General features: G+C 38.6%; 1 protein-coding gene across 1 annotated transcript; it reads left to right on the top strand.

The window, feature by feature from the left end:
- The first annotated feature begins 39652 nt into the window (after positions 1-39652).
- Positions 39653-67413, top strand: SNX7 (sorting nexin 7). Its single transcript, XM_084291483.1, has 9 exons — positions 39653-39901; positions 44812-44994; positions 46825-46935; positions 47362-47526; positions 48522-48723; positions 50320-50519; positions 54073-54159; positions 60742-60894; positions 67115-67413. The coding sequence occupies exons 1-9, from the start codon at positions 39707-39709 to the stop codon at positions 67193-67195; spliced, it is 1377 nt and encodes a 458-aa protein (XP_084147609.1). The 5' UTR covers positions 39653-39706; the 3' UTR covers positions 67196-67413.
- Positions 67414-72089: the final 4676 nt, after the last annotated feature.

Below are 72089 nucleotides of genomic sequence, written 5' to 3'. Positions count from 1 at the left end.
TGCTGCTCCTCATGCTGCCAGTGCCCTGGCCCCACCAATAGCCCCTCACCTTTCCTGCTTTCCCTCTCTGAAACTTCACTGAGGGATCTGTCAGGCAGTGACTTCACCGCTGTATTTATCAAAAAGCACACAAAGAGAAACAGTGCGGGACATGGGCACATCTGGTCTTTGTAAAAAAAATACATATAAAGCAATGGTGCTGCAGGCAACAATAAACCATTTTAATCAACTAATGGAAAGAAACATCCTGCCAAGGACAGTTTTGATGATTTTCATATCACATCCCATAAGCACTGGACAGTATTTTAGACCAGGGTCAAGGACCTTTTCTCTGAGGCTGAAGAGTTTCCCTGAGCATAAGGAGAAAAAATAATGTGTCATACCCCACAGCGTCTCTCTTTATTTTTAATAAAAAATGTTTCTCATGTCACATAATGATGGGAAGAATGATTGACTTCTACATATTTATTAACAAATAAATACAGAGCCTTTAAAAAAATACTTCAGGCTGGGAAACAGACACAGGAACTTCACTCAGCATCTTTAGCTCGCTCGTTTGTGCTCATCTCAGTAACTCAGTGGTGTGCAGATCCTGTCCACAACCCCGTGGCAATGTTTTAATCTTTTACTGGGATGACCTTTTTCAGGTAACTGTGACTTAAACAGTTGGTCTCGTATCCATGCTGTTGTAAGTCACACCTTTATTGCATCTTCTTCTCTCTGAAGCACAGAAGAATGTGTAACCTTTCCAGAAAAGAAACTTGTTCTTTGCCTGAGCCAGCCTCCAGGACAGCTACAGCTGCAGGAATTCAGGGAGCTGGGTCGTGGGTCCATCAGGAGAGAGGGAGCTCAGAAAAACATTTATATGCTATTCGTATTGACCTATACATATATATGAAAAAAATATTTGTTTAGTAGAGGCTACCTGTCAGTATAAACAAACACAATCACGTTCACAGGGAAAATATGCCAATTTTACACAACAAGAAAGCCTGTTGGTACATACACTCCACAGTTCATTACAGATTTTCTTAATTAAATGAATATAACAAGTTGATTAGACTTTAGAAGCTCTGAGAAAAGTCAGATCCACTTATACTGAAAAGTAGGACTCAGAAATAAATTATTCACAGTTGATTAGACTAAGACAAGCATTTCTCAAACATTTCTCAATACTTCAGAAAAAGCGACATATTGAACTCTATTTTACTGTGAGGCTCAAAATGGCAATTAACAGTCCTAAGCTGCATATAAAACCCCGTATGAACCACATTTACAAGAACATTGTGTGTGAATCAAATTATGTTATCTTTGGTTTGAAGAACTTAGAAATAATTGCCAATAAGTATTCATGTATAGGAACAATTTTTTGAAACAAGTTATTTTAATTACTACTAGTGTCAGGAGTACGTGTAGGCGATTTTATTAGATTTAATGTGTTTAGTGAAGCTCCCTGAACTGTAGCTGGTTTATTTCTGTAGATGATGAAATATTTAATGTATCTTTATTATTCTTACTTTCTAATATTGTATTTATTTGCAAATGAAATCTCAATATTTGATGCTTTTGATGCTATCGTAGGAAAATACCAATATGAAGCACAGTGACATATTATCATCAAAAAATCTGAACATGTAGATTTGGATTTTCATATACCACACAAATAATATAAATACCCTTCAAGCTGCATTTATTTAGAGCCATCTACAGTTGTACCCACACTTGGATCCCGCAATGCACAGGAGCCCTTCCATGAAAGGATATAACTACAAAAAAGGGAGACAGGGAAAACGTCTGTAGGAGGTATATGTTGGTCCTGGAAAGTGACAGAAATCACTGATGACTTTAGATCATCCAGTTAGCAGCTTTATCACTTCTATTGCCATCTCTCTCAAATACAGAGTTCCTTGAACCCTCCAGTTTTGAATTATTCAAAAAAATATCAAACAAATGATATCAGCAACTTTGTCAATAAATGATCCTAAAAGAAATGGCATTTCAAGGTATCCATGCACCAAAACAAAACAAAACAAAATAAAATAAAAAATAAAATCTTAATACATTTGTCATACAACCCTTCTAGTCATACGACTAATGGATTTGCTTCCTTTGCTGTTCTTCTTAATAGCTGAGGCCATATATCCACACAATTTCAAACACTGCATAGTGCAAACTATCCATCCCATTACATGCAAATATCCTGTGCTACACCTGGGAGATGGGCAACATGCAGCCTGGCATGACAACATGCAGCAAGTGATCACAGGCACAGCACTGCTACCTCCTTCTACTGCAGGAGCAGACCCAGCCTGCCCTACATCAACAGGATGGTTAGAGGAGCAAGGCAATAAAGGTAAAATAATGTAGTTCTTCATGATAATCAGTATTTTAACCCCACCCAATTTCAGAGCTAGACTAATTCCTTTACACGCAATAACTTGAACATATCAATCCCATGCAAAGGTTTTACAGACATCTGCAAACATTCATACTTCAAGGAACACAATACTTATGCACTTTCCTGGTGTGATATAAATTAACAGTTTCCCACTCTTCATTGCCACAATAAATCCACACAGAAAGAACTGTTGGTATATACAACAACATCAAAGAGCCTGAAATAGAAGTAGTGAATTGCGGTTATAAAAATAAATTTCTAAAAAGAAGAGAGAAGAGAAAAGGAGACGAATGTTCTAATCTTACCTTCATCATAATCTTATTAGCATTTCTCAGTGAGTAGTTCAAGTATCAGTCTATACTCTTATGAATCTGTCTCATAAATATGTCAAGTGCAAAGTATAGTTATTTTAATAGTCTGTGTTGGTGGGCCATCATGGATTTAATTAAGAGACAACTAGTGTATGAAATATGACACAAAAGCACCAGACTAAATGGAGAAATGTTTTACTGCAGATTTAAATCAGGGCCACAGAAGTAATGATGATCTGGCCTTAGAAATCCTACTTAAATTTAATTAATGCAGACCAGCACAGACCTGTTCATATAGGAACAAAAAATAGAAGCATTAAAAATAATGATTTAAGCTATACTGTGTTATTTATAAAGACATTTGCATTATCCCCAACTGCATTATGTTATTTATAAATGCATGTTGCTCTTCAATTAATTTTAAAAGGCTGGAAAGGCAAGTCCAGTAAAAATTGTTAAAATATCATCAGCTTTTTTAGCTTTTTTTTTTTTTTTTTTAAATCTCTCTAAATGAAACCTTTATAAAGCTTTGTGCCTTATTTTGGAGGGTCTCAGAATGCTCAAATCATGCTGCCACAAGATTGCAGATATCCTTCTAAAGCTGCAATAAAAACTGTGTTATTTTCCATCCAAATCTCCTCTTTCTCCATCTTCTCAAAAAGCAGGAGCACAGTCAGCATTGTGAATACGCAGAATTAGATCTTCAAGCACTGCACAATCCTTACTGTTATCATTTTGGTGCAGTGTTTTGACTCCACAGGAGATTTGGCAAGATACGATGCTTTTTAGAAGCAATACAAGTGCAAATTCCTTACTACTTCTACAAGTTTAACGTGATTTTAGAAAGAAAGAATCCCATAATTCCATTAGCTCGATCCCAGCTTTTAAAATCATTGAGTGACAACAATCTCAGTTGCACTGAAGTTGAAAGCAAGGCTTACTATTGATTTACAAAGGCACAGAAGCAGATTCTGAATAGATGCAGTTAAGCATATGCCTGTCCGGTAGTAAGAACTGATATCTCGGTCAACTATAGGGACTACATTTATGTATGGTTTTCATGTCTGAGACTTTCCATTTTATTAATCTGATCCAGCAGGTACTAGCCATTGCATGTTACCTTTTTCAATTCAAGTGGCTTCCAGTCATTTAGATTAGAATAACCTTTAATTGGTTGGTTGCTCTAGCAGGCAGTTAAAGTATTCATAGATTTTATTAACCTTTTATTACTAAAGGAAAAGGAAAAAGGCAGTGGCCAGAAAGCATCATTAAGTGAACTTCATCCCTATTTTCAGAAAACTCAAAGCTGTGGACTCTAGCTTCTCTCCAAACACAATAATTTGGACTGCCAGGAATGTAATAAAAACTGTAAATTGACACAAAAATGAAAGTGCTTGGGAGAAATAAATTCATAACTACTTTTATTTTTTGGTGAAGAAAACATCAAAGGTTTGCAACTCAGCCTGGAAGGCAAAAATGGATAAAAGGAGAGTGCCTATAGTTTCAAAATATTTTTTCTCTTTAATGAACAGTTGAAAATATCCATAAATCTCTTCCAGTATCACTGTATTTAAAAAGCAGTCAAGTCTTTTGTGCCTGACATGTTTATAGTAAATCTATTCTCATCTGTCGTGTTTGCATAAATTGTCCAAAAGTTCATCCTGTCTTGGCTGTCTTTCAGTATTCATTAGTGTTGAAGTCATTTTTTGAGTAAATGAAGGGAAAAAATGCCCAGAAATTCAGATAATGCATGGAAAGAACTACACTTCTGATGACTAACAAGGCAAATACAGCTTTATTCACCTAAATTCACAGAAATTTGTTTCTTATTGCCAGAGATGAACTAAACAGTGTGAAGTATGTGTACAAATGTGTAATAAATGCAGTCAGTCAGAAAGAAATGCTGAATGGTATATAATAAGGCAATAATATAGTCCCAAACAATTACTTATATGAACATCTAATCAATCAAAAAGCTCCTGACAGGAGTTTGGTGTGAGCCATCACCTGGATTTAGTATGCCTTTGCACCTTCCTCCAATAGTAAAAATTACAGTGCAGAAACATAATGTCAAACCCAATCTTCCACCTTCTTTCCAATTAAGAAGACACATATAACAAAAATGAAAACAATAATGTCAAAAAAGTACTGACGTGTACAGCCTGAAACATGTGGCTGGATGATGCACCTGTGGACAGATGGGGGAAAGGAGGCATAGCTTGTCCATGGGAAGGAAGGTTGGTGTGTTAGAGGTGCAGCGGCCTGCCCCCTGCCTTCTGGGCTCACCCTGGCTGGTATCTCCTCCCGTCCAGGAGTTTGCCCAGCTCCCATGGCCTGGCAATTGGTCCCCCAGCCACAGAGGCTGGAGCTGTCCTGAAGCAATACGAGTGCGGCCCCCTTCCCTTCTGGGCAGCAGGAGCACACACTGAGCTTTCATCTCCTCCACAAACACTCCCTGATTCAAGAGCTTCCTCTCGGGAATTAGAGCCACTTTGGGTGGCATGGTAGCTGGAACATCTGAACACATGTTAGGTTACTTTTAGGACAAAATATTCACTTGATAAGAAGAGCTGAAGATCATGGACATCATCTGCTGAGTGGCTCCAGTAATCAGGAGGTGAATAGGTAACACTCAATGCACAACTATACAACTAAACCACAACCAAGGAAACAAAAAAAAAAAAAAAAAAAAAAAAAAAAAAAGCTTTCCAGTCCAGACTCCTGTGGAATCAAACCTGAAGATGTGCAGACAGAAATTTACCCTGGCCTACTCAGTGCACAATGTGCTCATTAGATTTACAAATAATAGGGCACTATATCTCTTAGCCCCAGGGCACGTTTTCTGTGATTGCCATTAAAAGTCTTGTTGACAGTGGGGTTTGTTGGCTGGAGTGTGAATATATGATGGTTTTGCAAGGAGTTTTATATAGTAACTTATGTTCACAGAAAGCTATCCACACCTCTGTATCAAAAAAAAATTTGCAGAATCAAATATTTAACAATCAAGTTTGAGATCTGCAGTGATTAAATTAGTGAGATAATTAGCACGATATTTAAGGTTAATGTTCACAAGTAGGTTAATTATATCCTTTTCCATATTTCTGTTGTTGTTTCGCTTGACACATGTTGGCATAACAGTGAAGGTGAGGCCACACTTGCAGAGATAGCAGATGAAGCAGCCACGTATCACTAAAGTTATCAAAGACTCAATGTATATTTCTGAGGGAACTTTTCTCCAGCATTCAGTCTCAGAACTTTATATTTGCTGTGTACCAACAGTTCTCTTTTAGGGTGAATTCTCTTGAATAACACTTCAGATCTGTACACAGGAAAAACATTTTCTATGTGACTTAAGAGATTTCTTAGCTTCAAGACTTCATACAGTGCTCATGTTAATTACAAACAAGATAGCATTTAATGCTTTCTACTGAATTCAGTCCACATGTGCAACACCTTTTTACAATATTACAGACCCAGAACAATGTACTGTGCTGAAATTCCCTCTGACTGGACTTCAGTGAGAAATTTAGAAATAAATTTAGAGCAAAATCTGCTGCACTTATCAGCAGAATGGTTGTAGAGAACCAAGAAGGGATCCAAGTACTACAGTGAAGTTTTAAAAAACTGCTGAATAGTTATTCATGTTGAAGTGCAGGATACTTCACCTGGATTTAATTATGTATGGCTACTTTGCAAACATGTCCAGACAACACAAATATTGGACTCTGAAAAAAAAGATCCTAGATATGGGGTTGAGCTCCAAAATTTGCCCCAGCCTCTAAAGCCTGTGAAGTCAAGACCCAAATACCATCAAACATTACTGCATTTGACATACAGATCTCATTTAGGCAGCACACATAATTTGTAATCATTACTACCACCATAGCAAATATTACAAGCCTGTTCCCCCTTGGAACAATTATGATGTTCACTAGAGGCCTCCAAAGCTAGATGACTTTCCCTAGCAACGTGCTATCAAGTTCATTTAGCCATTTTTAGAATTCTCCCACATGGAAAGCTGGTTTAATTTTAAAAGCAACTCCTGTTGGAGGTGGCAGTGTGGCAGCGCCACACTGTTCCCGGGGAATAATGGCCCTGCCCAGGACACCTCAGGCCCAGGGCTCTTGGTATGAATTCTGGTGCTGGCACTGGCCCTGTCACCATGAAGGGCAATCAGGAGCAGCAGAAGTGCAAACAGCCATTTCATCCCATGGCTATGCTTTCTGGCAGCAATCCCAATGGGTTCAACACTGCGTGAGGCCTGCCACAGCATAGGCCTCGGCCTTGCGAAGATGGCTCTGAGAACGGAAGCAGGGATAGGGATCTGCCTTGTTTTTCCATGAATCTTCAGTTCATTTCTCGACATACTAATCCTAATGCAAACATAGAATTTTTATTCTTTAAAAGAGGGTCTGTTCCTCCCTCAGGAAGAGGGTATTCTCCTTCTTGTAATTTCTATCTTCTGCTTTCCCTCATGTTAACTTTTGGCCCAGCCTTCCCTTACACAGACTCCTCAGGAGCGTAAGCACTGCACAGCCAGGCCCAGTCTGTTGATCTTTTTGTTTCCCTTTAACATGCTGTAATAAAGCTGTTACTGGAAAAGGAAAACAGACTTATTGCTCTCCAAGGGAAGAAGGAAGCCATGACTGTAAGGGACAGATGAATAAAATGTTTTGTGTCGAATTTTCTCTTGCTACTGTTTTGCTGAGCAAAAGGATGGATCCAGAAGCCTTATCACTATCTATAAAGGATGTGCTTTTATATACCCTCTTGACTATAAAAATCAATCTTCTGAGAAAGGGAGTGGCTCTTTTAACTAGAGCTAGTCAGAACATCTTGTTTTCTCATTCTGCAATGTAAGAAATTCACAGCAAACTAGGTTGCAAATTTGAATGGTTTTCTGATTTTTTTTAGGATTTTATTAAGTTATTTTATTTTATTTTATTATTTCATTTCAGTATGGTATTGTTAATTTCTAAATAATTTGATCATTTTGACACAGAATTAAAAAAATGTGAACTTGCTGATACCTGCTGGACCCTGCTGATAAGGAGGCTCACAAGAAAGGAGCTTGTAAAAATCGGTCTCTGTCCTTTTGAAAAATTAGTTGAAATAGTTTCACACTTTTTCTTTCCTAAAGAGACACTGCAACCATTTCTCTTCCTTTCTTATTCATTATTCACACCACCAAAGCAAAAACACATGCTTCTCTATCCCACATACACACAGCTACAGACAGAGCCTTCTTCTGTATTACTTCAGCAGCAAGCACAGAGGTTGGGATGCTCTGGGCTGCACTGTATTTGCACAGGCTACTGCTGTGAGTATACATGCAAGTAGAGCAACTGATTTGTGAAAGGCAGTTAGATACCCAACCAGTAATTGTGTGCACAATTACTGTGATTACACATGTAATCATGGTCATTGTGCTTCCAAATGATGCATGTGCTATTCTAAAAATTCGCTCCCGTGTTACTAAAATTAATGGAAGCTTTCCCATCAGTTTGAATTGATGGAGGATCAAACCCTACATATTGTAGCAGTCTTGATATATCCAAGACCAAATGCAATTTTTGCACCCAAAATGCTAAATTTTCATAGCTTATCAAAACAGTAAAAGAGAGAAAGAAAATAGTTTCTTAGAATATCTAGGTATATATTTATTATGCTTTCATCAATAAATTATTATTTTTGAATAGGGTTCCGGATTTGATTCATGCTCCACTGATATTGAGAGAAAAACAGGGCTATGGATCAAGATTTCTTCCTTTAATGTTTCTGCTTAGCTTGGGTTATAGAGCTGTGTATGTGTTTGTTCATGGCAAAATTTTTGGATTTTGACTATCTTGGCTTTCAAGAGTTAAATGGGGTTTTGTAGAGAAGATACTGTGAGATACAGCAGGTATGGTGATATATAGTATTTCACATCTAGTCTTTGTCCATGTTCCAACAATGCACATTAAATGTCTTACTATTGTCTCTTTTTCAGATTAGTTTACAGCCCTGTAGTTCCAGCTGTTTTATTCTGAAACTCTAAAACCCTATCACTAGGGAGTTCTGTGTAATTGCCCATAATATGCACCACATTATCCATTTCAGGAACTGTGCTGAAAGACAGCAGCAATAAGGGGTTTTCTAAAGGCAGTCTGGTTTACACTAATGGATCTAACAGGAAGGAAATGCAATTTGAAAGAAGCTGATGCATATGTTCTATTGTTGAATATAATGTTTGATTTAATTATTAACTGTCTGTGATGGAAAGTCAGATCCTGCTCAGTTCTGCTTACAGTTTGGTACTCTGCTACCAGTAAAAACAGACAAGATTTAGTCTGAGGATTTAAGAGTTCTTTGTAAAATGTTGACACTGAATTGTGCTTTTATAAAATATCAGCTGAGGATCCTCAGTTGCATGCTTCTTCCATAAAGGCTTGCTTTCTTTTATCAAGTTAAATATACAATATGGAACCTGATTCTCTTTCCTTTTTCACTTGCATAAATCAGGAGATTCTCAAGGTTAATTAACTGCTCTAATTATTTAAATAAATACGATCCAAATTGAGTTCATATTCACTGCTGTTCCCGAAATATTGTATTTTATTTTATTTTGTCATTTCATGTCATACACATAGCACTGCAGTCAATCTACTTCTTTGTCACCAAGGAAGTACACAATGGACCCAACTGAAGTTTTAGGAAGGAGTTAAAATGTGCTGGCACGATTTTACCTATCCTTCTTTTATCACGGACAGAGGATTTGGCAGCCAATTTCAATCCAATTCTATAATTGGTGTTTTGTGATTTCTAGTAAATTGTTGCATTGTGTTACAGGGGTCTCTAATTCCATGTGTGGGTGTTAACATGGTGTAAGGAATGAATTCATTATCAAGAACTCTTACCTGAAATTCCATTATCCTTTCCTCACCATGGTGACTCCTATCAAACTCATTCATATAACATAATCTGGAAAGAAATAGGTATTGACGCTAAACTGCTGCATTTTCAGAGAAGTTTAAAGGTAAAAATCATAGCTCTCTTGCATGATTCAGGCAAAAACAGTAGTTTAACATCACTAGTAAACAAAATAATTGAGCAACGTAATTTCAGTTTTGTATTTTGTATCTGTCTGGTGAGATTATTATCCTTGACACTATCTTAAGCAGATGCAGGACTGGAGTTGAAATTAAACAATAGTAATGATATTTGGAGTTCATCCAGAATGATCTTCATTGTTTCTGAGAGTGGCTTCCACATCGTTATTTGATCCATAATTTCTCATCTTTCGTTAAACATATGTTTCTACATATAGTGCATGCAGCATTAGCTCTGCGGGATGCATTTTCCTTTGCAAAGTCAAAAGAGATTGGTTATATTTGTCATGAGAGTAATAGAGAGAAATGATCTTCCTAGGATATACAACACCACACCTCAAACATCTAATTGATTTAGACAGATTAAGAGAAAATAGAGACCCCCTCCACAGTGTATTTCCATTCTTGGTGTCAATCAGCAGACTTCAGTCAAAGAATACGCAGGAGCCACTGGAGCAAAATCCATCTCCTATTAATCTGGAGAATTCTGCTTGTAATCTATTCTCAGCTGTAAGGATCTGAGAAGATTTTAAGGCTCTTTAAGAACCTCAAATATTTTGAATATTTCATTTTAAAGACATATCTGAGAGCTCAGATCAAAATATATCCAAGCTGCTTTAGCCCCCATCTCCCTTCAGAACAGATTTCTACTGTGTCTTCCCTTGGTCAAGTACATCATAAAACCAATCTTTCTTACCCTGCTTCAGGACACCTACTTTAAGCCCTACCAGAAACCAACAAATGCCAGGGGGAACGATTCGTTTCAAAAAGTTAACCAAGGTCAAAACAGGTCAGGTCTAGATTTGGCTAAAGCTGATACTCCTATTCTTAATTAAAAGTTTATTGAAGCACTTTGCATGCTCTAGAGTATTGTTGGAGTGAAAAGAAAAACTGTCAATTCTGAAAATAGCTTAGACCGTTCATGTGTCATTCTCAGTATATGCTGAAATATCCAGAAAAACATGGCTCACACTGCGGATTGCATCAGATACCCACACATGTACAAGCAACCGTCCCCCTGCCTTCTACTCTTGAGGCTCATTTTTGCAAAACACATGCTTAGAATTGAACTGTGCTTTCTGCCATTGGAATAAACGATGATGGAGCAGAGCACAAAGGAAATTTATTTCCCTGACATACATAAGATTTTCCTGTAGAGCTCAGTATGAGAAGTAAGATCACTTAGGGTAACCAGCACACTGCACGCTCAAGGAAGGAAGCAGGCTGGTTCATTTTCTTGTATCTCATGGCCAGACCTCAAGTCAGGCCCCATATGTGCCAAACATTGAATCATTTGAAAATCAGGAGTGCCATTTTTTTCGCCCAGCTCCTGAGAGCTCATCCTCCTGTCTCAGCCGTGCCAGAACCCATCCTGCCAGAGCATCCCAAGGCACCTGCACAGGAAGAGTTGGTGCAACCAGTCCACATTCCCTTCACCCCTTCTCATGCTTTGTCTCTAGCCTGTGTTTGCTGGCTTATGCATATTGAAGAGGGAAATTGAAAAGGATATCAGTGGCTATACAGAAGGGCAATTGAAAAAGCATGCTCTGGAAATCATATTCATAGGGAAAAAGAACTGAACTCACGCAGGTGTTTCTCCACTTCTGCTGTGACTCCTCTAGGCAGCAAAACAGGTGAGTTTGCTGCATGCTAATCAGGAAAAAGAACATCTGAAATATGCATCTGCACATGAGCATCTGTGCAGAGTTTCTCCAACCCAGTTCTCAAGTGCATTTCTTTTCCTATGTGGGTGTCTTTTGTATTTTTTTGTGCCAAGAGGCTTATTTTGTATAGGTGGAGAGACCCCTATCCACCAGCCATCAGGGAGTGCTATTAATATGCAACATCTTGAATGCATGAGCTGAATGACAAGCTGGCAGAGTTTGAGTCTGTGTGGTCCAAGTTTATGTCTCTCCCTGAAGAGGCGAAAAGCCCCTTCCCCATATCTCTGCCAAATTGTGCAAAAGATGAAAGAAAGGAGAATGGGCAGCCTATTTTTTTTATTTTTATTTTTATTTTTTTGCTTCTCTCTTCCTAATATCTTCACACTATCATTATTTCTCCTGGCCACAGTCAATGTGAATTGGCCTGTATCGCATAGTTTGCTACTGAAGTTCAATGTCAAAATAGATCATGATAGCAGAGATACTGAATAGTTTTTTTTGTTTTTTTTTTTTTTTTTTTTTTTTAACTGCTTGTGGAACTAATCAGAAATATTTATTAGACTCCTTATGCATGCACTATTTTTTGGATGCATGTGTCCTCTATCCTCTCTCTAAATTGTCCATAAAATAATGAGTTAAGCTGAGGTCCTGAATTTTAGGCACATTTGCAGTTTTCTTTTTGTCACTCAGTGCCACCATGCAAGGCTCAACTTAGCTAGAGCTAAGAGCCTCAGAGTCCTAGGACATAAGAGGTGGGAGAACTCAAATGGGCCAGTGTATGTCCACCTAGCCAAGCAGCAACATCTAGTATGTGAACAGAACTGAAACATGCCCGTCCAAGCTTCCTTTGGTGGGGTTATTTCCACTGAGCCCAGGCGGACAGGCAAAGGAATTGGCTTTCCACCTGTGCATGGCAGTGTGGAAGAAGGCTCCAGCTCTGCTGTACTCATTCCCAACTGGTTGGGACCTCACCAGCCACAAGTTCCAGACCAGCAACTTTGCAGCCGTATCCTTCTTGCTGGAGCCTGGCCTGGTCAGGAACGGCTCCACCCCAGCCTCCACACGGAGGTACCATCAGGAACAGCAAATCAGGCTTTTTCAGATACCAGCTGTTACTCTGGCATCACTGCTTTCCTCTGTGCATGCCTTTGTCATTCACTGAATCTCTGCCTGCTGCACAGCTCTTGGAATGAGTTGAAATGACTTTCGGGATGTTTTCTCTTGCCTTAAAGGACTCATCTGCTTTGTGTTTTCCCCTCAGTCACAGCAGAACGTAGAAAATGGTCTACATGGAAAATATGAAAAATGGTTTCCATGTAAATTGGAGGTAATGTCAGCCAAATTAATTTGTTAATTTAATCTCTAAAAATCGTTTCATATTCCCCATTTACAAATTTATACTTTCTTATGGGAATATGTTTTCTTCATATTTGATCCATTTTTTTAACAGCTGCAACCACTTTTCACCATTCTGCAAAACAGGTTCATTTACAAATGATGTTTATCAATCATAAGGGAAACTTCATCTTTTATTCCTTTCTATGAGATTGATGTCCTATCGCTTTCGTTGAAAGATTGTGTAGTATCTTACAAAAGCAAAATTCCTTTTGATTCAGTGAGTGGGGCTGATTAGGAAGGTCAGAGCAATACTACCAGAAAAGCAAAATTACTAGCCACAATGCATTGACCCAAGGAGAAACCATTTCGTAGAGTTATATGCAAAAAGTATAAATCTAGATTTGAGTTTTGTGTTATTAAAACAAACCTTACAAATACACATTTTTATAACAACACTGAAAATATGTCTTAATTTAAAATTTTGTCACACAAATGTGTTACTATTTAAATGAGATTAATAACAATCTATTGATAGATTTCTGCATGGGTATACAGCAGGGGCTAGCAACAAACCCTCACTGGTACTTTGGGAATTTTGGGAAATACTGATTTGTAACAGTGTGCCCACACAAACAGTGAAGAGGTTTTCTAGGATAAGAGTCACCTGGGTAATTTAAACTTTTGGGCTGATACATCTCTGTTGTTGAGTGCATGTAACCTCCCCGAGATCACAGACTGATGCTAGGCACAGGTCTTCCACAGAAGAGAAAATCAAAGCTTTGAATCATACATTCAAGGGCTTCTCACTGAGAGAGAAGTGAGATAATTTTAAATAAAATTCCTAGGTATTGAATAAACACCACTGCAGCGCAGATACCGGCAGCAGAAGCCAGTGGGTACCGAGGCTGCCTGCCCCAGCTCTGCGTTGCACTGTTTGCAACAAGGGCAGCTGCAGCAGAGCAGGCGCAGGAGCATCCCTGCCAGCAGGACGAGTTGCCTCCTGCAGCAGGCAGCACTGACCTCAGGCTGCCAGAGAGCCCCCCTCCTCGGGCAGAGCCCCCTGAATGCCACCCACACCCACAGGCCAGGGGCTATCCTAATGACACCACACAGACTCCACTTACCCTGCTTAGGGTGTCCTCTGGTGCCGCTAACAATAACTTTCCCCTACACTAACTGTCAGCAGGACAGCTGTGGATTTCCTTAAAATAAGAGGTCTGAAAATAGAATGATATTGATTTAAGCTATCTTGTCAATCACAGGAAAGAACATCCCAGCAGGTATTATATAAGGAGAGTTTGTAACAAAATGGGTCTAAAGACCGGTGGATATAGCTATTTTTAAAGTTGGTTGGATGGGCTATGATCTTCCAAAAATTTCGCCTGAGACAAAATATTTAGCAGAAGTCAAGTGAGACCAAGAGAAGAAGTTTTCTGCTGGACCAAAATAAATTGGTTCCACCAAGAGCTTCGTTAGCACCTTTGGAGGCAACAGCAGACTGAGGAAATGCTGTGTAACGTGCTGAGCAGCTGGGCTGAGCTCACAGGGCACCTGGTACCTCTCACCTCGGGCAGGTCCTGCAGACCTTCCACACCGCTGTTGGCATTCAAGTATTGCCCACGCAGGGACCCACAGCACAGGACTGCACAGCCAGACAGACCCACAGTGGAAGGGACTACCAAGCCGTTATATTGAAAAGAGCTTCCAAGCAGCAAAGATACTAAGGACCACCAAAAAATAAAAGCATAAAGGTCCCTTAATAGCCCTATACTGCTCTTGCCACAAGCTCTAAGTGCTTAGTGATGAAGTGACCTTTATGAAATTATTGTTTATGATATCTCGGTGTGTGCCAGTATAGGCACAAAGAGTATTCCAATTTATTTAAAAGGTTACATATCAAAACTGAATATGCAGTACAACTGTGTTATCACATTGTATAGCTTTTACACAAGAAATCCAATCCTTTGCATGTATGCCTTCTAGGCACTTGGGCCAGATTCTTTCAGTATCAAAACTAGAGATGAGGAAAAAATATGCAACAAAATAATTTTATTCATCCTTCATTTTTTGTTTATAAATTGTCTACAAATCTCTTAGAAAACTCCCCAGATAATCACTGACTTTAAATTACTCACAGATTTCTTCCAACAAATAATTTTTTAGCTTGCAGACTATTCAAACATGGGATGCAAGGTACTCAGCACCTTTGTAAGCGAACAATGTTCATGCTGTGTAATTTAGTTGTCTCGGATTCAGAAACCTGAGCTGATTTCTTTTGAGCCGTACGACCCTTGTAGGCTACCTCAGGCATCATAAACAACCTCCCCTGCCAGTTGCTGGCAGAGGCACTGGCTGTGCCTGCTGTGGGAGGTGACCCCGCACTGCCCATTACCTGCCCTCCGGCTGACTCCAGTCGCTTGGGGGGAACAATGCTCCCCTGCTCTGAGGGAATACCTCTGCACTGGCATGTACTACATACAGTTCTTCGGTCCCCAAGTGAGAGAATGCCCTGAATCAGACACAGAGGATGTGCCTTTTGCCTAACAAGGTAAAAGATGGAATCGGGATCCATTTATTCCAGCAAAATAAATGGCTAGGCTCTCGTGCACAACGTCACAGCTCGCGTGTCACAGCTTGGGTCTGAACTGGGCCCACTGGGCCCACGCAGGGGTCGGGCATCCTTCCTTCCCCTCCCTGTTTCTTTGAATACAAATGTAAATGCGCCAAGCAGGACGCCTCCTGTTTTCCTGCTCACCCACCAGGGATGGGTTTCTTCCCCTGCCACAGAGTTCCTCAACTATAACTTCTACTGTATTCCTTAATAAGATTTTTTTGTTTGTTTGTTTGGCTTGAGTTCTTCCTGCAAATCACAACGCACTGAAGACTATGCTTAAACCTGATACACCATGATGCTATTTTATGTAAACTTCTTATTGGATTCAGGTCTTCTTACTTGAAGTTAGCTTCTCATAGAAACCACACATCACATTTTGGAGTCAAATGACAGTCATTGATCACATGCACACTGCTTTTTCTAAATTACTCCAAATTAACAGTCTTTGAAATCTGTCACGAATCTTATGTCTTAAGGGATTAAAAAATAAATAAATTAAAAATTAAAAATGATACTGCTCAGACATAATCACAGAATTTACCAATGATAATCTTCTGGCACCATAGATGAGGAGAAAGTACCCTCTAATATTCACTTCATGCTGAACTACAGTGTTCAATACATTAAAAAAAGAAAATACTGAAATATAAATTTGAAATCTGCACTGTTTCCTATTTTCTTATATGTTCTAATTAGTTTCTGCTTTTTAATGAATCCCACAGTTAACAAGATAAGGGTACACCAATGTTTCCATCCAGACGAAACCTTGAGTCCTTCAGGTATGCAGTAGCATAGAATAGGTCACAAACACCAAGCAGCACAATGCGAAATCCAAATATCACAATTAAATATATCACTGAGAATTTATTTTCTGCAAGTATCTGAAAAGTCTAATTGAAAATTTGCTTTTGCAAATATTCATGAAAGTTAATTTCAAGTGCTTATATGCTCATAGACAGCAAATTCACAAAGAGTCATAGACATGATCAATTTGGAGTTCATTTCTGAATTTAAATGAATATTCATAGACATTTTTAACTATTCCTTTAACTTCAGTACAGACTCATCAGCACTCATTTGCACCTAGTTTTTATTAGTGCAAATCAGGACTAGAAATATTGAAAGCAAAAGTTAAGCTTGCCTGAAAAATGCTTAAAGAAGAACTGAACTCAGACTTTTTTTTTTTTTTTAAAATCTTCAGATTGGAATACATCTAGCTTCTTTTTTTATTAAAATTTCAGAATAATTTGTGATCTTTTGAAGTTATTGTTCTGCTGTCAGCTAAAGCTATTTATATCCTTTGATACTAAACATTTCTTTATATAAAGGTGTCTCTTCTTCCCAATCCCTTAAAAATTATTCATTTGCAACATATTTTTTTTCCATTTCCTTGGATTCAGTTTAAATAAAGTTTATAAAACTCCTGTAAAATGATTTAATATGGGCTAGTTTCAAATGCTACAAAAGTTGAACATCAAAAATTCTTTCAGCCATGAAAAATTTCACAATATCAAGAAAATGGCAGAAGATATTTTAAGCAACAAATGTAAAAGCTTGCAGGCCAATTAGTTATTGAAACATTTTCCTAAAGAGTAGTAATAGCAACACTTAGATTACCTGCAAACTTCAAGTTGCTCATGTGACTTACTTACTCATGGGCTATGACAATAATAAAAAAATCACATTGTTCTGAAAAGCTTTAGTCCTGGAACTTTATTTTCTTCAGATCTTACAATTTATTTTTTTCTCAGTTTGAATCTGTATTCACCAATTCCTTGTTTCACTTGACTCCAAATTTATCTTAAAACTATGGGATGGTTCCTGAAGCTGTTTGGACTGTTTTAAAGGTCACATTTTCAAAGACATTCTAGGTGATTTAGAAGTACAAAGGTCTATTGACCCGTAGGCTTCAAAATGCCTTAGTCATTTTTACAAGGGGTGCATAAATCTGGGATTATTTGGCTCTTTTGACTTTCTTCCTAACATTACTTCTTCAAAGCCATGCACAATGACATACATTGAGTTACATCACAAAAGCTAACAAAGATAATTGCATTAGAGCTAATCAGGTTTATGCACTATGATGTCAGTCAAGAGCATTTTCAGAACGCCATTGATGAACATATGATGCCAATCATTCTTGAAGACTAACGAAGCCATTTTTAATCCTTTCTCCTGGAAAGTGATGTAAAATAGTGTCCTAAGAATATATTCTCCAGTATTGCAGGATATTTATTGACTATTGAATGACTATTAAATACAAATGCAATATTTGTAGTTGTTGTTTGCATTTATATGGAGCTAGTTCCCTACAAAAGAGTTTTCTGTAAACTTGGCACAAAAAAACAGAAAGCTAAAAATTCCAAAATGAATAAGAGATGGCCTTTTTTCTTTCTCTCTCTTGTTATTTTTTTTTTTTTTCCTTTTTCAGGGGGAGGAGGGGGGGGCAGGGGGAGAGGGAGGGTGAGGGTGAGGACAACACCATTTTTCTTAGATTATCCAAACATCTAAAATCAATATTTTTCTCTCTACTTATTCTCTCCAATACCCAGTTTCTGGACATGTTTTATACAAGGCAAAGTGAAAGGCTTGGCTTTGAAGTCCCAGAAAACTCACTGGCCAAGTGCATCAGCAATTCACGGAAATACACATGAAGGCATAGAGCAGAGAATTGGTACAGATCAGAGAAACTGCAGAAGCCGCTGTATCAGTTCAGCTTCATTTATTAAAAGGAATTGACAAGATAGCCCATATTGGAGTCTCTGCTATATTACTTACAGAACAACAGGTCAAACTTTATGAGTAATTTCTATTCCTGCCTTTTGCGGATGCAAAGGTCTTTACCACAGGTGGATCATTTAACTCCCCAGAGGTATGACACTGTAATCCACCCAGCCTGATTTCTCTCCACCTTTATTTCTTAGATCATATTCTCCCTTTTTGCAATACTCACTAATTATCTACAATTCTGAAAATACAATTGAAACATGACATTCGTTTTCTTAAATCTCTTTCTGTGATTGGAACACTTTGACATGTATATACTTCCGATGCTTAACTGATTAGCTAAGATATGTCTTAGTTGAGGAAACTGTTTTAACACATGCTTTAATTCAGGCTGCAAAATTCTGCAATATTCTTTCATATTTAGTACAAATAATTTTCATCCTTGTCCTCGTTGCTTCTTCATTCTCCCCACAGTCATTTACTCAACCATGGGGCTCTGAAGATTGCAGTAGCTGTTAGTCTACATGAAGAAACTGTTACATTCACACCAAATATGATATGCAAATACTCCATTGAAATTCATCTGTTTCTTTAGGCTAATTTATATTTTAATGAATTTGGTCATTGGGAATTGAAGCACTTCAGCTTCAAAAATAGAGCTTGTTGAAAACCTTTAGCTGAAATATATAATTTTCAAGCAGGTTTTTAGCCAGCTCAAATCATCACTGAGATCCTTTATTTAGTGAACCAACACTTCAATAAATAAGACACAGATCTGACTTAATATAATAGCCCATAATTTTGTATATGAGATACTGGGGTAGCACAAAAAGCATTGCACAAATGGGTTAGACAGACAAGCTACTTCTGAGGTACTATGTAGTTATAAAACACGTTTTGAACATTATTCTCAGATGACTTTGCCATTATTTTGTTGCAGGAGTAGCTTTTTTTTTTTTTTCTTCCAGAAGAGAACTGAAATTAATTTAAAAGATGCCATCAAGATTTAATAGACAAGTTCTGTTCAGGCAGCCACAGGAATGGACTGATAGGAACAGGCAAAAGGTGAAACTGGCGGTGTCCCTGTCTGTAGTTACCAGAGCTGATCACCTGTACCAAAACTGCAAATTGAGCATAGTTCTTGCACTGGCATATGACACGGCATTTTGGTGGGAATATCCAGAACTCAGCTGGCAAAGCAAATTCAGGCATTAATGAAATTTCTTTGGGAAGGGATGTAAGCCTTGTCCATGCTGGGTGTGGCTCTGCCTAGCTGGTCCTTCTGAATTCACACAGAAGCTTAAATGCATTCATTTTCCCTATAGAAATGCACCGAATTTGCATTTTACCTAGGTTGAATTTAGTCTGACATCTGTAGAAACTAGATTTTCCATTGGCAATGCTCAGTTACAGGAAATCCGAGCTTTTAAAGAAAACCCCCAGACAACGGACATTTTGGAGCTCTCGTTCATTAGCCGGGGATTACTGATCTCACAGCTGCTCGAAAGCCTGCAGTGTCATGGTCAGGCTACAGTCATGCATGGTGGCAGTCGTTGCCTCTTTAAATAGATTACTTCAGTTTTGATGGAAAGAACATGCAGATTCAAGATCACAATCAGGAGGATGGGGGAAAGACAGAATGAGATTAAGAGAGATATCACTAACAAACCTCACACACCGAAAACAATGGCAGTAAAATCACAATGACAGAACAATCATTTATGTCATACCAGTTTGAGAGAACATCGATTTAAAAGGTGTAATCAGATCCATTTATTGCAAGAACTAAAAAAATATGGAAACCGTGGAAGTGGATACAAATACACCCTTTGCCATGTTTTAAGCCAGTAGCATAGCTTTACCCAATTAGAATGAAATTCATCTTGGAAGAAATATCTAATTGGGTATGGTAAACTTATTTTATTTTAAAAGAAAGACATTGATGACTCCTAATTATACACATACATGTTCCCTAAGTAAATTAGTTATTGTTAAAGCCATTATGCTGAGCGTGGCCTTATACAACAGTGTCATCTAGTGGTCAGCGGTCAGACTCCTCGCTTCAGCGGGAAGATGGAGATGGTCAATGAAATAAGGAACAACGCTGCGTTTGTCGGTCTGTCTGTTTGGCACACTGCGTTGCTTCGTATTGCTCCACGTCCCCGTTTTTTGTGCTCGTTTTGATGGCAGGCCTTTCGGCGTGCTGGCAGAAAGCACGGACGGATGGTCAGCGGGCGCTGCAGGAGGAGAAGGGGAAGCCTGTCAGCCACCAGCCCGTGGGCAACGAGGGCTGGGCCTGGTGCCTCTGCCATGCTGGCAGCAAGGACAGCCTTGGTCTGTGTCTCTGCCTCCAGACATGCTCTCTGGACTCCCTCTGGTCCGGATTTATGGCTCCGGTTGGGGAAGTTTTGGTGGTGTGAGTGGTCAGCAGGGAGCGATCCCGGTGGGCCCACGGCCTGCAGGAGCCTGGCCACCGTGCATGAGGCCAGCGCTTCAGCACTGCTCACCTCAGCAGACCCTCAACGCCATGCGTCTCTGCTCGACACCTTGCGCCTCTGTTGTGTTCAAGAACGCTCGCTAATACTTCGCGTCCGATCAGCCAGCAAGCTGTGCGCCAGGGGGGAGTACAACAAGCATGTGCTGCCTCTGATTGCCACATTTGAGACAACACACCCGGCGGAATAAATAATTGCATTTTACAGATCTGCATCCTGGAAGTATTTGTAATTAATGGGAACCAGAAAGAACTGATGCGATGACAACATGCCCTAAAAGCTATGCATCACCATGGCCCTGAATAATCTTTCATCAGCTGAGCCCTGTTTCTACCATTAAATCTTGCTTTATGAAAAAGAATAAATCTATATTCTAAAAGTAGCTGAAAGTTCTGGATAATGACATTGTGAGTGTAGGCCTGATAGGGTCACCTACTACCAGTTTTGGCAAAAGACATGTTTTATAAGGTGTGTAAAAATATAGATCCAATATGCTCTAAGATTCAATACTGATAATAAAGGCCAGACATGCGGAAACAGTAGTATTGCTCAGCTCATTGCTGTAACAGGCTACTTCTCTTCCTAGAAGAGCCTTGGGGCCTGATACAAGCAATCTTGACAAATTAAAACAATCTGACATCACAAAATTGACACATTGGCAAGCTGTGATCTTTGAGATAACCAAACAAAATTCAGATTTCACCTCAATTTGCAGGAATGTGGTACTTTTTCCAAAAGAGACTACAAAGTCTAACATATTCCTGGAAGACTTGAGCCTGTATTTCTTGACACATAAATACCATAACTGGGATCATAAAAAGACTGGATTAAACTTGGAAGATCTTTTTGAGTATGTCTTACAAAAAATTCAGAATACATTACACACAGATCTTCAGCATTCAGTAATCACAACTAGTATTGTCTTGTATTTACTACTCCCCCTGCTCAATATCATTATAGAAAGAAAGGGGAAAGAAAGGGGAAAGAAAGGGGGGAAAAAGAAATAAAAAGAAATCGACTTCTTTGTCAAGCTTTTTTGGAGGTAAGAAATAAATCAAGGGCTGGATTTTACATATAAAACCTGATCTCTAACCTGTGTGGGGTTTTCCTTACTCCCTGCTTTTGGGTCCCACTTACCAGGCTTTTTCTCTCAATCCAGCACTACTAAAAAGGGCTGCACTAAGTCAGCATTCTTCGACTGGATTGTTCCAGTGATCAATAGAGAAAGGACAATGATTTATTTATAAAGCAGCAATGCAGCACTACAAGAATTAGTTCTCTTCTGGAAGTGTTTCCCATTTTATCCCTACATAAAGGGATGTACAGTAAACTTCAGTGTGAATTGCAGTGCAAACCAAATCCTAACTTCACCTCTTCGTTTGTTTATCTTTTGGAAGCATTGTGTCGTTTTTGTGTGTATTTTTTTTTTTTTTTAATTTAAAGCTTGTTTTATATTGATTTAGCAAGGAATAGGTAATATCCATATCAATTTTCTCACAGTGAGAGGTATTGGTAGAAAAACAGTTTTATAACTAGAAACAGAAATGACTGATCTAATTGACTGTTATGAGCTGTTCTGATTATATTTTACATAGATTATAGAGTTGACATGCATAAATAACATAGCCAAGTTTTGTATTTTAGATGCTTCGACTACTGTAGGAAGTATTGTTAAACAACAGTGAGGTCCATGTCTGCAGTATAATATAATAGAAATTGATATTTGCATAGTAAATGGGATACATGTCTCTGAGTTTCTTATTACATTGATTATTGCATTTGGGAGAAATAACATTCTGTATTATTATGGCAGTTTGAAAAATAATGTATCTGAATCTGCAAAAAAACAGAGCTCGGAAATCTGGGCACACAGAGTTTCACAAAAAGTAAATGGGATAGAAAGTATGTTTTACATCTTCAAAGCAGAATTTTTCCCCCTTTTGGGTTGCATGTTTCTTCATAATCATCATTTTGCAATATAATGTCAGAATGAAGCACAAAAGGGAATTTTTTTCCAACAATTGGAATTGCCATGGCAACACCCCAGATCTCAGATAAAGTTTGGTCCTGTACCGATAGTCACATTAGCATTTGTTTTTGTGCTGAACGCAATGCTGCATGTGAAAAGCACTTTGGTGTCTAGTTTAAAGTATAGAAGGTGTAATTCGATTATTTCTGAAATGTGAACTGTAAGATTTTGACAGCTTCATAGAAGGCTTCATCTTTAAAATCATGTATTTTCAAAATGATACAAATCGTCAGAAGAAAATTAGGTACAGCTGTCAATATCAAGAGCAGTTGTTTGCATCTCTAGTCTCAATTATGCTGAATTTGAGAAACTGCCCACTGCCCCCTTTCCAGCAGCTCTTAACTTTCCCAAACATGTTAATCCTGAAAATTTGTATTCATACACTCACATAAATATATGAAGAAACAGGTGAAATTAAGTGATGCATTTAAGCTACTAAAGAATCAAATGAGACTATTTTCCTCAGACATCTTTATGGGGATAATTTCCTTACACTAATGCAAAGGATCTGTTGAAGATAAAGGCAAACATTTCTTCTCTGACACTTCAAAATCCTATCTAAGACATAAAGAAATTAATATCCTTTAAATTACAAATATTCTAACCTGGTAACTCTGCATATCTGCAAAGCACATACTGGTAAGCATATTTAGGGGATGTTCAGGAGGTTTTTATCCTGTAACACTACCCTGCAGGCTTGTAGAACAACCTACCAGAAATAAAACACAGAGAGAGAACAAATGACCATTCCAGCTGGAACCCGATTCCTCCCCAAGCAGAAAACAAAACTAGAATATACTTCTAGTTTCACAGCACACAGTTCATGTTTCAATTACTGATTTTCTCAAATAGTGTGGAGACGGACTATTTTCAGAAACACATGTTGGTAATATATGAGATAACTGTAATTGTTCCCAAATAAACTGGCCATTAAATAGACAAAGTGCCAAAGTACTTACTATCAATTTTGACAGTTCCAGTGATAAAATAAATAGCCTAGAATGCAAGATTAGACTGAAATCCTGTTACAAAAATAAGTGAATTCACAAAGATTTGATAATTGGGCAAATGTTATGAGACACACAAAGAAAGCAATATAAATATGTGGTCTTGGTATACTCAAGCAGGTACTACATACTCTTCAATAAGTACAATGAAGAATGTCATAGGAAATGTTTCCATCTGAAGAAGAAATAGCTTAAACAGAAGACCTGTTTCTCCTTTTTCTTTAGGGGACAGATGGTTAAAGAGCATTGGCTGGGAAAGATTCTTCTAGAAATATGACATTAAGTGAGACAGTCATAGTTGTCACTTGAAAGATCCTAAATTCTAACGTTTTATGAGTACACAGAGTCTGCTTGAAAAATATGCTGGTGTTTGAAGTGCTATCTTCCTGTTTGTATTACAGATGTAACTTTCACTGCCTTCATGGGTCTGGGATGACAAGCCTAGCTACTCAAATTAAAAAAAAAAAAAAAGAGAAAAAAGAAATGTGACGAACAGCAATCTGTATATAAGGGTAGAATAAGCAAATGACCAAAACCAAAAGCACAAAAATATGGAAAGAAAAAAGCCCAGGGCCAGATACTCTTAGTTGTTTGGGGGCTCGCTTTGCAAGCACCCAGCAGAACTCTAAGTCTGCATTTAATTGCCCTAAGAGGTGCTCATTGCTCTCGATCTCAACACCTTGATACACTGGCATCCTATTTGACACACAAAGTACTTAGAATTAGGCAAGGTGTCCCTGGCCTCTTTTGAGATCAACAGCCTCTGCCCTTGGCAGAAGAGTTCTGTGTGTCCCAGTCCTGAGAAGCCAGCAAGATGTGCTGCATCAGAAGCAACTTAAATGTGAATAGTTTGTAGCCTTTACTGGTAGATATTGGGAAATAGAAGGGAAGTCTTTGCTATAAATCTTAAATTTTGTTTAACTTTATATAGGAAATAACTGGGATCTGCTTTAAGACAGTAGTATATTTTGAATTTGCTTTTCTGGTTTTCATATTAGCCTGAATGATAATTCCCTGTGATGTGTAGAAATAGATGAGCTGAGCTGTGAAAACTCAGAACTTTGGAGACTGTAAGCCAAAACACAAAAATGGGAGGGAGCTAGGAAGAGGCAGACAGCAGTGAGACTACACCACTGAGAGTCTGAGGTTTTTTAGGCTTTTTCTTGCCACCCTACAATTTTGCTACTAGTTTCTCTTTGAGGGGAATAATTTGTAGGTAGCTGTGTCACTGGTTGCTTTATCCACAATCATGCAATTGTGATTTTATTATGCAGTGTTGTGTTTTAATAGTCATTTGAAAGCATTACTGAAATATCTCACTGCACGTTATGATGACTCTTGTACCAGTAACTAAAGATGTAGTCCCCGGGAAGTGCCATTTATTTCAGTGGAGCACAGCTGCACTAGAGGAAAAAGCCTGGGGCACCCGCAGCAGCAACAGGGAAGCAGAGGGAATCAGCAGTTTCTGTCTGTTTTGAAAGAGGAAATCTGTCTTTTAAAGTATTTATGTGCAAACACCTTGCACAATTACAGACATTTCTAGAGTAGCCTCCCATTCGTTTTTTTTTCTGAATTAATTTTTATTCAGGTGTTTTGACAATTTTGCTAATATATCCCTTGTACAGAAGTCTGGCAGCTCTTGATTTTAGTATCCAACGTGCCCACACGTGGAGGTTACATGCTATGAAAAACATATGCCCCTTTTCAGCTTGTGCTTGCGCTCTAATGGAGGGAAAGTAGCAAGTCTTTGCAATACCTTTCTTCCTATGCAATTTTTTTTCATTTTAGTAATATTTTTCTTAAGTGTAAAAAATGAATAATTGAAAACTGAAAACAGTACTTTTTGAAAAACATTTAAATGATGTTTACAACAGCCACTGTAAGCAGTCATTTATGTAGAGAAGCAGAGAAAGGATACAAATAAAATTCAAGTCAATTTCAAACCCGTCACCTTTTCCTAAAAATTAGGATTATATTTTTCATGACTCCAGATTTAGTAGGTTGGGCTGGAAATCTACTTACGCTGTCAAAGTTGTGCATTGCGATCTGAAACAGGTCACTTAATCTATATCTGCTATTTTTCCTTTTCCTTCCTTAGCCATCTAATTTATACAGTGAAATATCAGGACAGACTATAACGCTCTGCTGCCGATACAGCATGTAGAAAAATGAGGCATGAGCTTTTAAATACAGTATTCATTATAACACTGACATTAGACATTCTTTAGACATTAGATATTTTACTGTTTTACAATGCAAATAAGAACATCTTAGTTGGGGAGGTTACATATACATGTCACGGAAGCACGTTTAAGAACAAGCATATATATGAAAAAACAGGAATCTGAATAATGATTAAATTTCATTGGGGGTAAATATCTGATCATGAAGAGCATTTCCTGCTTAGTTCATAATGGAGGGTAAGGTGCACTCATTCACTTTCCCATGATGTGTAAATTTTTAGTGTGTATAGTTTCAATAATTAGAAAAGAAATTTGGATGCTAGTTACCAGAAATAACAAAAATCATCAAGATGCATTTTTCTCTTGTTGCTTTTCTCTTTTTTCTTTTTCTTTTCTTTTTTTTTTTTTTTTGTTTTTATTTCCTTTATGTGATGTCAAGAGATTAAAGTCCAAACCACCTAGCTATATCACTGACAAAATAAGTCATATGACATGCTCAATTTTTAGAGTCATTAGCTATCTGCAGTCTTAAGCAGCGGAGTTAAAAAAGCTAAAGAGAAACAGACAGAATATATTTGAGAGTAAAAAGCCTCTGTGGGTGTTGATGGAAGTATATGGAAGAAACCAGCGAGAACAGTGGATAATGGAAGATTGCTAGTGCAGGTAGTGGGCTTATCTATATGACAAATTGATGAAGAATGAGGAGGAAAACTATGTTGATTTAATGCTGGCAATTTGAAGCATAGGCTGCACAGCTGTTTCAGACAGAAATACCAAGATAAATTCAGAAGCAACCCTTGCTCTGACAGATTAATAAAATACCAGGAATTATTTGAGCTTCTTAGGGGAAGGGATCACTAAAGAGCCCTTCGAATACCCAAGATATTGCACATAAGAATAAAGGAATGGCTCATCCAGCCCTTGGCTGCCTGTTATCAAGAACATGCTTTAAACTGATAGCCAAGCTTTTCCAGCAGACATGAAAAATACATATTAGAAGTGAAAAAGTAAAGAATAAAGTGAACATCTGCTATTGATACAATTTTATGAAAAAAATACCAGTAGTAGAGCCTTCAAAAAGGAGAACTAAGAATGGCTTACCTAAAATAAGAAAATGTGCTACACTGGGTCTTATGTTTTAACTTATGCTTTTTAAGCTTGTTGTTAGCAATAGGAACATTTATCCAGATAAATAGAAAATCCAGACTTTTTATAATTTACAAGTTATGCAAACTGACATAGTGTAAATATTTTTGCTGCTGCTTTAATCATGCCTGTGAATGTTAAGTTCTTCATTGTCTGATCAAATATGAAACATCACACTGTCCAGAAAGAGGGACATGGAGAATTTTGGTTCTGCCAAGTGTTTAATATAGGGTCTGCATGCTCATGGCAAATAATGTCAGTATACCCTGTAATTAGTATAGTCTAGCATATTTTAACTAAACAGAAAGCCATTCTACTTGGATGGATTTTTGAGAAAAAGTCTGATTTACTGGCATTCTTGTTCAACTCCAGACAATCTAGCGCTCTCAGAAAGCGAGGCTGCTCCAGAACCCTTTGGAAAAATAATACGGATTAATTTACATACCAAGAGAACAGTGCTGAGTGTTAGTTCACAGAATGGTTAGGTTGGAAGGGACCTCTGGCTCTTTGCTGGGAGGGAAGATTGCTATGGAAGAATGCTTATGAAGAGGTAAGGCAGCCTGCTAGCATTAAAGTTAAAGAAGAAAAGAAAAAGAGGCTTTGGTATCCCGCCCTTCCTCCCTCAAAAGAGAGGATTACTTTGGAATACTTGAGTGTGATGGCTCACTGATGAATTATTCACAGGAAGGTAGGACTCGCTTTCTTTCCCAGGGGTTACAGCAATGTCAAGTGAAAACATGTCAGTCTGCCAAGAAATACCAGTGGTGTGGAATAATTCTACTGGAGATGACACAATCACTCCCTCTAATGATAAGAGCACTTTTGATGAGTGTATCTGAACTAAATTCCTGCAATGGATGCCAAGCATTAGCAATAATTTGATATTTAACTTGGGGAAAACTGGAAGATTAAACAAGCTCCTATAAACAACTTCTACACCCATGTTTTATTTTTAATTTATCAGCATTGCCTAAACTTAATTATTGCACAGTCCTCTTCCAGCACTACTTTTAACAGTAATAGGTACTGTAAGCACTAATTTTAGAAGTAAAATGACCTGTGTTGTAAGAATGCCCACCTCATCTCAGTTCTAGGAAGAATTGCTAAAGCTTCAGTTCAGTGGACTGTCCCAAAGGGCTTGGAAGAAGTCTTTAACTGTCCTAGTTTTCTTACAGTTCCTGTAGATGTAGTACAGCAAATGTGGTATTTAGAACACTTTTGGTCATCTATTTATCTAGAACTCTTTTTGGAACCCTTCATGAGATCAAGCTTTTTGCGCTTTGTATCTCAGCTGCAATGGTTTCTGTTTTAAAGCCCATGGACACACTCCTATGACGCAACCTCCATTTTCCACCTTGGTCAACATCATCATCTCTAATGAGGTCAGAATAAAGTATTTTCTTACTTTTTAGGTCATACTTTCAACCTCTGAACAATGTTCCCATGCTCTTCCTAGTGGTTTATTTCTGTGAGTGCAGACTTACGGCTGGGAAGTTTTACCATGTTTAATACCCAGTGTGAGGCCTCGCTCTGCCTAACGTTTGTTCGGTACACCTTATTCCTATGCTTCTTTACCTCTTTTGCACAAATTTATTTGCTGTCTGTTTTGCATTTTTTTTTTCATCCAGTTCATTTATTTTTAATTATATAGCTATTTGTCCCGTTATTTTTTTTTTTCTGCAATGTTTCCTTCTTTGTTTTGGTATTAACACCATATAATTTTCAATATCTGAATAAGAAAGTTCCAGGCTTTTCTGAGCGGCCTAGGTAGACTGATTTAATCATTCACATCCTTAGCATACCTAGGCTTGAAATCCCCAGTTACAGACCTACTTGCCTTTATCTTACCATTCAGTTTTATCTGAATAACACAAAATATGTTGCTCTTCAATCAGCTCATCTAGAATATCTTCATTACTTAAATGAAACCTTAAAGTTGGCCTCTAATTGATGGAGTGGAAAAAAAAACAAACAACAAAACAAACAAACAAAAAACCACCAAACCACAATGTCAGCTGTGATCAGCAGAAATAACCAATACAATATTATTAGCATTTGTTCTTCAAGCTATACTGAAGAAGTTAAATACTGCCATATGTGGGGCTGCCCACCCATCTGTTCACAACTACTGGTCATATTTAATGCTTTAACAATGCATAAACCATTAAACCATAAAGTGCTCCGAAAAGATCCTGTTTGGTAGCCAAATCCAACCCAACGATGTCCTACAGATTCACAAAATTAGTACAATTTTACTAACCGTTATTCCCGGATTTTGAAGTGCTTTTAATTCAAATGGAATTTAGCTACACTATTGCTACTTCTTTCTTCAATCTACCACATAAATTAATATGCAAATCTACTCTTTTTGATTGCTACACCCCGTGCCAGACCTCACTGTTTTTCCCACTGCCTTTCTGCAATCTTCTAACATTCCTCATTTCACTGCTCCAGCTCATTATATTTGCATACAAATACTTTAATTACCCTATCCTGACCACCGGCAATTTTCATCCAGATTAGTGAAAATCTTTCCGCTGGTTGTAGCACCTACCTACAGTCTTGTCGAACAGACTTGCAATAGGCCTGTTACGTTTCCCTGCACTTGCTTGCCCAACATCCAGCCGTGTCCTCCCAGACACAGGAGGCTGTGCTCCACCACAGAGAAGCGATGAACCCTGGTGGCACTGGTCACTCACCGGCGCACCCGCCAGAGCAGGACAGGCAGAACAAGGCCGAGCAAGGAACCCACCCCTCAAACCTGCAGAGGTGGGACCACACTGGCCTCCCTGGCTGCTGCTATCCATGCCATGACCTCCTCTTCAGGCTCTCCCTGTTTCTGCTCTCCACTAGCTCCATCATCGTTGGAATAGACTTGAACTTTTTCTGCCTGTGGGAGGTAGGTTTGGCAGTTCAGAAATCTCTACCTTACCCTTCTTTTCTCTGTTTCAGACTCATTTTACCAATTATGCCAATCTCAATCTCAACCACACTTTATCAATGCTATTTCCTTATTTTCAGTGTCCTCAGCACGCAGCAGAATATTTCATTATTTACCTTTTGATCAATTCTGAGATAATTTGTTTTCATTCTGCTTGTATGGCAGTTACCTAAAAATTGACTGATTCATTTTTAAGTGGGCATAATTTTGTTTTAGAGCCATTAGCATTTCAGGCCATACTTCTATTGGCAACTTGTTCCTTTAGGTCCTGTACTGAACTGTGTATTACCTGCTTTTTCATACTATAAAATTAGTAATGAGAAAAAATACTTTATTCAATAGATCGAACTTTTTAACATGTTGAATACCCAGTGGATTATTCAATCCCTTTTCAGCTGGGTTTAAGTTCACGGCTACCACGCTTACTTTTACTGTCTCCTTTTGCCTCCTTTCCCCACACCTACCAGGCAGGTATCTGCGTTCAGGTGTGCATGTAGAATTTTGGATGAAGGCAAAAGGCACCCACACACCAGCAGCACATTCTCATGGGAACCTCAGGCCGACTTCTTTGTTGCTTTATGAGTACTTTGCATTGGTTCTGCTAAAGCACAGGAATCATGAATCTTGTTGAAGGGTGTTCCTACAGCCCTAAAAAGGCATATAGGTATCAAAAAGGCTTTGCTCCAATCTATCCAATAACTCTTATCAAGCAGAGCGGATGGCTGAAGGCAGGGATGGCCTTCCTGTGCTCTAGCATGACACCCAAGACACTTGTGTGGCCTGGATAGGATACATGTGGCTCTGTATCCATACAGGGCTTCAGACAGAAACCACAGGGCTTACTGGCAATTAAAGGAAATACTTTTGGCAGAGTAGGAACCAAATTAGTTTCCCACATCTCATATCATTCCTCCTGGCAGCCTGAACGGCTTTCTGAAGCACAGAGATGCAAATTGATGCGAAGGCACTCCTCAGCTATTATAACCTGATGAAAAGCTGAAGTAATTCCCAGCTGATTCACAGACTGATGAGTTTACCCCTGTGACCCCTTCCCCTACGCTCAGCTATTGCGTGCTGCATCAGCAGAGCTTGCCCATCAGTTTGAGATGCTATAATACATAAACTGGAGCTTCCTTTTGAGCAAACCCAGCAGTCCTCTTGGAGATGCTGTATACAGAAAATGAACCCTTTCCACCAGTCATTCTCTGTTCATTGCCATGTCTAGTAAGTGTCTGTTTTCCTCACGTACATCACATAAGAACAAGAAAGGTAACTGGCCTACAATTCTATCCTGTTTCATTAGTTTCATATACACCTTAGAAATGTGAACGATTTGGTAGAATAAATCATTAAGTCAATTTAAAAAGGAATTCTTACAGAACATCAAATCAGCTACTGTAGCATATATGTACAAAGGCTGAAAAATGCAATCTAGTAGACAGTCATGTACTGTTTTAAGTGATGCAACACAGAAAAAACATATTATTCTGTTTTGGCTTCAGAAGTTCAGTAAAGCCAAACAATGTATGCAGCTTTACTTTGCACATAAGGAAAACGCAGTGATAGACCTGAAGTATAAGGAAAATGACCTCTGGTTTTTGGCTTCCAAAATTTTTCAGAGTGTGGAGTATGCTAGTTAACTGTAAATATCGTATTATGCTCCTCTACTCTTCTCAAATTCTATATTCCTTTTTTTTTTTTTTTTTTTTTTTTTAAAGTCCATTGCATCATTCTAACAGAAAGTTGAATAAAGAAGAGAACTTTCATTTATTTACATGATCATCCAGTATACCAAAATGAGAGGGATTTAATTCTGGGAGGTACACCTACTCGTCCCTGAAGCTGCATCCCGCATAACAACTTTTATCTTTCTGTCTGTGGAAAACAAGTGCCAGTGCTGCCTAACTGCAGAGCTTGCTGCAACCCACCAGCATACAATATTTCAGTACCACAGTCCATCCGCAAACCTCATTTTAAACACAAGTCCTCTTGCAAATCCACGGGGTCAGCATGCATCTCAGGTGCTCTGCTACCACATCATCCCTAAGTGCAAAATCAGCTGAAGTAAATACGGATCTAATTCTATTGTTTCCCTTCTAAGATGCAGATAAATTTGGTCCTTCATATTTTCATATGACCCAAAACAAAACTGCTAACATTTATTTAATAAGAGAAAACTGCAGGAAGCATATGACTGCTTGTACCACTACTGTAAATCACATCTGTTGGAATATTTCCTTCCTGATCTGGTCCAGATCTCTTGCAGCTGCAGTCTGACCGCACTGTCCAAAGTCACACTGTGTCTTGGATCATGTCTTGGCATAAAATCTTGAAATTTAAATTGTTTCCTCAGCTATTCTTTTCTAGCCTTTGGCACTAGTGCTTCTCGGTACTCAACAAAAACTCTCCAAAATCGTTCACAGTGCAAAAACACCGAGACATGCTGAGAGAAAATAAAATGAAACAATTTTCTTTGTGGGGCTACAAAATTAATGAAGTCTACTTTCCTGTTTTCTTGTGTGCTCTGCCACATCTCACTATATAGCATTCCCCCCAGATACATCACATGCCTTAGCTAATCCTAAGCAACACATGCAGCGGTGAGAGACCAGGGAGTAGCTGGTTCTTTGTACTTCATTTGTTCTGAACATAAGGACACAAATACCATCTGGCGCTTTACTGTCCACAAGGAGCAACTGATATTTTTAAAGCATAAAGCTATTTTGGGGCACTTAAATACAAAATAAGGGGATAATGGTAGAGCAGCTGCCTACTACGCTATTAGTTTCAAATATTTTGCCCAAGTAAGGGGTAAGAGATCAACATGAAACACATGAAATGCTTTCATCTACAAATCTATCTCAGCTCTGTTTTAGGGTTACAAGTCTTTTAATAGTGTTGAAATAATGTTGAGCTATTTAGCAACTTTATAGCAAACCTCACAAGGAGCAGAAGTATCTTCTGGTAGATCAACTGCCAAGTTATCACACAAGGGCTTTTCCACACGTTAATATTTGATAAGGAAACTATCCTAAAATGTTGAAAACACAACTGTTTCTATTGTAGGGTTGATGTCTTCTACATTGGGCAAGCTCAGCATTCACAAAGTAGTATGTTATTACCCCTTCTCATAGTTTACTTATTCCTATGCCTCCTTCTGTAATCATTGTCTGATAGCATAAACTGTTCTTTTGGTCACTTCATAATTTCACCAGTTTTCAGATTTTTAAAACAGCCTCAACTATTAACTAACTTGCATCATTTGTTTGCAAGGACTGAAAGTAAACCAACAGTAGCCTTTGTGTTATAGCTTGCAAAATAAATAAATAAAAAGATAGATCCATTACACTCTTTGTAAATAGCAAGAAAGGTATCCATGAAGTAAATTCAGAATTTACACCTGAAGACATTGCAGTTCCCCTGGCAGGCTGTAATTGTTTACTTAACCTGCATATTGATTGTGGTTAGACTGCTGGCTCACTTCCTTCGGCTGCAATTTTCATTTTGGCAGTTTCACATACATCACTTAAAATTCCTCTCTGCAGCTGCATCGTTCACATTCCTTCCTCTGGGTCATAATCCACTATGCAGGATCATACTTTTATTTCTGCATTACTACTTTTTCTTTTTTTATGATCTCTGTAGAACAAAAAGGGATATTTTTTAGCTTGAATGACTCTGAGCTACTGTCCTTCACAATTAATATACTGCTCAGTTTTATGGAAGAGAAGAGCTCAGTGGCACAAGATAAAAATGAAACTGTGTGGCAGGATTAGCTGTAGAATATATTTTCCACATGCTTTGTGAATGACTCTATATACATATCATTTTCTATTAGTAAGTGCTGAAGTGTTAAGGGGGTCCACGTAGATCCTAATTTTATGGTCAACATTTCAGGTCAAAATTTAAGGACTAAAAAAACATTCACGTAAAAACTGTCTTCTTACTCATCCCAGTAGCAACAAACTAAGACAAAAAGCACACACAGGTTCTGTCTCAAAGAATGTGTTAAAACATCATGAATGAGGGTTAATTCAACCATGCTGTGGCTCCTGGACTAGTTTAAGTCTCACCAACGTGCCAGCTCCCTTTGGGAAAGTTTTTTTTAGGGTGCCTGAAACTGTGTGTGAACAGTAAAGGTTGATAAATCTTTATAAAAGCGATTCTGTAAAGACTAATAAACCGTGAAATAATGACCAGCACTGTACCGAAGAGGTCAAAGAAATGACCACTCAGGGTTAAGCTTCATACAGTAAATTAATCTTAAAGGGACTGCACCACATTTGGATATCATCATCTTCCTTCAGTCCTAACAGTATTTCAGTAACTGATGTTGTACGTGAAAGCTGTGAATTATTTCAATTCCTTTGCTGTGATGATTTTGTTAGATGTATGGGCAGAAACTTTTCTCTCCTTCCAGTAGCTGTGCTTCTTCTCTGAAGTACTCTCGATGCATATTCTCTATAAAGAGTCCTGCAGGTTCTGACTTATTTGTCCTATACCTGTTAAAATGTCCCAGTACAAAACAGAGTCTCTTCTTTCTTCATTTATTTGCTGAACCTACATTTTGTTGAATCTGCTTTATTCTGTTTTCAAACACATAACAGAGGCAATAACTGGAACAAACCAGCTTGAGTTCACCACAATACAAGAGAAATACAAGTAAAGCCAAGCGTGAGGAAATATCTGGACCAGCGTGTTCCTGCAGCTGGACTGATTACCAAACATTTGGCATTCAACTAATAATACAGGATTAAAAAAAACAACACAGGATAATACTGGATACCGTGGGCAGGATGTAGCTGCGTAGGCAGAGGCGTGCAGTGCCATTCGAAGGGCTGCGAGGTGCCGCAGGCACTGCGTGAGGAGGTGCATGCCCCTGTGCACGGCGGCACAGGCCTGCACGGGCTGAATTCTGTTCTCATTTCTGGGCAATGAGACTCCAGTCAAAACATGCAGCACCTTCTCTACATATATCTGGCCAAAAAGCCCCGCTCCAGTTGTGGACCTTATTTTCAAGGTTTCATTAGGTTTAGTGACCCCCATGGCACAACACCCAGATTAATTTGCTCAGCCTGTTTGCAGGGCAGGGGATTCTCGTCATGAAACACACAGGTTTGCAGAGCACTTGCAGAGTATGTGGATTAAATTGCAGCAGCTGAAATACTTAATTCTTTATTTATAAACAAACATCTGTAAATAACTAACATTCTTATCACTGTCATTATTTCATTTCAGTTATTTAGCAAACAGAACCACACCTGTCATAAATAGGTTAGACAGAGGTCCCATATTAATCTCTTCCCTTTCACCTAAAGCCAGAGTTCCCAAACAATATATCAGGAAAAGTAAGATTAGAAAGAACTCGGGTTCATATACCAAATTAATTGGATAAGCCTTTAGAGGTACGTCAAATATTAATACATTTCTTGGATATTTCTGGATTCAGAGATATTCATATATTGCCATGCAATGTAGATTGCTAAACATATTATTCATCAAAAAATGAGGAAAACAGCAATTATTTGGAAACATCAAACTATTCCTTCAACAGAAGAGACGATGCAAAATCAGAACAGATGGACACTACCTCACAACAGTTCAAAGTATTACCAAATAAAAATAAAAATAAAAATCAAAGCTTTCATATCCAATGAACCTCAGCAACTGTTTTTAGATGTGGTGAAAATTATGAAACCCAATAATGCTTTACCTGGAATATTTTTATGTCTAAAATTTGGCAGTCACATAACTTAAAAGGATAGCAAGCCTCTAGATATTGATCAGGGCTTTGTACATCTACAATGTCATAAAAACGATCTGCAGCTATAAAAAAAAAGGTAACGTGATTCTGAGTACGGTATACTGTAATTTCCTTTGGGCAGTCAGAAAATGAAGACAGCCTGATAGTCTCTGAAAAAAAATAAGCTTGGCAGTTATCCATTGGCAGATGCAACGTTTTAAAATATGCCAATTAAAGCACCTTTTACTCTTAACATAGTAACATCGACAATAATAATAAAAACAAGAGAGGAGCCTAACAGTTACCTTCCAACCAAAACATAATGGGCAAAAAAGCTGAAAAGCTAAGCATCTGACAACTTATCTGAAAGCTCTCATGCTCTGACTCTGTGGCCATTTAGGCATGGCACACAAATAGTTAACCATATTTTGAGCCATAATATGGAGCTTTCTATAAAGCTTGCGCTAATAAACAGTATGATACGAAGGTCAGCCCTTAATTCACCATCGAAATATCTTCTGGGTGTAAATGTAATGACTTCTGCTTATACATGAGACAACCCTGACAAGAATTCCACTTGACAATGCATTTCAGACCTAGAAAAACCTGCTCATTTGCGTCAAGGTGCTGAATGTCAGCAGATTTACTAATATGCTTATTATTTGCACTTCAGTGGTGGAACAGAGTAAAACACCATGAGCCCTCCATACCCCCTGACTGCCTGGCTAGGGAGGAGATGAAATAAAACAAGATTTAATCCTGTCCATATCACCGTGCAGTTGGTGAAACTCGACAAGTCAACATTAAGCATTCAAAGTGGTATTGTGGCCTAAAGGGATCACATGCAGCCTGCACATGAGAGCGAAGGAATAGCTCGGTTCTGCTTCGGTGTTTGTAAATTTAATTTGTTCAAGAAAAAGCAACTCTGGTAGGGATTACTAGCTAGGATCAACACTCTTACCAAAGGAAGAGGGAAAATACAAGCAGGAATAATACTGGCATTTTTGTAATACAAAATAGCTTTTTGGGTTTAAGCGAATAAATAAAAGTTGGAGGCAATTGCAGCTCAGCCCTGGCATATGTGAATGCTCCACTCAGTGTTCCCGAGTAGGAGGACCTGAAACAACTGAAGGTTTTACAGCATTTCATGACAACTGAACAGTTACTTAGACAACACCATATTTTACAAAATATTAACATTTCCTTCCAAAAATATTTTTCACTATTGACTCAGTGCAATATCTATTTCTTTAAGTAAGTAGGGCAATGATACTCATGGCATGAAAACTGACATATTGGCCCTTGACTGTTGCCAAGATATAATTCCATATGTTCAAGGAAGGGTATTTGTGGTTAAATGTGTAAATCCCAGGTGCTCAGGAAACACGCAGCCTCCTGGCATACATGTGCACACACACGCACACAGAAATTAATAATAAGCAAGATCTGCAGCAATACACTTTTGAAATAACAGTACCTGTAAATCCTCTGTGTTGAACATAGTATTTATGTGACCTACATCTCTGAACAGCACAACTATTTCACTGTTTAAAGTTGTCATTGGTCCTACACCAGAAAATCTGCAACAAATTCGTGAGTCTGTAAAAAGTTCTTGTTGCTAAATACAGCAGGGCACAGAGGAGCTGGTAACTGTGGCTTGGTGGGGAAGTGCAGGTGTCCCTAAGTGGCAATTTATTCCCTCGGCCCTTTCATTAGATTAGAGACAGCTGGGATGGAGGGCAGGGGGAAGGGGTGGCAGAATGGCTTTCTACTTTGTTTTGGCAGTGATTGAAACTCTGAGTAACTGATAGAGGTAATGCCTTTTTTCACAGAGCAAAGGACAATGAATAACTTTTCCTCACAGACTGGTACTTCAAATATAGAACACAGAAAGATAAGCACTGCCAGTGGGCAATCAAAAACATGTCTTGTTAAGATTGATTAATGAGATAATAAAAAGCTATAATAAGAAAAAATAAGTCCAATTAAAGTATCTTCTGAGATTTCTCTCAAACAGAAATAAAGAATGCAGGAGAATGGTAAAACTTCAAAAAATTAATATGATAGAGATGACAGCCTTAGTATTCAAGACTACAGTACATCAGTTTTATACATTCTGTGACTGGCTGTCCCTTATTTATCATCTCTAATGTGTGGTGTCTGGAATTGTGATCCTCAGTAACTTTCCTTTTTCTCAGTTACTGCTTCACAAGTGTAACACCTGAATTTAAATTCAAACACATTAATAAAATAGGCATTATGCAGGCTGTAGGTACTTCATTCAGAAACCCTGTATGCCTCTAGCACTTTAAAACAGTGAAATAAAACCAAAACCAAAGAGGAAACAATGCCCATCCGTCACCTGTATGGAGCAGCAGACAGAAGACAACATAGCTCCTCTAACTGCTTTTGTATGAAGGGTGAGTTAGAAAGAGTAGGAAAAACAGATGGTTTGCTTTTTGGGTGGTCCCGTTAGACTTGCTGATGCTTGTGGGCCCCTTCCAACTCAGGGTATTCTGCGTTACGCATTTCCTGTTGGGGTCTGGTGCACGAGGCACCCGAGGATACAGGAGGAGCAGCAAGAGCAGAGGGAAGGTGCTGTGAGGCACAGAGGTGGGCAGAGCCTGTTTGGTGCGGGGTGAGAAGCATCTGCCCTGTCACAGGGACCAGCCTTGATGAGCAGCGTGGGATGGAGCCCAAGGTCCCACCATGGGCTGGGCAGATGGGCAGGAACCGAGGGCCTCACCCCAGGGCCTGCTGTTAATTGAATGCTACAGAAAGCAGCAGCTTCACCTCAGCAGTACCCAAGCACAGCACAGCCTGCAGCAGCACGCAGACCATGGCTGAGTTTATTGAAAAGCATGAAATATGAAGTGAATTTCCTCATCAGTTGCTAAGAATGTTTCATGAGTGAATGGCTTTCAAAGTACTTTCATTTGATTACGGGTTTTGCCTTTTCTAATTTGACAGCTAGGGAACAAAGGTAAAGAAAAATTATGCCACATCTGCCTGCTTAAGTACCAGTCTAGGACTTCTGAAGCCAACAATAACGAAGTTCCCATTGCCTTCAGCTATTTCAAAGTGAACCTGTAAAAAGAGCACTGTTCCTCACGGCGGGTCTGACCTGCCCAGCAGCACAAAGGAACTGCTGCGCCAACCCTTCTTGCCTTCAACCTGCCTGCTCACCTCCCGGGTGTCCCGAGCTCCCCCAGCAAGCACCAGCACCTGTTCCATATTATTTGCCTTCAAGGAATTACCCTGCACGGGATGAGGGAGAGGCTGTGGGGAAAACATCCAGTCCCTGCATTGATGACAGCCAGTAACGGGGATGCTCGAAGGGGAGAGCTAAGGAACTTAGGCAGCGTCATAGTCCCTCAGTTCTGATGTTTGAACTTATTGCAGCTCCACCATTTATAAATGGCTGATTATTTAAAAAAAAAATAAAAAAATATAAAAAAAATCCCTTTTCAGATGTAACATGGTGCCAATAATACCTCACAAGTGAACCTCTGACCCCAAAGTGATCTCTGGCCTCAACATCAGAGAGGCAGTGCAGACCTCAAGATCAAGAGCAAACAAGTCCAGCTACACAGCAAAGGGCTGTCCGGGCACACGAGGCAGGAAGCCAGGCGTGCTTTCCGCCTGGGATGTGTCTGCAGCCAGGGGGCACACCCGCTGGGCAGGCTTGGAAGCAGCAGAAAGCCGCCTGGGCCGCCTCTCCGTGCCGGGACCGGCTTTGAGCAGGGACCGGCTTTGAGCAGACACCGCCCCCCCCGCCCCACTCCCCGTCCCCGTCCCCGTCCCCGTCCCGCCCCGTCCCGGCGGCGCCTCCCGCAGCCGCCGCCGCTTCCACTCCTGCGCACTGGGCGCGCCCCGGGGCCGGGGCCGGGGCCGGGGCCGGGGCCGGGGCCGGGGCCGGTCCGAGGGCGGTCCGCGGGCGGGGCCGGGGCAGCGGCGGGCGGCCAATTGCGGTGCCCCGGGGAGCGGCTCCGGCGGGGCGGCCGCCCGCGCTCGCGGCGAGGATGGAGGCAGAGGGACGGGTCCCGGGGCCGCCGCCGCCGCTCCCCCCTGCCGGGGGAGGGAGCGGGAGCGGGAGCGGGGCCGGGGCTGAGCTCCCCGCCAGCACCCCCGGCGCCGCCCGGGTGCCGCTGCTGGGCGCCCCCGCCGAGGTGCTGGAGTTGGACGACGAGGAGGACGACCTGGAGGTGTTCAGCAAGGTACGGCGGGACCGGGACGGCACGGGACGGGGCGGGAGAGAAGGGGAGGGGAGGCGAGGCCCGGCTGCGCACGGCAGCTCCGCTCCGCTCCCCGCGGCGGCCCTGCCGGCATCGGGCGGGTCCCGGCTCCCTCCTTCCCTCCCTCCGTCCGTCTGTCCGTCTGTCCGGCCGTCAGCGCGGGCAGGGCTGATTGCTGGTTGTGATGAATCTCATGAAGGGTGGTGAGGCTGCCACGTGTAAGGGCTCTCATTTTGTGCTGGTTTGGTCAAGACAGGGCTTTAACTCTCGCCCTCTCAGCCGCTAGAGAAGGGAGCCTGCGATGGATGCGTTTGCCCTGTCACGGCTGTGTAAAATGTCCCGTAAGGATGTACAGAGAGCTGAGGTGGAAAAAATGTATAGGGCAGCTGTGGCCCCATCCACTTGCTGAGACTTCTGCCTGTTGGGTACCAGAATGTATGACGATGGAAAGAAATAGTAAATATTTTTCCTATTTGAAAATGCGACAGCAAACATTTTTATTAGGACCAAGTGTAATATGAACTAAGTGTATATTTTCTATTTTTGTGTAAAAAAGATACTTCTTTGTACGTGTGAATAAAAAACCACATTGGAATAAAAGCCTTATTCTTAGGAGCTATGTATTTAAACTGTGACTGCAATAAAATTCTTGAAATTCATGCATTTTAACACCACAGGTATCTATTAGGTAATTTAATAATCTGTAACATACAAGAGGTCAGGCTAAACTTCACTAAGTTATCAGTGTTTTTCTAAAGCATAACTAGGGTTTAGCCAAATCATATTTTCTGGAAAAGTATCAGTCTTGATCTGATCTGAAGATTTGCTGAACTTGCAGACAAAACCAATGTTAAATATAACTTCAGTTGTATCTTACCTTGAATCCTTTTGCGTTTACGAGGTAAGCTCAGGCAGTTCTGCATGCAGGTGTCAGTGCCTATCAATACAACATATCAACATGCTTGCTTGTCAAGGGTGAAGGTCCTTGAGAATAAAAAATAAAAACAAGTATGGATGATATGAGATACTGCTGCTCTATGGGAAATATCTATATCCTTAAATTACTGCCACCTAGATTCATGCAAAAATATTTCTTGCTTATATTAAATTTTAACTACTGTTAATGTTAGCTACTAATAAAAGATTTACTGCATGCAAAATAACCTATTTCTGCGAACAAGAAAATGTGTCAAACTGTGTTAAAGCTCCAGTGTTCTTTCCAAATCTTAGACACATACATTTAGTGGTTATATGTTGGCCAGAAATTCAGTTTGTTTTCAGCTACAGCTTGAGCGCTGATCTTTTGAGAGGTTGAAAACCTGTGAGGGTGATTTGGGGTTGCATCCTCTGCTTGTGTTCTGTATGTTAAAGGGAAACTGACAAGCTAAATGTAGCATCAGACTTATTTTTGTAAAACTGATTTTTCCATAATGTGCTGTTCCAAGACCACCCTGTATTAAATTGTATTTTAATGGAGTGTCTCACATCACTGTCTTTAAGGTCGCCAGCATTAGCAAGGCCCAATGGGATGCAGCGGCAGTGCAGTGCTCAGTGCCTGACACTGACTTCATTTTTCTAAGTTTAGTCAGTGAAATGGACCAGCTACCAAAATGGTGAAAAATGAGGTTCTTAAAAATTGTCAGCCTCAATACTGTAAGTTATTACTCAAGTTGTAAAGGCAAAGCTTTTATTGTATGAAAATTCATAGACATTTAACCTGATAGTGTCATAAACCACTGGCCCAATATCCGGCGACATACCTCAAATATTACAGACTAGCATTTTATTCGGCAGCCCTGATAAAGCATTTCATAATGTAACGTGCATTTCACTTTATCCCAGTTTCTGTTACCATGGAAAAAGTTCTGAGGTCGTTTTAGCAGAGACAGCCTCTCAGGGTTGAATGATGAGTCACACGAATGCAGTGTTTGCAGCCTGCTTTCTTCCATGGGTTTCAAAGTACAGTACCACATGTACTGCACTCCAGTAATCCTTGTGTTCCTTGCTGGTGGTACCTTGACATGACATTGACAAAGCTGTCAGTGATTTGGTTAATACTTAAAATGTTAAGCAGCCCTCCTTTCAAAACTCGGTTTTACAATGCTTGTCTCCCTTCCATGATTACAGAAAACTTAATTCATGGTGTTTGTAGAAAAGATGTACATGCCACCACAGAATTGCTACTTTTTTCAGAACAAGTTGATCAAGGATTTAAGCTGGTTTCAAAGGTTTCGTCTCTTCTGCCAGTAGTTCAAGGGCATGGAAGGGAGGAGGGGGTTGGTAGGCACATGGAGTCGTGGAAGGTGTGGGAAAGTGCCTCCTTATCAAGGGCAAAGCCTTGACTTTCTTCGCATAGATAAAGAGGAAAGAAGTTTATAAAAAAAAGTTTTAAAAAACAAGAGCTGGAAGAATCATCTGTTTTTCCCCTGCCATACAACTTCCACCGTCAACAGTATGCACACAAAAACAGGACCAACCCCAAAATTACAGCTGTGTAGAAAACAGAAAATTATCTAATTTTTTTTTTTTTTTTTAACTGTGTTCCCCTGTGATGGCATCAGACATGTCAGCAAACTTCAAGAACTGCTGGAAATAAACCTGAAGTATCGTGATGATAGAGAAACAGATGCTTGTTTAAACCTTACATGTATTCACTGACGTGCAGACAACACAGAAACCATACTACAACAAAACAGAAGTCCTGCTTACTCTGTGGATTTTTATTGTCAGTGTTTTATTTCATAAGCTATGTATTTTTTAGGCCTCTCATATAAAAGCATGCTTTCAGGAGCCTGCCTGTATAGAACAACTTTTAGTAGCAACCTAGAAAGAGGAAGGAAATATTAAGATAGTAATGGCCCATAGGAAATTAGAAGATATGAAACACATTTGCCTTGATCCAGTTTAGGCTTTGCAGTATCATTATTCCTCAAGTGTATGGCCATCCAAGTCCCTTACATGCTCACACGCATTTTTCTCTCCCTGGGAATTTCCCATTGTCTCAGCACTGTGAATCACATGGCCTGCCCTGAACTCGCACGTTTGGAAAGCAGTTTCATTCTTCATGGGGAGCACGGGCAGCTAGTGCTGGTGAGCCATGAAAACACAGCTTTTCTATTCATCCTCCACCACTGCCGGCGGTGCAGACTACGTACCAATACAGAAATTGTGGGTTGGAACAGGCTGAGTAAAATATATAACGTGACTGGCAGGCATACAAGGAAGCAGCTCTGTAATATTTAAAGCATTGTCTTTAACCTTTCTTCTTGGCTTTGTTTCCCTGGTCAAAGAACTGTACATGCGTGATGGGAGGAGATCTGGTACATGAGTGATTTCAGTGCATGGTTCACGACAGAGGTTTCTACTCCCTGTGTGTGAGAGTACATTGAAAAATCCAAAGGAGGGAGCTGGCAGTGTATGATGATGAGGTTAAAGACTGGAAAAGAGTGAGAGGGGAGAACATAGCCCAGAGGCAGCTTTGGTTTGGTTAAATCCAAAGGAGAAAGTTTTTCCATCCTCAGTGACACCAGTCTTGCACTCCTCAGTCCCACATGGCAATACCTGGCTCCAGCTTGCGTGGCCTCACACATTTCCACTCCTGACATTTCACCAGTTTTCTCTTCAGCAGCATCCCTTTTCTGCATGCTCCATAGCCAGCAAGGCACTAGGAAGGACCTTTTTTTACCACTCTGGGATTCTCTTGCAAGAGAGGAGCCAGTTTCATGAGCAGGCTGCCCGGAGAAGCCGTGCATGCCCCATCCCTGGAGGTGTTCGAGGCCAGGCTGGTTGGGCCAAGGGGAATCCGATCCAGTGGGCAGCGTCCCTGTGCAGGGCAAGGTGTTGGAACTGGGTGGTCTTTAGGGTCCCTTCCAACCCAAGCTGTTCCGTGTTGCTGATTCACAGGCTTGGACGAGCAAGCAATTGGTTTTACTGTGGCATAAAGCAGATAGAAAGGTAGCTCAGGCGAGCTCCCAGTGCCAAGGGCAGCGTAGAAGTCCTGTGTAGGATGGCAGCGCAGCGTGGGGCTCCTGGCAGTGTGGTTGCTCATTTGCCTGATGATCTCATTCAGAAATTCTGATTTAAATAGCCAGTTTTTACCCAGTTTTGTGTATAAGCTTAAGTTTATGAAAAGAGAAAGCAACTTTCCAAAAACACCGAGAAATATTGAAGCTTGTTATTAATTGAAATACTTCATTGCATTGGATATGTTAGAAAAGCTATATTAAATGTCTGATATTTACAATATGATTATTGATTTTAATTGCTTTCATTTATTTTTAATAATTTATTAAATTATTATGCTGTTTTCTGAGTTAGTGAATTTAATTAAATTAATAAATTAAGCAGTAATTTTGTACTGCATTCTTACTTAGCTTTTCTTTTTTTAAAAGATTAAATTTACATCTCTGTAAAAGTTTCCCATTTGAAATTCTATTTTAAAATATATGCAAACTCGGATACCCAATTCCAGTAAAAATTCTGATGTAGATTTTGTTTTGTTTCTTAAAATCGTACTTTCTTATCCACCCTGTTCAACATACTAGAGATAATTCAAGCATGATGAGTCCTGAGTAACTGGCTTCTAACCATTATAATAAAGCTGGTAATCATACTACACAAATACTAGATGCTTGTAATCATAACTAATTTAAGCATTCACAGGCAATTTCTCTTTCTAACTATGCATAAAGGTCTAGTCAAATGGTAGCATTTTGCTTTCATCAGTTAAAGAATAAGTCTCACTCTTATTTCTTACGTCCTTACTGAAGTGAATAGATAATAGATTTGCCACATATCATATAATTCTTTCATCTTGCCGTTACAGCATCTGAGACATGTTTGTGTGTGCGTAAATATGTTTCAATATGAATGTTCTTATGTCTTATATGCAGGATACATCATTGGCTGAAGCAAACTCATTCAGTCCTTCAATGACAATATCCCCCTCATCTATGATAAACCAGTATAAATTTGAAGATGAACCAGAATTAAGAGATCTCTTCATTACTGTCGATGATCCTGAAAGCCACATTACAGCCATTGAAACATTCATTACATACAGAGTAATCACAAAGGTAAGCATCTATTCAGTGGCTTACACTGGTAACAATATTTTCTCTCTTCTTTTGAACCATTCTTTGGGATATTACTAAGTTGAAATCATAGTCTGATTTTGCTATGAGTTGTAGAGCACTAAAATGGTATGAAACTGGAAGTTTTTAAAAAAAATCAGTAAAGTCTACAGACGTTATGTACATAGATTTTTTTATACTGAGAAAATAGCTGGTATTCCTTCAATGGCAAATTCAGTTCTATATGGAAATAAATATTTTCTGTTGTGATCTTCGACATGAATATGAAACAGCAGAGCCACTGATTTTGTTTGAAGACACTGTGTTAGCCAACGTATTATATGACTTTTGGATCACTTGCAGGCCTTTTGCTTTGCATGAAAAGACTTGCTGCTACAAAGTCTTTCAGCTCCATTCTTTCGTAATTGCAATGCCCACTGCGATGGGGAAGTTTGTTTCCCATCAACAGTCGCATATGATTTCTGGGAAACTGCCACAATTCTCAAATGAAAAAAAAAGTAATATTAGGAAACAACATAGTGTATTTTTAGCTGTCCTGAATGCAAATTATTCACTGGAAATAAGGAAGAAAGTGTTGTGAGACCAGACAGATCATTTGGGATTACCAGCAAATATTCTGCAGGCTGTGTTTTGAGAATTACTGTGTTAATTTATTTTACTTTGAGTTCTTTTTAAAAGATTCATTTAAAACCAAATTTTCAAATGGGAATTATTCATCTTTAAATAAGAGAAGTTATCAATTCCTCATAAAATATTTAAAGAGTAGGAAGAGAGCTATCTTCATTAGGTTGCTAGCAATAATTTTCACTTTATGCATCTTTTTGTAGACAAAAGAACATTTTTTCTGCAGGCAAATATGGAAGGGCTGTAAGGTGGATTGCTTTTCCTTTTTTATCTCTTCCATCCTTTCTTATCATATTTAATTTGAAGTGCTGGTTGTTGATGATAAAGTAATGTCATTCCTCCCACATAACTTGAAAAAAATTTATTCAGTCCTCAAAAATGTTTAGATTGGTAAAGTGTGTTTTGAGTTTTTTAGAATTTACTTGCATTGCATTATAAATCTCCGTGCAACAACAAACGCTAAACAGCATGCATCACTCTGATGTAAACATGAGCTCTTTGTAGCTTGATTCTAGAAGATAGAGTGGTGATAAAATAAATCTCATGGTTTGACAATTTCACAATGCTGTAATAAGCATTTTTACAAGCATTAAAGGTTTGTTGGCAAGCTCTGACAAAGGGCTACAGAACTGGAGTTGATGATGGAGTAGCAGAATCCATTAAACAGCACAGGAAATGTTACTTCTATGATGTGCTGAAGTTTTCACGTTCTGAATGTGAGGATTGTTGACTGGCATCAGCAGGCCCCAAGGACGTATGTCAGCTATTTCTAGCTTTTTCAGAATGCTAAAAAATGGACTTTCCTCACTCATTGATTTCAGATCATTTCAGAAGAAGTGCCCTAAGGGTAATCAACATAACTATGATTGCTAAAAGGGACATGGCACAGTAAAGTAATGATTGAAATCTTCTGAAAACACTGCTAGGGTGATTATTTTAGGTCACTCTGCTGTTTAGTTTTTCTTTTGTTGTTGATGTTGTTTCAAAGTAGAACTTGGATTTGTTGCTAAAATTGCATGTGTTCTATTTCATTAAGAGATTGATCGTCGTGCATTAAAAAACAGCAAGCAAATAGCAAGGGCAAAATAGAATCACGTATGCAGTTTTCTTCAAAATCTAAAACAATATCATTATTTTTTCACAGTATTCTCACTTTCTGGTCGTGTTTTTTATCTCCATGGTTTTCAGACATCTCGTGGTGAATTTGACTCCTGTGAATATGAAGTTCGAAGACGGTATCAGGATTTCCTTTGGTTGAAGAGCAAACTCGAAGAAGCACATCCAACACTAATTATTCCTGTTCGTTTGTTAAACCTTATGTTATTTTTATTCATTTATAAGATGACCCCAGTTTTAAACAGAGCTGCTTGAAGGCTTTCTTGTGTTTCTGAACTCTCATGAGCATCAAACTAACCTTTTAGTAGCTTTCTATGTATGTATATAAGCGATAATTAAAAATTCTGTAATTCACTTATCTTTGAAATTGTGCCATTTGCAGTAATTTATTTCCCCTTTCTTAATTGTACTTGTATCCTGCTATACTATCGGCTACAAATACCAGTATATACCGCTGTTAAATATGATAGTTTTGTAGCAGTTTGCTTTTACATGGTGAATTTTACAAGCTGTATCTATGTTTCTATGTTTTCAGTAAGTAGAGGAACTGTTATAATATCCCTAATATTTTGCAAGTTATACAATACACTTTTTTCTTTTTTTTTTTAGCCATTGCCTGAAAAATTCATAATGAAAGGAATGGTGGAACGATTTAGCGATGAATTCATTGAGACTCGAAGAAAAGCTTTACATAAATTTTTGAACCGCATTGCTGATCATCCAACTTTAACTTTTAATGAAGACTTCAAAATTTTTCTTACTGCACAAGCCTGGGTAAAATGGCTTTATTTTTATCTACAGTTATATGAAACCACGTCTTGTGTTAGTAGAGTGTATCAGGAGTCTCCCTAGTTCAGTATTCAATAGCATCCTCCCACAGCTTGTTACAGAAGTGTCAGAAGAAGGTGTGGAATTTATGGAATATTCGTCCCCCGAGATAACCTTTTCTTCTGTGCATTTGGTAATCTTGCGTGTGGCCATAAATATTGCTGTACCTGCCAAAGCAGTTTTTGTTGCTGCGTTTTGGATTTTTGTGGCACAATATTTCAACTCTGCATGCTTTCTATTATACACATAAGCTTCAAAGATTATATGAAAAGTAGTAATTTAAATGAATTACAGTTTTGGCATAGCACTTGTCTTTTTCATCTGATTTTTTTTTTTTTTTAAGTTATACCGGTCTCATAAAAGAAAAATATATCCTTTGTATTTCCTGTGGTATTTTTGCAAGATGTTGCCACTTGAAGATCAGAGTTTTGTACTCAGAAAGCCTGCCTCTGAACTTTAGCAAAGGCTATTCTATCAACATGTAAAAATAGTTACAGAAAATCGCTGGCTTATTTCTTCCAGTAGGAACATTGTTTGCTTTTCTCAATGAGTTCTTTCTGCAATCATTACCTCTGCTTTCCTGTTCACAAGGCTAAATTGCAATCTAGTCAACTCTAAGAAACGAAAGGGTAAAGGTTTTCTGCCATTTTTAATCATTCTTTGTGAGAGCATGACGCACAGCATGTTTATGTTTGTCCAGAAAGGCTTAGTTAATAAATGCATGTGACGGTTATGGTTCTGACACTGGTCTAATAATTTTAGAGTGAGATTTATCCACTAAAAAGACATCTGAATTGCTTTTTTTTTTTTTTTTTTTTTTCCACAGAGGTCTATGAATATAGTTTTGTTTTGAAACAAAACAGAAAGCTTTTAACCACATATTGTTTTTAAAGAATTTAAAAATATATGTGCAAGTAAACTCAGCATGTTCTGTTTTTTAGGAACTCTCCTCACACAAGAAGCAGGGCCCTGGTTTGCTGAGCAGAATGGGACAGACTGTAAGAGCTGTAGCATCCTCAGTAAGAGGAGGAGTTAAAAATCGTCCTGAAATGTTTACAGAAATGAATGATTATATGGAAACATTTAGTCAGAAAATAAATGTACTGGACAAAATAGCTCATAGAATCTACAAGGAAGAAAGGGGTAAGTAGAAAACAAATATCTTTTTATGGATTTAAGAAATTAATATACTGGAAAACAACTTGTTGTAAACAGTACATTCATTTTCATTATGCCAAGCAAAATACTTCTTTCCAGCAAGCAGGGAAAAAGGGAAGATTTGTATTTATGCGGTGCTTTTCATAATGGTCATTGTTCTGGCAGATCTTCAAGTTAACTTGAATAGCTTGGTAATAGGGAAAGTTTTAACATGTCATTGACCTACCCAGTAAGGAGCTTAAAAAGAAGAAAACATAACAAGTGGGGCTGTCATTTTATTGTGGTTATTGGAGATCTGCATGACCTTTTGTTTTGTACTTTGAGTGGAATGTAGAGTTAGTTTTTTTCTCCTGTCTTGTCCTGGCATAATGCCACACAGATTCCAGATCTCTAAATGTCTTCTTCAGTTTTATTCCGCACCTTTTTTATGTATTGGCCAAGTAGATTATTTTTAAGAGCTTTGCTGTGGGCCATGGTTTCTGCCATGGGAATCTGTGCCTGTTAGAGTTTTCTTGAGAAGGATGACCTCAGCTCATATTTTTCATCAGTAACAGCAGTTTACACACCTACTTGAAACTCTAAATTATTAACTTTCTGAGCTTGACCCTGATCTCAGACTAGGTCTGTTTACAATTTCTACTGGTCAGCACTTGAGAAATGTTATTGTATATATAATATAATTTGAAGTGCTACACTTTGTTCTGTAGTAACCAAGACCTTGTGCTTTAGTGTGCAGTACCACATCTCAGTGTGTCCTCACTAAGCTGGAGGGGTCTAATAAAAGGAGAATAAATGTTGCTGAAAAGGGTTCCTTTTTTTATAGTTCATTCCAGTGGAAATATCTGGCTGAGGTTCTTAGGTTCAAGTCATCAATGACAAAATATTTCTTGGAACACCTTATGAATTTTGACATGTTCCCAAGTGCTGCTGGATGTATCTTCTTTCTAGATTTTCCAGATAGCAATAGGCAGAACACTAGTGTGCAAGGCTGCACTGCTGGGGACGTGACCTGTTGATAACTGAGAACATTCAGAAAATAGTCCTGCTTGTAATTGCCTAACATGAGAGTCTTAATTACATTATCCATGGAGAGTTTTTTTGTCAAAGTGATCTCAAAGTAAATATTGATTTCTTCATGGCACAAAACTGTTTGGCAACTTTTGTTGGACATTTCTTCATTATAAACTCAATTGTGATAAAATTATGTTTTCAATAAATGGAAACGTGTTCTCAGTACCATCCTGTGAACATCTTCCAGGTCATAACCAGCCTTGCCAAATTAAGTACTGCCAAACAGCAGTACCTTATTCTTTCTTCCCCGTATCAGCACTTGGCTCAGAGACATAAGAGAAGCAATTTTTAGGATACCTATCTGTTTAGAGTAATACAAGTTTCTGAAGAAGATAACACCTGCAGAACTGGAATGAACTTAGGTATGCACCTTTGAGAACATACTAAGCAAATATTAAACATTAGTCCTAGTTTCTTGCTGCATTCACAGGAAATATGAGGTTGCAATTTGTATCGCTTAGACACCTGTTAGTGAACAAACAACTAACCTGTGTATATGTTCCTGTTAAGAGTATTTTAATGAAATGAAGGAATACGGCCCCATCCACACACTTTGGTCAGCATCAGAAGAAGATATAGCAGACTCCCTAAAAGGCATCGCCAGCTGCATTGACAAGTGTTGCAAGGCTACAGAGAAACGAATGGCAGGGCTCTCGGAAAATCTGCTACCGATCTTACATGAGTATGTTCTCTACAGTGAAATTCTGATGGTAAGGCTTCCTTTAGGATTTCTTATGGCAGTATATGAAGTTTGGCTTAGGACACTGACAAACTCTAGAAGCGAGTTTGTAACTGATGAAAATGATTTTGCTGTCATTAACTGCCCTTAGTAAACCTGCACTACACAGGATCGCTGTCCATCAGCAGAGAATCCAGTTTGTCCTGTTTCCCTTGTTAATCAGGCTAGAGGCACCCCTTTCAGATGAGAAAGGCTTGCTAGTTTTGTGTGGCATGGATCCACTCGTGGTAGTAGTGCAGAAGAGTTTGGATTTTGCCCTCTGAAGAGAGCTCTGTGTTGTAGCAGAGGCTGGAACACAGAAAGGCTCGAGGAACAGCAGTTCAGAAAGACCTCTGCTGACACTGGTGAAATACGGACTCATCTAGTAACAGATTGTGAGGGGGAGGAGGACTGGAGAGGTTCTTTCCTTTTCTGGGAGATGTTCCTAAGTTATGTTTTCTTTTTCTAGAAAAGCAGGAAACTTCCAGTCCCTGTGTCATTATATAAGCAAGTTTTAGTCTGCCATAAGCTGATGCTCTCAGTTCCCTTCACCTATGTAATTTTCTTACACTTGGAGAGAATGTAAAAAATCTGACCTGACAATCAGCATAATTCAAAAACTGACTTCAGCATGTCATCATTCCCACTCTGCTGCCTTCAGAAAGCAGGAATGTCTGCAAACAAGCCTTTGTCTAGGATTTGCCATGCCTGTGCAATCTGCCGTATCCATTTTTGTGTCTCTGCTGGTAGTCCTGCTCATACTGCAGTGGCTTCTGAGCAGGGGCTGAGTGTGCTACAGGTCTTGTGTAGAGCAAGACCCAAGTTCACTTGGCCAGCATAGGCCTTTGTTGGCACGGTGCACAGCATTGCCCGTTTCTCCAAATGGCTTAGCAACTGAAAGGTTAAAGAACTACTGTGTCACTACGCTGGTCACTACAGTGACCACTGTCTTTAAAACAAATTTCACTAAAAGAGAGACCATACAAAATGTCCTGTATCTCACAGGCCTCAGTATTTAAATGTACATGGAGGCAGACGGAGATAGGCATTACTTTGCTTAAAGGTATGAAGAGAGTACTATCTTGGCAAATTGCAGTATTTCCTCCCCTCCCCCAGTTCCAATCTTGTTTTTCGGAACTTGTACATCTGTTAGCTGTGAGCCATCCCATCCCTCATGTTTTTGAAGAGACACTGCCTTCTAGTTTGCAGTTTGGCTCACCCTTTCACAGGTGCTTGCTTCTGTGTGTAGCACAGAGAGATTTGTCTGCACAAACCACAGAATGACTTCCTGGCTCTTAATGCACATGTTGCGAGTTGCTGTTACTCACTGCTGGTTTCTTTTTTTTTTTCTTTTCCTTTTTTGTTTTTGTTTTGTTTTGTTTTTCTTAGTTGCAGTTGCCTTGATGCAACACTTGCAATGCAGGATTAAGCTGCCACAAGGTCCTGTGCAAAGGAAAATCTTCCTCCAGTAGCTCAGTCCTCTTAAACTACTGCTCTTTTCCTTACATTCAACGTGTTTTTTTTCCTACAACTTAGTTCCCTCTCACAGTACGGAGAGGGGACTACTAATCATACTCAAAATACAATGAAGGAAGTCACACACCAGTAAAACCTGCTTTCTAGGGTACCTCATCACAGGCACCTTTGTGTGTTGCTGCAGGAAGCTAACGTGCAAACATGCAGAAGTTGTGGTCAGTACAACTGTGATTAGTCCTTGTATTTTTGGGAGTTTAGCCTTAAACTGAGGAAAGAGATAAATTCATAGTTAAATAATTATGTCTAGACGGGCTCCTTTCTAACTGACTCACAGTGGAGACAACAAATCTAGAGAGTGTAACTGTCCTGTTGTGCTTCAGGGTACAAACTGCAGCTCTAAATTGGTTATGGGTCCGCATACAATTATTTGATGGCTTTGTGGCAGGGTAGTATTAATTATTATACAAATTACAAAAGTATAACAATATGTATATAAAACATAGTCCATTTGTTTGACATTGGAATTCAGCACTTGCTTATAATTGCAACACGTTAATGTTAAAATTATTGTTTTTATCTTGTAACTTAAGAAATATTTGTGATAAAAGTTGGCATATGGTCAATAAAATAGTTTTAAAAGAGGCAAAAGGAATAATAAAAAAGATTAATAAAAATAATAATAAAAAATAATAATAAATAAATAAATAAATAAATAAAAAATAATAAAGATTAATAAAAATAATAATAAAAAAGCTGTGAAAGACAGCTTTTCTAAACATAATTGTTTTACTTCCGTGCTTACAGCTAAACATTTTCTATATTTATTGAAACAGAAGATATTCTAAGCTATTGAAAGGTAGATTTATGCGTTAGCATGTAATGCTAAAGTAGTACTCAGAGTTGTCCCAAGTCGAGTTTGCCAATTTTTTCTAGTGTATATATGTTCAAAAGGAAACATGAAACATTATTTTAAAGTTCACCTACTGCTTTTTTATGTCGTGCTTGTTAAAGCGACAAGATATCAGAGAGAACTCAGTCAAATAAGACAGATAGAAAAGGTAGAGCTGCTTAGGCCCTGTGCTGTTTCAACATGCCCTGTGCTAGAAGTAAATTCTGAAAATCTTTTTTGTATATGCAGAAGAAGCAGTAAAACCAGTTGTGGCACAGCAAAGTAAAAGGAGGTTTTGACATTTGCAATTACGTATGTCCTGCTTCTGATTATTTTTTTAAAGGACTAATGCCTTGTAACATTTCTGTGAGATAAGCGCACCTGAGTATGCTTTTACAGATGAGAAAACTAAGGCAAAGAGAAATTTATAAGACTTGCTCATGGTCACATAGCAAATGAACATCAGAAATGGAAATTTAATCTGTTACACCATTCCTGTTTTGTAGTCTAACAAGTAACATTTCCTCCCCTTTCTAATTATTTTTTGGCATTATGCTAAAAATATAATACCTGTAAGACAGTTTTAGGGGAGGAAATAATTACATATACTGAAAATAGGCACACATATCAATGTCATTGCATCTATTATTTTTATGATAATTTTATCTGATGTTACTGAACTACAGTTGGTGCTTGCAGAATAATATTGGTTAAAGTCACAATTTCAATAATACCTTGTATACCATTCTTAGTCAGTTATTCTAATTTGTATTGTAGCTTTTCCTCAAGTAAGATACTTTTGATTTCACAAACTCATGTTGCTTTTTTAAAATGAATATATTGTAGGTTGAGTTACTAGTAAGTTAACTGCTGCTGCAGTTTTTCTCATACAATTAGCAATGATACCGTGTATGGCAGATTCTTGTGGCATTGCTTTTGGATTTACCAAGATTCTAGAAAAATCACATAAGATAAAAGGTAGGTATTGAAATATGAGTCCTTACTACCCAATTTTATTTTTTTTTAAAGAAAAGTACTTATATCATGCCAAAATTCTTGAATTGTTTCATTCTCTGATCTTAATTTATTAAATTTCAAAATTGTCTGATGGTTTTCTGAATACATGGCTAAAATTTAGTGTGCTTTATTTATTTATTTATTTATTATTTTTTATTTTAAGGGTGTTTTGAAAAGGAGAGACCACATTCAAAGTGAGCTTGATTCCAAAATTGATGCTTTATCCAATAAAAAGGCAGACAAGGATCTGGTGAGTATGTCTCTGTACAGAATGCTGAAATATTCTAGGCCTTACTCTAACTGCAAGAGATGAATCCCCTGAAGAAAGCGTGTCCTGTGAAGCCATGCTCTGTAACTGTATAGTGTCTCTGTATGTCCCATACTTTCTCTAAAAAAAGTTCGTTCTTTGTTCTTTGCAGCTGTGCATGCTAGGCAGAGGCAACGATGAGAAACATGCAACACATCAGTGGGTAGGCAGCTGTAGCAAAGGATTGGTAATAATGGGCATCCACGGATCATGTTTTGTCAATACAGGCAGTGCTGTGGTGTATTTTTAACATTTCTCTTTACATCCCCATTGGGAGTTAAGAGAAAGTAAGACTTGCTGCAGCGCTCTCATAGCTGCTGCTCTGTTGACAAAGGAAAGGAAGAGGAGGTAGAACGAGCAAAGCAATTAGACATATTTAAAATGAAAAGCTCTCAATCTTGCTCCTTCAAGTTTCTGTCTTATTTGGTTATTTTTTAGGATGTTTTTTTTTTTTTTTTACTATCATTCGGATGTCTTAATTCTGGAGCAGTCAGACCATACCTGTAGTAACTCATGGAAGCAGGCATCCTGAAAGCCACCAGTGAAGTTCAGTGGGATGAATAAAGGAATTTTGGGATAAATTTGCACGACCTCAGTGCTGGCCTGCCCACTGTTGCCACTGGCTCACTTGTGGCCTCAGCCTGCTCCTGTGCAATGGTGGCACTTTTTCTGCACTGCTCCATTACCAGCTGTGCAGCTTAGAGCTGTGGTGGAGAGCAGAACTGGCATTTTTAAAATTTTTTAATAGTTGAGCTCTACAGCCTAAATAATGTCCTTTTAGCATAGTGTTAACACCAAGCATTATACAGTGTAAATAATATATAAAAATGACTAGATAATAATTACTGCAACTTTCTGGTATATCGATGGAGAAAGTCCTTGACATTTCAGACATTTTTTATTAGGGTTGTTGTAATTAGCTTTCATGTAAAGATGAGCTGTTTAGGTAGTTTTTGGCAGCTGAAGTGCATATTTTCATTTGATTTCTTGTCAGTTAACCGAATAAATAAGAATATATTACCACTATCTAAATTGTGATGTCTACTGTGTATTTCATAATTTGTCTCTGTGTACTGCAGTGGGACAGTCAGTAAATACGTCTATTTTTTAATTTTTTTTCTCCTGAAGCAGAAATTCTGTTTACTTGAATTTTTCTACCTTTTTGCTCTCTTATCTGTTTTTCGGCTTCCTCAGCTGCTTCTCCTGTCTTTAGTTTAGGGATAACGTTTAAAGCTCTTACAAAATGCGAGGAGGCAGAGGAGCCCCCATGCTAGGAGCTGGGGCACGGAGGACAGGTCTTGGTCCTCTGCCAGCTGCAGCTACCAGCAAGGCCAGCATATTTCCATGCTGCCTGCTCCTCGCCCAGCCCACCGTGTCTCCCCAGCAGCCCCAGCTGTGGTGTCCCCGGCCCCAGGTTTGCCTCCTGGCTGTCCTGCCTGCACCGTCATGAAGGACTTGGTGGGTGCAGGCCACATCTGTAAACCTGAAAGGTGAGGAGGGGGCAGCCTCTGAGCAACACGGAGAGTGGAGGGGGAGGGAGTGTTGGGGCTCGCAGGGTTTCCCTGGCCCAGGGTAGCAGGGATGTTCAGGGCCATCGCTGCAGCCAGGAACCAGCCGGCAGGGGTCAGAGAGATCGCCGGCTGCCAGGAGAACCACATCTGCTCTTTGCTCCCCCAGGTTTATAGGGAATGTCACATAAATGGTGACTGAAATACAGTTTCTCTTGGAAATAAATGAACATGTTATATAACACTAATTTCACATTTATAGGAATAAGCAAAGACCATCTTCCAGCAAACCTTTACTTAAATATTTCTAGTCTCAGCCTATCTATATCTGTCTACACACTGGACAATTGATTGCTAAGTGAGGTCTCACCACGGCTGTATCATAGACAGGTCTATTAGTTGTATGTGAAAGCACAGTATATACTAAGAATTTGTTTTGCCAAAAGAGTGTCACAGGTCACCGTTTAAGTTATTTGTACACAGCTAGTTAGATCAACTTTGCAACATTGCATCCCTTTTATCAGTACTTCCCACTTGTATGGTTTGTTGGCAACTTGCTAAAAACAACTGCATTTGCACAGAATGACTCAGTGATGAATGGCAATTTCATACAACTTGTAGAGCAGCTGGTCTTGCTGCTGTTCACCGTAGGGAAGGGACATTGCCTGGCAGGACACGGCCTTTTCAGAAAGTATGTCTGGTATAATCTCATGGAGTCCTCAGACAAGGTGCACGCACTCCGTTTTCTTCAGCTGTTACAGACAGAAAGGAATAATTTTTTCCTTTAGCATTTATTGATCATACCATGTTGATATATTGACAGTGTTTTCTCCATAAGGAGGTTTGTCCTTGCTTCCAGTAAACCTGGTCTTTTCTGAATTTCCTTGTTACAGCTCTGGTAAAAGCCTGTAGATCACACGATTACTTAGGTGTTCAGACCTTTGCTTTATCTTTCCAGCCTCTCTGTTTCTCAATTATTTCAAAAAATGCTGTTGCTGAGACCTCAATTCTCCTTGCAGACTCAAGAGAGCAGCAACACGAATATCTGTTAGTCTAATCATAAAATCCTGTCCTCTGTAATTGAGTGGTGGCTACATCCTGAAGACTTTTCTTAATTAGAAGTTGAAGGCTTTTTGTATTAATGATAGTTTGGCCACGGAGAGTGGTGTACTGCTATTTTTAACTGTTCAGGTAACTTTTAACTGTTTTCTGCATCTGCTTTTACTATGTTTTAATTTTTATTACATCTTGAACTATTTTGCTAACATTTGTAACCCGACTGATTTCAGAATGATAGGAGATTGGAAAAAAGCCTGAACCTGAAGTACTGTTATTGGAACTGGTGCCAAATGCTGAGTTTGGCTTTATTTTCACATTTCTATTCCTAGGCATACCTTATGTAGCTTCTAATGATCTCACAGACGTCAGATTGAACTTGTCAGTGCAATCTAGTAGCCAGAAATTCTGCTGACAATGAGTGGCATGAATTCTAATCTTATCTGAAGTACATTTCCACCACAGATAAGGAACCTTAGACTGTCATTAGAGCTGATAAAAGGCTGTGAGATCTTCAGCACTGGTCACAGCAAACATTAAATGATTTAACAAACAGGTGGTTATACAACAGGAGAATGCAAAACATTTTCAAGGTCAGTGCAGCTGAAACAGGCTGGAATCATGAATTAAACCTCATGAGATGTAATGTCCATTGGCTGGGGAAAAAAAAACAAAAACGTTTTGGAGCCGTGCTTCTCCCACCAGGCTTTTAGAACCAGCTGCTTGTAGTGCTTTTAAAAAGCCAAACATTGGCCTTCTGCACCAAGCTTTAGGCAGCACAGAAGGCAGTCATTCAGACAGGCACCAGATAGGCGTTAATGCTGACTTACGATTCTAGTATTCAGGCTTGGAATGAAGAAAAGCAGTGCTGAATCTATCACATTCTGAATAGATAATTTCAACTCCAGGCTGAACAGGGTTAGTACCACCAAACTGTAGGATTAATGCATGTAGTAGATTAAAAGTCATGCTGGTTTGCATAGTGAGATACTGTAAAGTGTTGTGTGACTTACCGGGTAGTTCGGCTTTTGGGCCAAGTTCCTCTGGCTACAAGTCGCCCTGTGCATGTCCAGTAGTGCTGTGCCCTGGCAGTGTCTAGCTTACACCTTCTGGCCAGCTGTATGACGTCTGGTGAACATCATGCTGTCCTGCAGGAACCACTGATGTAAGATTTTATTCATCACACTAGCTGCCTCAGTGAGATCAGTGTAAGAAAATGGATTCAGGACCATATTTAATTGGTAGGATAAATTGTAACAACGTACACCTCGTAAATCAGGAACACACTGGGTGGATGTGTTCGTTCAGAGACCAGGGCATTCTTTGATTTCTGCTGTCATGTCAGCTGAAGAAGATGGTATTAATATTTCTTATCAGCTGTGAAAAAGTAGATCTTAGACCTTTCTAGTCGAGATGAAGAAGTGTGGCATAACGCTGTCTTTAGACCCTAGGTCCAACCCTCGCCTTGATACAACACACAGTTTCTTTGGGGCATTAGAGGGTGATGTTTAAACTGCGTATCCAGGTAGGGATGTAGAACAGTCTGCCTGTCCACATCACATCATGGCTACACCGTGGAAGAAATTCGAAGTTCCTGGAAAAGGCAAGACAAAAACAAACTGTAAAATAAATGTCTTAAAGATATAAAGAACAAGATAAGGGGAGGACGCTGCTCCAGGACTTTGAAATCAGAGACATTCTGACAACAGAAGCATGTTGTCTAGCTCATTTTCAAATAAGAACTTTTTTTCTTGCAAAAGCAGAAAAAATGATTCAACTCACCATCTTACTCTAAATCAGCTACAAATATTCACTATTTTCAGTATTCTATGTGCATTTATTTTTATAGTGTTAGAAGGAAAGGCAATTAACTTGGGACATGACCAAGATACCTAATCCAGCTGTGTGTAATGTCTTTAGAGGTAATTCCTCCATGTTTAAACTTTGGATTAACCTTTTCATATCAAATACACTGTTGGTAGTTGATGAAATTACACTTGTCCCTAGTTTGATTACTAATCTGTCTAGATAATAGAACTTGGGTTTTTCAGTAAAGTAGAAATAATATTTTTTTTCATTTTGTTCTCGAATAATATCCAGTATTTTGTGAATCTAAATGTGTAGCAAGTAAAATCAGTTTAGAAATAAAGTCCAACTAAAAATGTGTATTCATCTCTGTATTGTGGAATGTGGGAAAAAATCCATTCAGATGAAATTCCTTTCATTTTTCCCATTCTGTGGCTACTTGGAGAGGTGAAGGACTCCACTTTGTCAAACTTTGAATTTGCATCTGTGGTTTGGAAATTAATTATCTTATGTTTTCACTTGACCTTTTGTTCTTGGAAGGGTTGTTTTTGGCAGAAGCAGTACCTCTTGTTATAGTGTGGCCCAGAGTCAGCAGTCAGTAGATCCCAGACAGTGGATTCCCAGAAGGTTATACAAACTGACTGACTTCAGAGTGATCTTGGTGACAATTTTATGCTGACTATATGGAGTGTGAACAGGATTTCTGCTGGGCATTGCATAGTGGAAATGTACACAAGCATGAGTTACTTGGTTAAAGCATATGTGGCTCTTCTTGGCTTCAGGGACACACAAGAAACATTTATGAGCTGTCATCCTTCCTTGATACCTCCATAAATTTTAAGGATTGGTCTCAGATTCTGTCACTGATTCAGACAGTGTTGCTTAGTTTATTTCTGATTCCTGCAGCACTTGCAGCTGTGGCACTGGAATGGTGCCCTTCGTGCATGGCTTAAGCTGGAAGCTGCAGATTGTACCCTTCCATATCCTGCTCTGAAGTCTGACATTTCTGCATTCTGTGAATAGCCTAAGCATCCCCTGAAAATCCTGTAAAAGACTTGGAAGTTAATACCAATGACAGCACCAGCTCTGCAGAACTGATGAGGAGCTATCCAACTTTACAGAGTTGCTATATGAAGAAAAAACAATTTGCCTGATAGCAGAGTACAAGGAAGAAAAGGACGATGTATGGTACCTGAGTTGCAATAGAAACAGTGTAAGGATCAGCTTTTCCTGATTGCTGTTGGTTATTGGTGGCATTTATGCCTGACTTCCCTAGGGTTGTCACAGTCTCTGTGCAGTCCCAAGGCACTGAATCGCGCTGTAGCTGCAGAAGATTTACTTCATTCTGCAATTGGGTGCCAGCCAGAACCAACAGAGCTGATTAACAAATAACAATAGGTACAAAATTACTGAGAGGACTAGAAGACTCATTAAAGAGGGGCCCTCTATCTACTTACTGATTCCCATTAGCTGAAATTCACTTTGGGCATCTCCAGCAATTAGAAGAAAATAATGTCTGCATAGTAGCTGCCCTCAAGGTTTTTGATCCTGGATCCCTGTGAAGGAGTTCCTGCTCTGCAGAAATCCTGTTTTAATTTCTTTCTCTACTTCTGTATTTCTGCCTTCCTCACATGGTCACACAGAGGTTAGTTCCACAATAAAAAATTGCAAGTTGACAGGCAAGAAATCAGAAAGTTTGTGTGTGTGATTTCTGCTGTTTCCCCCATTCTGATTTTCCCTGAGGTCATCAAAGGTTCTGTCAGGGTTTTCTCAGTTTTTCTGTCCAAATCTAATTTGTATAGTTGATTCTGCTCCAGTAAAGCCTTTTAAGTTTCCTTTTTTTAATGAATTACTGTCAAGTGCAAGTAAAGAGGTGCCACAGTCTGTAACTTCGCAGTCAATAAAAATATTTTCAGCAACACTTTAGTTACCATCTGGAATTTCTGCTATTAATATTTCAGAAATTGTACTGAGCTATTCATTAAGAACATAATTTAAAATTTATCCGTGGGAACGGATGTACTAATTGTAATACCAACCTTGGTTCTGCAGTTCTGTTCATCTTACTGCACTATGATCATTTGTTTTCAATCACATTTGAAATCATGACTCTACTAATTTTTATTTTTTTTTTATGTTTACAATTCATATTTAGTTCTCAGAAGAGATTGGGAAACTTGAAGACAAAGTAGAATGTGCCAATAATGCTCTGAAAGCAGACTGGGACAGGTGGAAGCAAAATATGCAGTGTGATATGAGATTGGCATTCGGTAATATGGCTGACAATAATCTCCATTATTATGAAGAGGTAAAACCCTTTCTCATAGCATTTTTTTTTCATTAATTATTTCAGTGGAGAAATCAATGCACTGTATCTAAAAAAGACATTTGCATCTTCGTTTGAACTTGTGTTAACTTCAGAATAAGTTTTTGTGGGCAGAAGGAGGCAGTTATCCCTAATTTGACATGTTTTAAGTAAAATGTATTTTATTTGTGCCCAAGTGGTTGATCCTGAGTTCATCATCGACAGAGGGCAGTCTTGTTTTACTAACCACAAGAATTTGGAAGATATTTTTTGATTCAATGTCAGCTGCTATATTTTCAGCCTTTTGCTGTAACTGCACGAAGAAGCCCCAACATTTTACAATGATTTTGAATGAGGAAAACATTTAAATGTAATTGCTTTTCAAACAGCACATTCAGAAAGTTATTTCGCTAAGGGATTGTCGTTCATAAAATAATCAAAATTTACTGCAATAAAGAGTATCAATACAATTTTGAGCTGTCAGTACAAAAAGCTTATTACACATTTTTATAAGATACACAGATGTATGCAGTTACTATATTATTTTTTTTTATAACTGAAACTTAATACTTTGGGAAGAAAGAAAAATGGCTGAGATAAAATTTTAATTTCAACTCAAATGCCATAGCTAACATCATTGGTAAGAATTCCAAGAAATATATACTAAGCAGTAGAACTTGAAAACATTTAACAAGATCTCTTTAAGTATTCTGTGAAATTTCTTCATAGGAAACATGTTGATTGAAGTGCTTATTTTGAAAATATCCCATAGATCTGGAGTTTTTTTAAAGAACTTCTCCTTATATTGGAAAAAGGAGTACAGTTAGCTATCTATTAATCATAAATCAGTATTCTTCACAGATACACATTGATATCTGTAACTTCAAATCCCATATTCTGAACTTTTTATGGCTTGAGTATTAGCCTCAGTGTAAAATCAGTGTCCTGATTTTAGAAATCATTTTGTCAGAACATAATTGAAAAGACAGAGCTCATGATCATCAAGTCTAATTAATTAGCATGCAGCCTGTGAGATGCACGGACATTGACAATCTGTTGTTACATGTAAAGATCAAAATATTTTCTGAAATCAGGCAGCAAACTTTTGGCATCCTCTCACATTTTCTTCAGTTGCTGCTGATCTCTGGCTTCTATATCATGAATATGTATGTTAAATCAATGCTAAATATACTGGAATGTTTTGTTCATGAATGATTAGCTAAATTAAAACACAAAAATCATTCTTTCTATCTTTGTCCTGCCTAAAACTGCTTTTTGCTGAATTAGAATTTTAATTCAGACTGCCAAATCTCATAGTATACATGAAATTACTATCGTTAAGTCACAAACTGCAAAAAATGGTTCAAGTATTTTTGTAACTACTAGTGTTGGTTTTTTTTTAAATAGCCTCGGAAATACTGGACAAGTTGGTTTATATTGAAACATTATTCTTTGTTGGTGCTTTTCTTACATACTGAAATCTGCATAAAATATGTTTGCTGTTATGCGTTGATAGATCTAAAATTTAGAAAAAAATACCTTATTGGATTGGTGCATTGGTTTTAATAATAGTAAACATTATGCTAACTTGTTTGAAATGCGAGTGCTTATCATTTTGTTGTTGGTTTTAACAGAAACATTTTATTTTAATACTGACATTCAAGAGATTTCTGTAAAGTTAATACTCAGTTTGGGAGTTTAAATCTAACGTGCATTTTTTTTGGAGACCTGTGGTTACTAACAATGGTTAATTATTGAAGAAGTGATTACAGTCAGAAGCCCTTATATTACAAACTATAGGTGTTGCACTCCTGAAAACAGCAGAAAAAGAAACACTAGCATCTGCTTTCCCTGTTTAGAAGTGAAACCTCTGAAAGGGATTCTCATAATCCGTAGCATCAGAATGCAGTTTTTATGCTTTCCATAAAAAACAAAATCCTACCTTAAACACAATCTTCTGAGTAAGAATTGTTCCTTTGTTTCTACAGCTGTGGTATCACCAATCCCTTTCTGTCTCTCAGTGCTTCAGTAACAAAGGCACTAATTAATGCCCAGTGCTCCAAATTTATAGGTGCTCTTATGCAGACCCATGAGAATGATGTCTTTCCTGGGATAATGTGCAAGCTGTGTTATAATACATTTGAATATGATGCCATTTTGGTACCCAGTTACCACGACTGACCAATCTCTTAGAATTCCTGTAGTTGGTCTCAAGAGTTCATAAAGTTCTTTACTGCCTGTCCTTTTCTTCCAGAAAAGAGTTGAAAAATGTTTTACTCTCCCTGTATTCAAACTTGAGGCCAGTAACATACTGTATTAAAAATGACTGTAAGTGCATTGCTAAAACAGGGAGGATTTTCTGAAATAATATGAAAAGGTTTTAATTTAAAAAGAAAGTCAGGACTTTACTCCAGTTTCTGAAGAAAACAGCATCATTTTGTTTGCCTTACAGAGAAGAGTTCTTCAATGAAGCATGTGTTGGTGCTGTACCATTTATTTTACTGCTTTTTCCCATGCCTTAGGTATGACACAACTGTCTGAAGTAGCACAGCTCAGTTCAGAAGAGATGCTATCTTCTGAATGGTTGAAATCACAAACTGTCCACAGGGTGGAGCATACAGCTGAGAAAGCTGCGTGTCACCGGGAGTCACAGAATCACAGTCTTTGCATTAAGTTAGGTATAGATATTCTGCAGCTTCCTAAGGATAAAGCATTGCTAAAACCAAAACAAGATACAAAGGAGTAGTTGTTGTTATTTAGCTAGGGTGTCTGAAGTCTTCCTGGTTCATACAAGTCACCAATCCAGGCAACCAGGAATGCTGAACTTTGGCTTCAGAGAGCAAGAGTGATTAAACATTTACTACATTTTCCCTTTTTTTTCCCCCTCATGTTTACCATAGTCTTCAGGATATTTACATCAAAAAAACAAAACAAAACAAACAAACAAAAACAAAACAAACAAACAAAAAAAAAACATTTACTTTTCTCAGCAAATAACTTCGTTAACATATTCTATTCAGAAAAAAAACAAATATGGTTTGTGGGGATAGGACAAGGGACAAGGGGCAATGGCTGCAAGTTAGAGCACAGGAAGTTCCGCACTGACATGTGGAAGAACTTCTTCACAGTGAGGGTGACGGAGCACTGGAACAGGCTGCCCAGGGAGGCTGTGGAGTCTCCTTCTCTGGAGATATTCAAGGCCTGTCTGGACGCCTACTTGGGCAGCCTGCTCTGAGGAACCTGCTTTGGCAGGGGGGTTGGACCTGATGATCTTTCGAGGTCCCTTCCAACCCCTACAGTTCTGTGATTCTGTGATCTGAACAAGTGGGTTTTGCAGCACAATCCAAATACCAGTCAGATCTTGTAAATCCAGGAAATATACCAGAGTTTGGTTTTCCATTGCTTATAAAGTACTCTAGTAACTGCAGGAAGATTGTGGGTTATGTTTTTGTTTGTTTGTTTGTTTTCATAATGTGGAATGATATTTAATTCATTTCGGCATTGAAAGAACATGTTTTTCCTTGTGCAAGGATGCACCTTCTTTTAATGTGTAGCCTCTAATTTTGTTTTTGCCATGTCAAACTAATCCTGTTTAAACCTTTGCAGATTAATCTGATATAAAGCTAAACTTATCTTTGATAGGGTAGTGAGATTCTTATCGGCATTGACACGGCTTACTCTTTTCCAGAAACATACATTTCTTGATTTTCTTAACTATTCCAAGCCTAATTTGGTTCGTTCCTGTGATCTACATTGTCATGCAGGCATAAATTGATCCAATAAATTCATTAGGTCAAAACAATACTCCTTCCCCACTGGAGTAACTTCCCTCTAACTCCAAAGCCTATATGTATCTGTCTAGTATAAGCTGTAGAAAAATAGATGAGATTTGTTGTTTACCCTGGAGGCCTCTGTTGTGATGCATTTAACGAGTCATTTGGTTGTGTACCAAAGTCAGCTGCTTATGCATGTTGATCACATCCTACCATAGGAATTTAGGAATTCCCTACCCAGGAATTTAGTTAACAAACTTCATGTGATTTTCAAAAGCTCCCACATGGCTGAGCCAGTTTGTCTCTGTGAATGTTGTTTCAAAGCCTGGCTCCATCTTTGAACCCTCAATCATTTCAACCATAGACATTTATTTTACATACTTTCATGAAGGCTTTAATGTTCTGTTTTTGTTTCTTTCTTTGTTTTTGTTTTGTTTTGTTGTTGTTTTGTGTTTATTTATTATTATACTAGGAATCAGCATTTTTCTATTTCTGTTGACTCCAGTTTTTGTTTCCTTGCACCCAGACACTATGAAAGTGATCTTTGTCTCTCTCACACATGGAAGACTACATTTTCAGATTCTTCTCTAGGAAATATTGTCATAAAAGGTATTTTTAAGGTATCAACCATGGAAAATTAGGAAACTGGAACAGAAACACACATGGCATGTGACACATTGCTTCTGTTATCATCCCTACTACATGTTCTATTTTTATATCTCCTTTTTAGTATGATATGCAATTGTAGTATACGGAAACCTCTCACTGCTATTTCTAAAAATGGTGTTGCAGAACAGATGTGTGACCTGCAGTAGTAGGCAGACTATTTTAGGTAAAGTAGCCTTATTTAAGCACTTGCTTTTTTCATTTTGTATATTTAGGTTTCGTTATGTCTTCTGTGGGGCTTTTACAAGTAATTGGATTATGAATTTCAATCCTATGCATGCACATTTAATTTCCTGCATTTGATTTTCTTTCTTTTTTTTTTTTTTTTTTCCTTTCTGTCTCTTTGTGAAAGCTGGCTGATCCTCTGTTCAGATCTCCATTTTTACCCTCACAGGAGAACCAAGTAAAATCATTCTGTAATAATGCTGAAGTATACATCACTAACAAAATGTCATTTATGCAGTTCATGCTTCACAATATAAAAAGCTTGAGCCTAAGGCACAGAGACCTAGTTTTGTCTTGGTATGGTTAATTATAAAACTTGTCAGCTGTAGCAGCACTGTGATGTCTGCCAGTGAAATGAGCCACTATTTCTCTTACATTTTGGAAAGTATGTTTTGGTTACATAAATTAGGATAAATAAAAACCAAGTAACTTGTATACCTGAGAAAATGCTCTGCATCTTTGTCTGGAAAGGCTTTAGTAGATTATATTTATCTGGGTAAGCAACATAGTGTGACTGCATTTTAAGACATGCATTTTGGATCAGTGTTGCAGAGATAATAGACAGCCATTTTTATATTCCAGCCAGTATATATGATATATATATATATATATAATTCAAATTACTGAAATTACAGAATGGCAAGACATGAAGTTACATGGTATAAATTAAGCTGTGGTTCAGAAAAAAATGTCATTCAACAACAAAAGACTGTTCAATGTAAAATTATTGCATAAGTTTAGCTGTACTGTTTGTTGACAGACTTAAAATGGCAGAAACCTGGTACTTCGGTAAGAAACATCAGCAAACCATAGTGATAGGCTAGCCATGATTCTCAAGAATACTCTATGATTTATATAGGTTTGCCAAGATGCCAACACTAATTTAAACCAAACTGAACCAAAGTCATATATTTTTATTTATTTAATTTTGTTTTTGTTTTTTTCCTTTTACTGACTACAGTGTTGGTGCTTCAAATCAAAACAATAGCTTATACAGTTATGAATACGTTTTTCCATTAGGAGAGAAACATTTGTTGTAAAGACGACAGTCTCCCCCCAGCCTCCTGCCTTTCTTGTCCCATTTCTTTCTCATTACTCAGGGCGGAAAGGAATTATCTGTGTGTTTAGAAAAAAATGTTTTAATTTAACTTGGAAAGAATTGAGTATACTACAGGAATCCATAGAGATTATGCAGAAACTGTGCCTGACTGTGCTTTCTGTTTGGAGGAGATCTTTGCCTGTAACTAAAGGGAGAGATTAAAGAAGGGCATAATTAATGTTAGCATCTCCCGTGATAACACATACAATTACGATGCTCACACTGTGTGCTTGTCATTATGGAAAAGTGACCTTTACAGCTCACTCAGCATGTTGGCTAACATTTTGCATATCACTGAGCTGCCTAGGAAACCATATTTTGCTCTTACCGTAGTCCCACAGAAACAGCTTGTGACAATGCATATGTATTCTGCTATTTTTTTTTCTTCTTTTTCTCCTTGGCTACCAGTTCTACAGAAATCTGTCTGCTATATTAATATGTATCTGTGTTCTTTTTTAAGTGCCTTGCTACATGGGAGTCCTTCTTAGCATCTCAAACGGTGGATCGTCACGGAGAAGAAGATTCTGAAGACAGGCCTTGAGTAGTATCTCTGCTTGATCTCTACCTTTCCATGCAGTTTCTCCCAACCAAAGAAGTGCTTTATATGAGATCAGATATATTGTTAAATATAACTGTTAAAATCAGTGAAACGCAGGAAACCAGCTTATTGAAAACTCAGGTATTCTAGTCCTGAAACACATTTTGGAACATGCTATATATTGCTTTATATTGCTTAGTTGTGATTTTACATATTTTTATGCAAGTGTTTGCATACAATTGTTTTCATACATATTGCATAACTTGGATATAAAGTATTTTAAATATGTAAAAAATAGCTCAATTTTAATAAAAAGTTTAATAAGAAAAGGCCGTCTTCATTCTCCATTCTAGTCTTTAAGAAATATTTTGGTATTTTAGAGCGCTTGTTATATTCTCTTTGTTGAGTAATTGCCTATATTTGTAAAATTACATAGTGTAGTCTGCAAGGAGCAATTTAGGATTGTTTTAATAGATTGTTCTAGTCACCCCATGGCAAAGTGGCATGGGAAGATGCTGAACCTGTTCTGTGAGATTAATACTGCTTTAAAGTCCTGTTAATTCAGTTTTCAGTTTGCAGCATTTACTCGTCTATTAAGCATCTCATTTGACGTTTTTAAAAAGATAAAAAAATGATAGTTCATGAAGCAGACTATTTCTACATTGATATGTTTGTCAAAGCACTCATCCTGCCAACACAAGAACTTTGGAGTTTGCCAGATCAAGGCCGATCGATAGCCTTTTACTCCCACAGCTGACCTGCCTATAATACTTAACTTCTTCCCTCTTTGGATGGCTGGTATGGAAGTGAAAGAGAAAAAAAAGGAAAAGAGAGTTTTGCTATGATTCACTAGCGCAGTATGCACTGACGTATTCCAGTCACTGAACTCTGTCAGCCTGCACTTCTAACTCCTGTAGTTGTTCTCCTTGGCAGTTACGGTGTGAGCAAGCCTAAGTCAGAGTTTGAGAAGAACAAGTGCCATCCTCACCATGGCTCTGGCCTCGTGAAGCAGCACGGTGCCAGCCTTTGCCTGGTTTTGGTGATACTCTGTGATCCCGCTTCTGTCATTCAGACAATGACTGCAGTTGTTCAGCACTTAGCTGCACTTGGGTGGCTGTGGACCTGTCCAAGCAGGACATTCAGCTGATGAGTCATTTTGTGCCTTCGATCTTAAGCAATCTAGATTACGAGTCCAGCCTTTTTAGCAGGCTTTACTTTTTACAGGGACGGCTGGTCCCATGCTGCCCCATGAAGCCTTAATGAAAATTTAGATCAATCTCTTTGAGCTATAATATTATAGCAGGGAAGATGCTTGTGAAATCCTAGGGGAAGCTCACGTCTCTCCCAGCCTGGAAAACTTGCAGGAGCTTGCCAGCTGTACAGACCAGAGGCAAGTCAGCATCAGGATGGAGCAGGGCCGTGCCATGGGGTGCCCTGTCCCGCTGTGCTGGCAGCAGGTGCTCACAGGAGGCAGGGAAGAACCACATGGCAGTGCCATGCTCTTTCTCCAGCATATCCTTGCTGTGATTATTATTATTTTTTTTAACGTCAGTACTTCTATCAATGTGCTTAATAGTGGTTAATGCCTTTCCTTTTTTTTTTTTTTTTTTTTTTTTTTCTTCCATCTAACTTTTTAGGATTTACCACATTGAATTAGGATTTACCACATGACCTTCTACAAAAGCCATTCCATATCTGCGCTCATTGTTGCTGCTTTCCTCTGTATTTTCTCATTCTGCTGCAACCAGTGGTCAAAATGCAGGCACACCAGAAATGTCCACATTCCCATAATTGTGCTTTGATTTTTTTCCTCATTCTTTACTATTTCTGATTTATTTTTTAAAGTACCAGTGAATGCTAAGTTGCTATTTCATAACATTATGTGCTATTCTGAAGGTTACTAAATAATTTAATTTTCATCAGTGTGTATTTATAGGAGAATTGGCTTTTCCCCAGTGAGCATTAATTTGCATTTATTAATTCTGAATTTTGCCTGCTGTTTTTAGCTCCTAATCTCTCAGTAGTATACAATCCTATAAGCAGGATTCCTACAAGATAGGCAGCAGTAGCACTCTGAATGACAGAGAAGAGAAAGTTCAAGAAAGTGAGCCTGAACAGGCTTACCTGGAAGGATATGAATGTTTAAGTGTAACAAAAAATTAAATAGCATGCCTAAGCTCCTGTGAGAAAAGGCAGTGTCTGGTTAGTTGGGATGTGAATACCAGTGTCTGTTGCATTGATTTTTACCTGCATGTTCTGCCAGAGCAGAGAGCTGTTCTCTAAGGTGTTTGGAAATCAGAGCACCAGGAGAGATTTTGCATCCTTAGTAAAAACTGGGCTGCAGTTCGTCATGTTTAGGCTTTATTTTTAATTAATTTTCCTCTTTAGCTAGGCCATAAGTTATGGGGAAAGACCCACTAGTTACGTAGAGGCTTTCTTGTGATTGAGTTGTTATTTTTCTGATTTTCTGATTTTCTATCATGATTTTCTGATCATGATTTTTCTATCTCGATTTTCTGATTTTCTATCATGGAAAAACAAGGTCTATTGTTAAGTACAATCAAATGTTCTCTTTGTGTTGTGCAAACAGTTACTATTTTAGAAAACATACTGTGTCTTTAGCCCTGTTTCCAATGACTATTAATGTTATGGAGTCTCAACTTCCTTAGGCAACTGCTTAGAAAAAGCTTAAACTATTCTTAAACTCATAACCAACCTGCTTATACTTTGGATTTTCTTTCAGCTGTTTTCAGATAGCTTTGTACAGACTGTTAGAGCCTAGCCACTTAAGATGATTTCTGAAGTGCCAGGAGTCTGACTAAGAATTCAACTTTTAGCTGCTTACAGCAAAAAAGGTTCAGTCTGGTCACCTCTATTTTCCTTCTTCAAATTTGCCCTCTGAAATTAAACACTGAAAAGGTGATTCTAATTGTCTAGAAAAGAAGTCAGTGTAAAACCAGTGTGAAGTCTTAGTGTATCGTGTATCTGTCTGCAGAGAGCCCCAAACAACAGCTCTGAGAGCTAGAAAGTTTCCCATCCAGTGGTGTTTTTTTTTTTTTTTTTTTTTTTCTCTCAAATTTATGTGGGGGCACTTTAAAAACATTATTGCTTTATTGTAAAACAGAAAATTCAGCCTGCATCTCCACTTTCCTAGCTAGGTAATCACCACCTAGAGAATATATAACCGCCACAGCTTACGAGTTTCTTCTGGCAACCAGAAGCAGTGGTTCATAATGAGTTTTATTTATATCTGGTCTTGACAACTTGTTACAAGTATTTGCCGGGACCAGTGAGTTCTGGTGGGCAGAAGGATGTCTGGGGAGGGGGTGAGACTGCTCTGCAGTGCCCCAGCTGTACCTTCCAGAAGTTTCTGGGCCCAACAGTTCCAGTTTTTGCACTGATGCCTTTTTTTTGCCCACTACCAGAAATAAGAGCATTGGTAAGTTGTCATGAGTTACTGGTCAGGTAGTTTTGCCCATTACAACATTTTGAACTTATGTACAGACACTTGGAAAGCACAAGTCAAATGATTATTTGAAAGAAAGAAAGAAAAAAATATAAAGAAAAAGCTGCCTTTTCCTCTGAACTCAACATGCAAATCTCAGCTACTGGTTAACCACAACCAGCTTCCTCACACAGTATTGTTGCTGCACGGCCAGCACGGCTGCCGGGGTTACTTTCTGTGGTCTGTGGCTTGACCATAAAGAGGAAGATACTCAAGACAAGAAAAGGTCATTTGTTGAGAATATGCATCCTCTTTCTATGCTAGTGCTTCATATCTGCAGCCTATAAACAATGCATTTCTCTTTTCTGCTAGATTGAAAGCACATACAAAGAAATGACCAAAAGGTTTCTCAGCAACCTAACAGGAGCTGTCACCAGTGCAAACTGTCACTAGCAAAGGTAAAGCAGAGACTGCTTGTACTGCTAGGGCATCACTGGCTCACGGCACTGAATGGTTGGTGATGGTTGCCTGGTGCAGACTTCATCACTACTAGTGCTGAGCTCTAAAAGAATGTCTTTGTTTCAAATATAATGGAAATAATGATGAAAAAAAAAATGATGTTAATTTTCCTACAGGCAAAAAGCTCTACTTTGAGTTTTAAAATTTTTGATCTAGACTGTGGCATGACACTGGGTTTTCAGCAGGAATAATTCCTGTGATAATTGTATTGCTTACAAGGTTAGTTAAGGAATAAGCATTGTTACGTCTGCATTAATAATTAACCACAAGTTGCAAGTAAGCCATTAACTGTCAGATCCAAACTTCCTTGCAATCGAGGCAATGTTGATGCCCTGTAGTGGGTAGGATTCACTGGTCCTTAAGTGTTAAAACAGTAAGCCAGCTTAAAGGCAACTCAACTGCCTGTCTGAGCAAACTAATTCTTTATTCAGAAATATGTGGTTGCAGTATGTTCTAATGGGAAATTATTTAATCCTTAGCATTACTGTAAATAAAGCATCTCACAAGGCTCTTTGGCAAATGATTTTTTTTTTTTAATTATTATTTGAACTCTATAATTGTGTTCATTTCAATCAAGTTAAGCTTTCATCAGGTGTTGAAAACCTTGTCTCTAAAATGAGAGCTGAACAGGAGGCTCTATATATGTACAAATATCACAAAGTTTCTCACTTTTACGTAGAGAACTGTTTGGTCACTCAGTTACAAGCCAAAAACAGTTGTCATGAGCAACTGCATCTCTTACACAGGAGCCCGTAAGAATTGCTGGGGCCCCACAAAGCTTGTCCTGAGCCTGTAACACTGCTGAGACTGCCTAGATGAGCAGCAGCTCATTGAAGTTTCAAGACTCTAACACTTTTTTTCATCTCTTTACTGCTTGATATTTCCATATACCCTGTCTCTACATATATCTCAGCACAGGAGTCCAAAGCTTCT

This window comes from Netta rufina (genome assembly GCF_964035555.1).
Source record: "Netta rufina genome assembly, chromosome: 8".
NCBI classification, from domain to species: Eukaryota; Metazoa; Chordata; class Aves; order Anseriformes; family Anatidae; genus Netta; species Netta rufina.
This window is presented reverse-complemented; position numbering and strand designations above follow the sequence as displayed.

What these genes read in the sequence shown, in the direction of transcription:
- SNX7 (XM_084291483.1), top strand. Translation starts at nt 39,707, where the DNA reads ATGGAGGCAGAGGGACGGGTCCCGGGGCCGCCGCCGCCGCTCCCCCCT. An exon ending in AATCTACAAGGAAGAAAGGG is followed by an intron (nt 48,724 to 50,319) that starts GTAAGTAGAAAA and finishes GTTCCTGTTAAG; the next exon opens with AGTATTTTAATGAAATGAAG. An exon ending in TCTACAGTGAAATTCTGATG is followed by an intron (nt 50,520 to 54,072) that starts GTAAGGCTTCCT and finishes TTTTATTTTAAG; the next exon opens with GGTGTTTTGAAAAGGAGAGA.